The following is a 72,089-nucleotide window of genomic DNA, read 5'->3' as shown; positions in this document are numbered from 1 at the left end:
GAAAGAAAAAATCTGTAGATAGAGTGGTCTGGGAAGTCTCAGTGGAGGAGATGTGAAGTCAGCTGTGTTCTGAAGAGCAAGTTGTAGGATATTTCAGGTGGGAGGATGGCAGTAGGAAAAATACAGGACTGAGAAGCTTCACAATGCATTCTTCATTAATTAGTTGGCCAGTTTGACTGAAGGAGCCTATTCTGGAAGGTGAGTGATCATAGATAAGATTTTCTTTTAAACAGCGTTATTGAGGTATAATTGGTGCATAATACACAGTAAATAGTTGATGTGTACAATTTGATAAATTTTGATATATGTACATAACTGTGGACCCATTACCACACTCAAGATAATTAACGTATCCACCATTGTCAAAAGTTTGTTTGGGCATCTTTGTAATTCCTCCCATCCAGTCATACTATTTTCCTACTTCCTGCCTCACAAGTAACCACTGATATACTTTTTTTTTTTAATTGAAGTTTTTTAAAAAAATTGACAGATAACATTGTATGTATTTATTTCTGTCACTATACATTAGTATGCACTTTCTAGAACTTTATATAAATGTTTTTATCTTGCTTCTTTCACTCAGGATAATTATGGTGAGATTCATCTATGTTGTAGTATGTATTTATAGTTCATTATTTTTATTGCTAAGTAGTATTCCATTGGATGGATTTACCACCGTTTGTTTATTCACTCACCTGTTGATGGGCATTTGGGTTGCTTCTAGTTTGAGGGAATTACAAATAAGGCTACTATAACTATTCATTGAAAAATCTTTGTATGGACCTATACTTTCACTTCTCTTGGGGAAATATTTAGGAATGGAATGGCTAGATCACATGGTATGAGAATGTTTAAATTTTTAAAAAACTACCAAACTGTTTTTCTAAGTGGTTGTACAGTTCGGCATTCCCACCAGCAGTGTGTAAGCATTCCAGTTCTACTTGGTAAGGTCATAGATTGAAAAGGTAGGTAGAAGGCAGACAGAGACTCAGATGCCCAGCAAAGGGATTTGAACTATAATTTGGAGGCAATAGCGATCCATTAAATGTTTAGAATGAGGGAGGGACAAAGTGTATGAGGTGATTTAGGAAGATTAACTTAGGTGGTTACTCAAATAGTCCAGGCATGAGAAAATAAATATCTGAACAGGTGGAATGGGAGTGAAAATGGAAAGGAAGAACAGATGCAAAAGATAGTTTAAAGAAAGAATTAATGAGCCTTATTTTATTTTGTTTTTCCCTTATAGGAATGGAAGGAGATGTTCACTTGTACTTTTCTAGCTTGAGAGAATGGAGTGTGGTATCATTAATATCAATAAAAAATTCAGGAGATATATTTTGGTGAAAGAGAATGAATGAGACTTAGGTGTGTTGAATTTGAAGTGCATTGAACTGTCTCCCTGGAATATTTTATTTTTAGGTAAATGTTAACACCCTGCTTCAATTTCACATGAATTTTAGGTGGCCATATAAACATATAAAAGAGGAACTTTGGAAATAAGTTAGAGGTGAAAGCTGCCAGTGAGGTAGGGACAGAGAAGAAAAGTAGCATGTAGAACTGCGGTGGAGGATTTAAAAGGGGCTGCAAAGGAGTGGTAGGGCATATATTTGGGAAACTTTCCCCCCACAGAAGTGACAGTTCAAGTTGGGAGATATGAATGAGCATTCCAGGGGTCATTTATGGTATTTCTGAAGGCTACTCAGGTAGAATTACTGAGAATCCTGTTCTTTTTCCAATGGTCATCATTTTCTAATGTGGCAGACATGAACTATAGTCAATCTCTGCCTACTTCTTTCTTCCTGCTTAGTTTTTCTCAAGTCCCACCATGCTGGGAATGACCCTGTCCATTTATTGGCATTGGTATTGCCTAGGGACATACAGCCAGGAATTTGATTCTACTGTTGAATCTTAAAAAGATGTTTCTAGGACTCAACCAACAGTGTTGCATGCAATGTTACTGAGCCTTAGGGAAATGCAATTTAAAATTTAGCTTTAGGGAAATTATGCTTCAGGCATTTTATACTGCCTTTAGAAGTCATATTTAAACAACTCATGCCAAATATTAAAAAAGTCTCTCAGCTTTTATGAGCTAGAGTAATACTTTATGGACTGCTGGCAAATTATGTGTATGACAATGAGAGAGCCAAAATATGGCACCTACCGTGTGGCCATAGAACACGTCCTTGTGAGAGGTGCCTTGGTCATTTGGATGGTGCACATTTGGATGCACATTTGGATGAAGACTTCCCACTCCAATCCCACCCACAACTAGCCACACACATGCTGAGACCTCTTACTTCATTATGAAACAGTAATATAGTGAGTGGTACTTCTTAACAGTTTATAAGAGAGAAAGTGTTTAAGTGTGATTTTTTTTAAAAAAAGAAAACACAGTGTAATGATGCCTCTGGAGACATAATGAGCTATGTTGAATTCCTGCCAGTATTTTCATTCTAAAGTGGTTGATTTAAATACATGCTTTCCGTGGGTTGAGATAAAGATTAAATATTTTTCCTTGATTCTTCTTCCATTCTCTTTGTTTTAGTTAGGATAACATTCTTTATGTCAATATTAGCATTTCTTGAACACTCAGTGTTTGTTACATTGTGTTAGAATGAGATTTAACTCAGTTGTCATAGGGCTCCTGGTCTTGGTTTGTGCCTATGCCTCTTAATGACATCCTCTTTTAGAGGCCTTTGCTATGAGTCAAGGTAATTATTCTGATTTATATATTAGTCTGTTAAGTTTCATTGAATATTGAACTTTCAGAACCTCTAACTAGACTGTTGGTCTAGGAGATCAGAACATCATCACAGATGGCTTTGCTCGGGTCCACAAAGCAACATGATTAGGATGACAATTTTCAGTAGGCATATTTAGCCATGTTTGTATTTTTATAGTTACACTTCAGTTTTGTCGTCAGCCCCAAAGGCTGAAGAATTGAGCTCAAACATGAAAAGTGCCCAAAGCAGTAGAGCATGGTGGTTAGAAACATGGGTCTGGAATCAGACTCCAGTAGTACTGGAAGATGCTCCTTTCATGGACAGTTTTTGAACTTTAGCAGTTATTAATATTTAACTGTGCTATAGTTTCCTGAAATACAAAGTGGCAGTAAAATAGCATACTCTTCAATGGGTTGTTGGGAATGATAGTGCCTGGTATGTAGGAAGCAGTAAGTAAATGTCAGCAAATAACAATAGCAACAAAAACAAATAAGTGAAGATCTTAATCCTCTAATTCTAAAGCTTACTTCCAGATTTTCCCTCTGCATATAGGTGGGTACCTGTCCATTCAGGGATACATCCTGGTTAAATTCTTCAACATCCACAAAAGACTGCTATATCAGTTATCTATTGCTGTGTAAAAGGTCACCCCAAACTTTAGTAGTTAAAAGCAACAGAATTCTTTTTTTATTTCAGCATATTACGGGAGTACAAATGTTTAGGTTACGTGTATTGCCCTTGCTCCACCCAAGTCAGAGCTTCAAGCATGTCCATCTCCCAGACAATGCGTGCCGCACCCATTAGGTACGTATATACCCATCCCCTGCTCTCCCCCGATCTGCTCGACACCCACTGAATGTTATTACTATATGTGCACTTCAGTGTTGATCAGTTAATACCAATTTGATGGTGAGTACATGTGGTGCTTGTTTTTCCATTCTTGTGATACTTCACTTAGTAGAATGGGCTCTAGCTCTATCCAGGATAATACAAGAGGTGCTATATCACCATTGTTTTTTGTGGCTGAGTAGATCTCCATGGTATACATATAACTCATTTTATTGCAAAGATGTGGAAACAGAAATTATGTGTAAAAAAAATCTCAGATGATTTCTACAGTTAGGAATTCAGGAGTGGCTGAACCAGGCAATTTTGGCTTGATTGCCTCATGAAGTTGCAGTAAAATTGTACCAAGACCCAAAAACCTCTCTAAGGCTTCTTCACTTATATGTTAGGTTGTGAGGATTAAGAACTCTAACAACTTGGGGCTGGAATAATGGGGGATCCTCAGACATTTCTCTATGTAGTCTCTTCATTTTATTTTTCCAGTATGGCAGCCTCGTGATACACAGCCTTTATAAATGTTGGCTCTGAGGTCCCAAGGTATGTGTCCTAGGAGAGAGAAAGGCAAAGTGGAAACCATATCATCTTTCATGACCAAGCCTGGGAAGTCATTGTCCCTTTCAACATAGTCTATTGGTTTAAGCAGTTATGAAGGTCCATCGGGTTCAAAGTGAGGAAGCATAGACCTCCCTTCTTGGTGGAGAAGTGCTGGCATCACACTGTCAGATAAAATGTGAGGTGGAATACATATTGGTGCCTCCTGGTACTGAGATGGTTGTCTAACATGGATGATTGACTTTTAAGAACCTGGTTAAATAATATGGCCTCAGATTCTCTGCTGCTCTGTACTCATCAAAGCCTTATTTATGAGAAATAATATTCAGAGAGGATGTTCTAAATATTCTGCCTTTTGCCCCTGTATCAAACCAGATCATCTGAGAGCTTTTGAGTCCTTATAGAAATGCTTTAGCTTACTTGACCTTTGGCATGCATTGGGGGAGGCTATGAGGTATGTCCATATAAAAATCACTAATGCACTGAATATAGAGATGTTTAATTCTCAACAACCCCACTTCCCCTCTTCCACCAATGTTTCTCTTCTCACTTGATAGCATCCTTATCTACTCAGTTCCCCACACAGTTAGAAACCTGTGTGTCATCCTTGACTTCACCTTTTACTTTGTATACAATTCATCACCGAGTTTTCCTACTCTTACTATTTCAAATGTGAACCTTCCTTTCCATATATACCTGGGGATGGTCTTGCAATGGAGGAGATCAAAACCAAGATTTGGTTTTAGTCACTCATTCTGGGATTAAAATCAATGAGACAAATCATGGAAAAAGAGCAGATTTTTTTCCAACAAATTTCTTAGTGTCCAGCAGGATAGTACTCATTGGCCTAATATGATTGAATTTCATTTTGCACTAATTAACCATTATTTTGCTTATTATCCCTGGAGTTTTTAACTGTTACATTTATACGTAAGCTCTATTGATTATTATAATTTTTGCACTGGAGTACAGAAGACAGATAAAATCATATCTCTTACCTCATAGCATAGTGCCATCATTGATTTATGCAGGCTTTAGTTTCTAGACATTTATTTCCTTTATCTCCATTATCCACTCATACTTGTCTCCCCAACTCCCAAAAGTAGCTATTCTAATGTGCTCATTATGTAACATTCTGTTTTGATTATACTGTTATTAAATGCTTACTAATACTTTGTGTACATACATTTTCCATTTAGATAAATGATATTCTGGTATAGATCTTATTCTGTTCCTTATAGACTTTCTCTTAGAACTATGTTTTTAAGATATATCCAGGTACGTAGTACATGGCTTCACACTTTATCTTGAAAGTAGTTTTAAGAGGTTTCTTTTTACTTAGCCACAACTATTATGCTTTTGTCATAAATTAAGACCAAAGTGTGGGTCTTTTGTTTCTTAAATATAGTTTAAACTTGCAGTTTAATTATAAATTTAGTTAAAGTTTACAATAGCTTGAAAGAATATCAATATTCTCTTTTCAGTTGTGCTCATTTTGGCTCATCTTTTTATTTCATGCCTGTCATTGAAGGATAGCCTTTATTCCTAATAAATTTTCTGCTGCTTAAGAACCTGCATTTAACCCTTCCTGACTAAGCAAACATTTTAAAAAGATCAAAAACAGTGGCACACTGAACTCAGGGATCCTACTATTCATGTATAAGTCTGATTTTAGAACATATTTTAGAACAGCATTTAACAAATACTCTACAAATTCCTGTCCAGCATTTTAACTGAATATTTTTCTAATCATGGAATTAGAGCATCAGCAACTATGTGTTTATTCATTCTGACCATCTACCACCCTCTTGACATACTGACGTCGGTGAAGGAAGGTCATTTCCTCTTTTGGCTTGTCTTGGTGTGTATTTGCTGGCTTTAATTAGCAATACCATGGAGCAATCTGAAAGAAATTATTACCAATGGAATGGAAATCTTGGTGGTTGAAGTATCACTGTTAGCATACACAGAATGTCTGAAACTCTACATTCTTCTCTTGGCTGCGTCTCCCTGTTCCTTGTCTTTCCAAAGTTCTGTCATTAAAGTCCTAAGTAGCTGACTACTTGGATAAGATCTAGAAATCAAAAAGACTTTCAACTTATAGACAGAAGGATCATTTTATTGACCTGCTGAAAGTTTAGGTCCTGGCGGGTGCACATTGAAACAGATTAGAGCCTTAGGTCAAAAATTAAATTTACTTCTGATTTATCTTACTTTTAAATAGAAGAACAGTATTTTCACATAATGTTCATATCAAACAAACAAATAAGGCAGGTATTACTTAAAGACTTTGTGAATGGCATATGAGCAGAATCAAGTGGCAACATGATTGTTTTTTTTTTTTTTTTTTTTTGGCCTTATACTTGGCAAAACTCTACCAGAAATAGGTAGGAAAGGCTGAGAAATGAGCATAGGTTTAGTCTTGTTGACATGAATCAATTGTTTATGCATGACAGGATTCTCTTTGCCTGGTGCCCTTTTTCTTCTTCCCTTTCTTCTCCCGTAGTTTTCTGTGCTCCTCCCTTTTCTCCCCGGCCCTCCTGCCTGGCACAGAATGCTGGATAACCATCAGGGAGGAATACATCAAGTTGGAATTGCTGATGGTGAGGATATTTGTTAGCAAACATGAGAAACCATAAACACTAGCTTGTTGGCAAATATGGAGCTGACAGAAAGGAGAGGGGCCCTGTGAGTTCACTGGGGCTGTTCTCACTCAGGAAGCATAAGGCCATTGACAAGTTAGGAAATGCACCTCCTCTCCTCCTCTCTTGCCAGGAAAAACACAACCTTTGGAGAATAGGGGCATAAGAAACTGCTGGTGTAAGGCCTTTCTCTGCCTGCTGGCGCTTGAAGTCACCATTGCTGTGGTTAGTCTTGCTGCTCATTCTTGATCTTCGTGCACAGTGATTTGGGCCTGATTTATCTTTCATTACTTCAGGGCTGCGCAGTTCAGGAGGAGCTGAGTAAAAAAAACTTTCTCCAGAGGTACTAAAAGGTCTTTTCCTCTTGAACTGAAGCAGATATAACTTTTGGTGGCTTTCAAATTTAAGTGGTACTTCCACTGTATAACAGTAGCCTTGTTTTACCAAAACAACGGTAACAACAACAACAACTTAGGTCTGTAGACATAAGTTTAGACTGGTTTCTATTTAATTTATGTTATGTCACTTTATTTTTTAATGGGTTTTATGATAGTTATGGAACTATATGAACCAGGAAGCCAGTTAGAACCAAGCTCTTTCTCAGATCAAGATGAAAGGTCCTTTCCTCCCCCAGCAAAAACTACACAGAACTAGTGTAAACATTCAAATTCTCAAATAATCAGAATCACCCATTAATCAGAATGTATTTAACCTTTGAATTTCATAAGAAATAAGTAAATGACAGGAAAATAATTATCTATCAGTGATGAATTTATGGTAAACTCATATAGACTGCAACTTAATGTAAGTGCAGCTTGTTTCTATTTCTTAACTTCTGACTTCATTGTCTTGGCACCAAAGTAACTGATCTCCAAAAAATATGACCTTAGGGACCATAAGTATCTGAATCATCAAATAGAGATTAAATTATATTCTCTATGCTGTATTGAATAAATCAGAAAAATGGACTAGTGTATTTATAAACACTTTTGATCATGAGGATTGAAATAGGAAGGATTTTTCTCCTCAGTTCTGAGTTGACCAGAAAATTCAATGACCTAGAACACCTCCTTTCCTGCGAATTCCAATCAATTGTGGTTTTGGAGTATTTACATGGGGTTCAAGTTGCATGAGCTATGTGGGCTCATAATGAACAGGGTCATACCCATATATCAGGGAATGTGGGTCTAAAGACACTAGCTTAGTTTTCCAAAGGTGAGTGAGATTAAACTTCTGCCTTTGGAATCAGACCCATATGTGTATTTACACAACCAGGATTCAGTTCTCCCTTCCCCCACCACCCAGAATTGAGGGCAGTATCAAATCCAGCCCCAATTTAGGCTCCTTTGTCCTCCTTTTTCTAAGACCCCTAGATTTTCTCTCACTAGATTAACTACTTTCTATGGAGATATTAAACCCCAAAGGAAGCTTGTATTAGAAACCCATTACGGGATAATGTTCCAAGAAAATTGTTCTTTTGAAGCTTTGTTTTTTTTTTTTTTTTTTTTTTTTTTTTTTTTTTTTTTGTTGAGACAGAGTCTCACTTTGTTGCCCAGGCTAGAGTGAGTGCCGTGGCGTCAGCCTAGCTCACAGCAACCTCAGACTCCTCGGCTTAAGCGATCCTACTGCCTCAGCCTCCCGAGTAGCTGGGACTACAGGCATGCGCCACCATGCCCGGCTAATTTTTTGTATATGTATATTTTAGTTGTCCATATAATTTCTTTCTATTTTTAGTAGAGACGGGGTCTCACTCTTGCTCAGGCTGGTCTCGAACTCCTGACCTCGAGCGATCCACCCGCCTCGGCCTCCCAGAGTGCTAGGATTACAGGCGTGAGCCACCGCGCCCGGCCCGAAGCTTTGATTTGAAACTCATGCTGCACATTAATACAGGCAGCTGGAAGCTGGGAGACCTGTCTCTGAAAAGGGCTGGAGAAGCAGCTTGAAACCTCGGTGTGGATGTACAGAGTTAAAAGCAAAGCCAGGCAAGAAATGAGATCAGGCCTGGAATTATGTATCTGTTAGTAATTTCAGATGCACATGACCAGAGAGCAGCAGTGTGCTTGTTCTTTAGCAGTTCTTTTGAAAGACTAATCTGCAAAGAGTTGAAGCAGGATTTTAACTTTGATTTTTATTCCTATTTCAAGGTTTTTTGTCTTCTTAAATTTAGGCCATGAAGATATCCCTGTTAAATTCTTCAATCAGAGCACAATTAGCAATTTTCACATATCATCAGATTCTCTCCTTCATGTGAAGAAACAGCAGGGTAGGAAAGAATTCCTTTGGGGACAGAGTGTGCTTTGTATTCTTTTTTTAAAAAGGGGAGAATTATTCAGACAGAACTTGGTTGTCAGTGAAGATGTTTGTTTTGCTTGGCAATCAGCATGTTTAGTCTGAGAGTCAGAGACTTTGGGCTCAGAGGTGGGCCTGAAGGTGCATTGTCTCCAAACTGGGAGAGAGCAGAACAACTGGTGAAATAATGAAATGGTATCTTCAGCTCTATTTCATAGAGTCAATCTCACTTTTACTTACTCAAGTGGAATTTTTTACGAGTATGAAATGTGTACATGTTTTTCTACATATGCACTTGTGTCTAGGCCTAGGTTTATAAGCAGTACTTGAGGTAGAGTGGAAGAGGGAATAATATAGAGGTTCTTCTTTCAGAAGCTGTAATAGAGTTGTCCAAAGTGGAGAATGGAATGTATCCAAACCACTCTAGAGGACTCCTCCAGCTTTTTCCCTTCTCGTTTTCTCTATCTTCCGTCTTGTTCACAGCTTGTTTGTTCTTTCCCTGTTTCACTCCATTCAACAAATATTTAATATTTTCTAGGAAACTCAGCATAGTGGCTCAGAGTAAGTTATCCCATTAGATCCAAATTTCAATTTCTGAAGCCTCAGTTTTCTCATCAGGAAAACAGGGACAAAAAAAATAGTAATTATAGCAATGGTTATAGCAGGATTGAATGACATGATCTCTGTTAAGCACTTAGTACAGTATGTCACTCATTTATCTAGTTTAAAAACTTCTCTATGATGAATTCTAGACACTTAATAATAAATCACATAATTAATTAAAGTTATATTACTGGTCTTGGAGATGGTTTCCCCTAGAAGTGATTTCTAAACTAAGGGAAACAGAAGGGAGCAGTAAAGACTTATGTGCTAATTCCTTTGAAGTTCTCTCTAGAAATGTATCCTCTCTCTCTCTCTCTCTCTCTCTCTCTCTGTTTTTGGTAATAAATCTCCCTGATTAAAAGAAAGAAGGGAGATGGGAGTTTCCTTTTTGGGGAAATGCACAAGATAGGAGATCCCTGGAAGGAGAACATGGTTATTGGACCAGAGCCTGAGTGGGCTTTTGTTGAGTGAGGGCACTCAGAAGCAGGCCAGTGGGAAGCCAGGTATGATGTTCAGAGGAGAGCTTGTTTGAAGGTAATTTGAAGAATTGACTGAAAGTTGGTATTAAAATTGTTAAGGAGAAGACTGCCAGGATCTGACTTGCTATCTTCAATGAGTAGGCAAAGTATATCAGCAGAGGGTGGCCCAAATTAAGATGTTTGTAGATACCCAAATCACTGAAAAGGTTTGTGCTCCCCACACAGAAGTTATTTAAAAATAAAACAGTGGGTTATCACAAAACACAAAATTTACATGGTTACTAGAAGTATAAATGATATTTTCTTTATATTTTTTCCCTGATAAAAACATTGAAGATGAACTTTATTTGTGTGTGCCTCTGCCTCACTGGTGTCCTAAGCATGTGTGTTGTCTGCCTATTGGATAATTCAGTACTACTCCCAGTCCTGAAGTCCACTTTGAGTTAGCAGAGAAAATAAGGCCCAGACCTTCTAGACTCATCTATACTCAGTGCACACAGATGGTTGCCTTAGTTTGTGTTCCTAAATGGTGTAGGATTTCAAGGATCATCTCCCATATAAATTACTTACATTCAAATCTTTATCTCAGGGTTAGCTCCTGAAAGGACTCACTATTAGACAGTTTGTACTAGATACGGAGTACTAGGAAGCAGACCCTGAATTAGGACGTGAACCTACCAGGTAGAGGCAAAGAATTCATTTCTGAGGACTCTTGATGGTCTGTAATATTATAATTGCTAACCCTGTTACTTGTGGTAGATTGGGATGAAGTGTAAGTGGAAAGGACTGCACTGGCTCATGCAGCAAATCTATGCTTGAAATATGTACCAATACTAATTATAAAAACTGTATAGTTGGATGGCCATTATTAATGGCCATAGATGTCCTAAAGGAAGAAAATAACAGTCCCAGGTCAACCAAATATTGTCTTCAGAGACAGTATGAAAGCCATATGTCCTCCAGGCAGTTTTTAAAACCCATATCTCCAACAGCCAGAAAACAGACTGTGCTAAGATCAGGCTCAAGATTTTAGTATTAGGGTTAGTGTTAGGGTTAGGGAAGCTGAACCTGTAGCCCTGTAAACTCTCCTATAGTTAAGAAAGGGACCTGATAGGGAAGGAATAGAATCCTGAGATCTGGGGTTAGCATATTTGGGACCCTGAGCTTGAGAAACTGGATGACTTAGATTCTCCTTAGGCCTCTAGGCAGGAAGAAATTGCTCTCTCTCTCTCCCACATTAGAAGAGAATAGCCTTTCATTGCCTAGAGACCATTTATAGAGGATGTAAGGTAGATATTTTGCAATATGATAGTTGTCCTTCACAAGCTATCTTGTCTCTTCCTGTTGCTGTTCATTGCTTAAATCAGTGATAAGAGTCAAGACTCAGCATGGCCCAAGTAGGGAAGTATTGCTTTGCTATTGGGTAAAAGGAATTACCCACCAAAAAACTGCTGGATATAGCTAATATGCATCTAGAGGAGCGAGGAAAACATACCTGGATCTTAAAGGTGCTAGAGCAGGAAAAACACAATATGGTGCTGAATAGGGGAGAGGGTATTGATGTGGGGGAAATCTTCTATAACTCAGGATTTAATATCCTGGCAAGGATGCCTGTACCTGGCATCCCCAATTCTTTTCTGGAATGGCTCCTTGAAGTTTAAAAATAATTATGGTTTACAGCAAATGAGGTGGAGATGTCAGATCTGCCTTGATAGAGTATTGAGGATGAGACAAAATGCCCAGAGAGATGGACATGTTAGAACAGATTTAATATGCAAGACCAGAGACCAGCCACCCAATTGTTTTTCCCAAGGGTTAGTGATGCTCCATTCATTGAAATGATAATGTTAGTGGGTGTGGGGGTTACCCACATCATCAAGAAGCTCAGTGGGGCTGTCCTTTGTAGACCAGGGCTGATTATAAGAACTGCTGCTATGGAACTGAGCTCCCAAGTGTTAGTGAGGATGACTGAATTCCAGTATGGTGGAGGCCAGGTGTTGGCACTTGACTTTCAGAGGCCAGATGGACAGAAATACCATGATGGGCTACAAGACTAGGAAGACAACTGAGGGACCTTGATGCTCAGCAATCTGTGGAAATGGCTGTTATACCATACTGTTCCTAGGAGAGAGATAGATAGACAGCCAACAAGGGAATTGCTTGTCTTTTATAATAAAACAAACAAACCAACAAACTATAGGTTAAAGTGAGAATAATGTTAACTATTGCAATGGTAAAAATATAGCCCTTCACCCAGGTCCTAGACCTGACCTGATTTTCATGCCCAGAGCTCTTTGTTTGAAGGGGGGATGCTATATAAAATAGATATTCCACATTTTTTGTCACAGGAATGTGGCCATTAGCTAGAATAATTTTACAAGGGGGAAAGAGGAGTATAGATTTAGAGAACACACAGTCCACAAGGTTGTCCTCAATTCTGACACAAATTGCCAGTTCAGGGTTTCCTAAAGCCAGCTCAAGTTTTGCTAATTTGTTAGAAAAAAACCCACAGTACTAACAGAAAGCTGTTAAACTTACAGTTTGTTACAGAGAAAGGACAAAAGATTAAAATCAACCAAGAGAAGAGTCCGGCAGTGATATAAAGGTTCCAGATGTCCTCTCTTTGTTGAGTTGTAGACTGTGTTAACTCCTCCTGGCAGAGATGTGTAACAATATGCATGGGTTATATTGACAACCAGGGAAGCTCACTTGAACTTTGATATGTAGAATTTTTATTGGGGTTCCATGGTGAACTGCCCATGTGGCTGACCTTAGTTTTTGGCCCCTTTGGAAGTTAAGCTGTTAGTGCATGACTCAAAAGCCTCCACTATAAATCCCATTGTTAGACTCTCTAGCATGGTCTAAGACATCCAGAAAACAAAGGAACTCGTATCAGGTATGACATTCCAAGGACTCCCAGATGGCAGGGGCAAAGGCCAGATCTCTCTTTGGGCATGGTTAATCACTTTGCTACACAGAGAATATGCAGATCTTTTAAGGACTGCTGGATGTAGGGCTGAGCTGACACTAACAGAATGGAGATATGTGGAGGATAGGTGATAGATAGAACCCTGGCCCAAGTTCCTCAGAGAGTGGATCAAATTTGTCCAAAGAATAATCTATGGTTATTTACCCATTCCCTGGGTACATAACCAAGATGGATCTGCATATCAGCTAGTAGAACACTCACATTGGTTCCCTGACCTGGAATTGGAGAGCCCCAAATGACAAATATTCTAGATGCTCTGAAAGGATGTATGTGTGATAGCTGGTGGCAGATAAACACTGCAGATATTCAGGGCCTGCAATATCAATAAAAATTTTAGACATCTATTGGTCTTGGGCATATTGGGACATACCTTCCAAGTTAAAGGAAAATTATTTCATCTTCTAGCTCCTATCACTATAAAAGAGGCCAAGGCATGATATATTGAAATTGGAAATAATATCTAACTCTAATTATTGTATGTCTGGGAAGGCTGCTCGTTTTTGGTCAGACCCAGAAAAAAAAAGGACTCTGCAGCAAGTTTACATGTGGTATTAGCAGCCTTGCCGGTTGGACTAATAGAACCAGCAGATCCAGTGGTGCTAGAAGTTGCTAGTAGATAAAAATGTTATGTAGATTCTCTGGCAAATTTGAATAAGAGAGTTGTTATGCAGACCCTTAGGATTATTGGCCAAAGCCATGATGCTTGTAGCATAGAATTATCACTTTTAAACACATCCGATAAAGGGCTGGTAACTAGAATCTATGTAGAACTCAGGAAAATCAACAAGAAAAAAATCAAACAACCCTATCAAAAAGTGGGCAAAGGACATGAACAGAACTTTTTCAAAAAGAAGATAAAGTAATGACCAAAAAATGTGAAAAAATGTTCAACATCTCTAATCATCAGGGAAATGCAAATCAAAACCAAAGTGAGATATCACTTGACTCCAGTGAGAATGGCCTGTATCAAAAAGTCCCAAAACAATAAATGTTGGGTTAGATGCAGAGAGATAGGAACACTCATACACTGCTGGTGGTATTGTAAACTAGAACAACCTCTATGGACATTAATATGGAGATACCTCAAAGAGCTACAAGTAGAACTATCATTTGATCCAGCAATCCCATTACTGGGCATCTACCCAAAGGACAAAATATACAATCTATATAGAAGACATCTGCACTAGAATGTTTATAGCAGCACAATTCACAACTGCAAAGATGTGGAAACAACTCAAGTGCCCATCATTACATGAGTGGATTAATAAAATGTGGTATATGTATACCATGGAGTTCTATTCAGCCACAAAAAACAATGGTGATATAGCACCTTTTGTATTATCCTGGATAGAGCTGAAGCCCATTCTACTAAGTGAAGTATCACAAGAATGGAAAAACAAGCACCACATGTACTCACCATCAAATTGGTATTAACTGATCAACACTTATGTGCACATATAGTAGTAACATTCATTGGTGGGAGGAAGGAGGAGAGGATGGGTATATTCACACCTAATGAGTGTGGTATGTGCCATCTGGGGTACGGATATGCTTGAAGCTCCGACTCGGGTGGGGCAAAGGCAATATATGTAACCTAAACATTTGTACTAAACATTGTAACCTAAACATTTTGATATGCTGAAATAAAAAAAAAGCACAAAAAAGCAACTAACTGCCTGAGTTTGGGACACCAAGTTATTAATACTATATGACTAGAATTACATATGATGAGCTGGATATCATCAGACCTACAAAATCACAAGGTTGAGCAGGCCCAAGCACGTCTGGAGGGCACCAGTTTATCCAAGCAGGTAGCCTGTATTTTATGTTACCTACCATTGTTATACCAGCACCTAATCCCTCAGCCGTCAAAGAAATAAAAACCCTGTGGCTTCCTTGTTCGTGGTTAGATTGATTTGACATGTTGATACAAGCTAAAAGTGGACTGATGTCACCTGACAGCACCATTTAGGGGTATCCCTGAAGGACATTGATGAGACAAAAGCCTCTGAGAGGGCAGATTTTTGAACAGTACACTTGGTGGTTAACTTTTTGAGGCAGGAGAAATGGCTTAAATTAAGGATATACATTGAATCCTGTGTGGTAAACAAAGGCTTGGCTCATTGGTAATTGGCCTAGATGGAAAAGCTTGAAAAAATGAATACAAGAAAGTCCGCAGTACAGACATTTAAAGGACCTATGAAAATGGGTACAAAATGTGTGGATCTTTGTGTTTTACATCAGTGATCACTAGTATAGAATGACTTATCTAGTGGAAGTTAGCCAGACTGTCCTCAGCCACCTTTCCACAAAGAACTCATTAACGGAATAGTCAGAGGACAAGTAATTGAAGCTGTATGTGAGTCCAATAGCATTGATAATGCTCTCTCACCAAGGCTATTCTAGCTACTGCATATGTTTAATACCTGACTTGTCAGTAGTGATCACTGAGCTCTAGATATTTGCAATAATACGTTTCTGTCCCTATAACTTTAGCCTCTGCTGAATTAGAGGTTCTGTTACTTGGTGAGTATGCTTCAATTTTGCATTCTTAGTCTACATGATGTACACCTGGGAGGTCAGATTGAATCATTGCTATTGATCTTTTTAGAATATGGTTTAAACTTCAGCTATCAATATGTGTTGTTGTTATACTATATAACATATATATAATTAGATATTAAAAATACATTTACTAATGACTAACTGCCTAAGTCTAAGGGGTTAAGTCAGAGCAAGTGCTTCATTCTGTCTCTCCGATTTTTGCTGGGGCAAAAAATGTCAGGTAGTGGTGCTTAAGTAAGTGCTACTTAACAGATTCTTCTCTGCTACTACGGATTAGAGCATATTCCAGTATAACTTATTTTATAATGTTTTCTATAAATTGAAGAATATCAGATTGAAGTTTCAAAATCAAAATTGTTACAGTTACTAGGTAATTTTGGATTCTCTTAAAGAATGAACTCACATTCTTTTGCCTGCTGCTCTCTATACTAGCACTGTTTAATAGAAAAATAATGCAAATCACATATATAATTTAAAATTTTATACACATTTTATGAAATAAAAATAGTAAAAAGTAATAGGTGAAATTAATTTTAATAATATGTTTAACTCAATACAGCAAAATATTTCAATATATAATAAATATAAAAATTGTTGAGATCTTTTATATTTTTAAATACTAAGTATAGAAAATATGGTGTGTATTTTACACTTAAAGCATACCTTGGCCGGGCGTGGTGGCTCACGCCTGTAATCCTAGCACTCTGGGAGGCCGAGGTGGGCGGATCGTTTGAGCTCAGGAGTTCGAGACCAGCCTGAGCAAGAGCGAGACCCCATCTCTACTAAGAATAGAAAGAAATTATATGGACAGCTAAAAATATATATAGAAAAAATTAGCCGGGCATGGTGGTGCATGTCTGTAGTCCCAGCTACTCGGGAGGCTGAGACAGGAGGATCGCTTAAGCTCAGGAGTTTGAGGTTGCTGTGAGCTAGGCTGATGCCACGGCACTCACTCTAGCCTGGGCAACAGAGTGAGACTCTGTCTCAAAAAAAAAAAAAAAAAAAAAAAAAGCATACCTTAATTTAGATTAGCCTCATTTCAATTGCTTGATAACCACAAATGGACAGTGGCTACCACATTGGGCAGCCTATAGTTAGCCTTCTCCTATGGTCAGTCACACTTATCCCAGAGATCATGAAAATTTATTATTTTATTTTTTCTCTAAGGTTGTTGCCACTTGATGTTTCATATCCAATAGTAATAATGCATGCCATTCAATGAAAGTATATTCTATATAAATATTGTACAGTCCTTAAATTAACAAATATTTTATTTTTGAGACTGTAAGCAAGTGGGTTGGTAGAGGATGAAGATGCTCCAAACCTTGTCAAGAGTGGAAGAACAGTGATATCTTTAGAATTCACAGTAGTGTCTTCATAGATTCTGTTGTGACTAGGTCTTCCTGATTTAATTTTCCCATAATATCTTATGTTCTGCATGAGAGGAAAATTTTTCTTTTTCTTTTGCCCATCTTAGGTTCATTGGCTGGGGCCCTGTAAATTAGACAGACAAAAGACAGATTCACAAAAGAAAAACAGACAAAAGTTTATTAATATGTGCATTGTGCATACATATGGGAGTATTCAGAGAAGAGTAACTCAAAGAGTGGTTAGAATTTGGGCTTACATAGCATCTTTAAAAAGAACAATAAATTTGTAGAGAAGTGACAAGACAAATGAAAAGAACCTTGAGTTTCTGAGGGGGCGAATTGTGGGAATGTAAATAAATATGGAAACTAATGGTGAATAAGGGCTAGTTAGTAAGATTTGTTCTGTAGATTCCTCTGGCACTTTCTCTGGGCTGATAGGGGTCTAGAATTGTCTCTCATGGTTAAGTTCTGTTCTTCCTGGCAGAGAGTGAGGGGGGACACTTTTACAAATTTATTTTCTCTTTTTAGGCAAATGGGTGGAGGGCAGAGAGCTTTTTGTGTATCTGCTTCTTCTCAATTGCCTTGAATTCAAAATAATTCTTATGCCAAAGTGGCATATTTTTAAGTGGCATATGCTGCTACCCTCCAGTTCATATCTTGTAAATTCTCCAATCTCAGCACTAAGGAGCATAACCACTCTAGTTTGAGAGGGAGTACTTTAGTTAAGAAATTTAACTGGTCTATGTAGGTGCTCAATAAAACCTTATTGAAAGGAATTGCATGGACCTGAAGTTAATCATCCTGGGTGTTAGCTGTCTATCCTGGTTGTAGTGAAGACCTGGGGAATTTAAAAAAAAATTCTGTCTTCTAGTAAGACCTTCTTTAGTGATTAAGTTATAATAGGTATAAAATAAATGAAAAGTGGATTTTATTCTCTCAAAATTTGCCACCATTCATCATGGAAGGAATAGTTGAAATCTCTTGGGAAAGTTAGGTAGTTTTAAATGATCTCTAGCTGTCACCTTCTAACTCAAGAACTGGTGATTTACAGTTTTCATTTTGATGACACCAACATTTCATTTTGTTATTATTTCTCTGGAACTCTTTACAAAAAAGGAAAGCATTTTTTAGTCCTGGTGTTTAGATTTTTAATTCCTGGTTGTTGGATGAATGAACAAATAATAATTTTACTCTTTATTTGTTTTAGTTCTTAGGTCTTTTTTCTTTTTTGTCAATGTTATCTAGGATGAAACAGATGTTTCTGGGCAAGTTGCATCTGACACATGCTAATCTTATAATGTCAGTTCATTACTATTGACTCTTAACAACTACAGTAGATTTTTAGATCCATGTCTTTCATGTTCATAGAAACATATTTTCTTTCTCTTTTCTTTTTTCCCCAGTTGAACTTTTGCTCTCTCTCTATACCACTCTAGATTCCTCTCAAATCTCTTTTACTCTCCTTAATTAAAAAATCATGATGAAGCATAATGGTCTAATATATGTGTATATAAAACTCCAGCCTGCTCCACAGATAAAGTTTCAGTTTCATCTCACTTACTTTGAATTCCTCATGTTTAAAATTAAAACTAAAACCCAATATATCTCATATATAACAAAGAAGAAAAATAATCCAACTTAATAGTCTCAAAAAATTCAAATCAAAATCAGAGTGGTTAAAGCCTATTAAATTTTAAGGATCTGACTGGCTTAAACATTTTTTCTCTCTTCCTCAGACTGTATCACTTAGTATGTTTTGTGCGAAGAAAGTAAATGACACATGGAATCCACCCTAAATGCAGAACTCAAGGATTTTATTTATTTATTTATTTTTACCAACGGGGCGAGTGTAGAATGCATGGACAGATATCTAGTATTTTGTGGATACTTCAGTTGCTGAGAGAGATGATTGCTACCTTTGAAATAATTTTCAGGAAGGTTTCAGACCTGACGATCATAAAATCTAGGACTTAGGAAATAGTAGCATAGTCTAAGGGAGTGGAAAGAGCAGAAATAAACCTAAATGACAAATAAACAGATTGTAGTGGCATAAATGTCTGGTAGTATGGCCAACTCTCAATTATCCATGGTATTGGGAGCCAGAGATACACGGATAATTAACATATAGTCCAAAAACCTCAGTGTAATCAAGTTTCCATATCCTCTTCTAGAGGAACTACTAACAAGGAACAGAATAGATTGGTTTGTGTTCCAACAGCCTTTATTTCTCCTACCCAGTGTTGGGTGGGGTTGCTAACGAGCAATGTGCTGTCCAAAAGGCCATGAGCCAGAGAGAAAATGTGGGGAAATCAGTGGCTAGTAGAATCCACAATTGGATAATCAACCTCAGAATAATACAGAGTTGACTGTCAATTAAAAAGAAAAAAACAAATAATATCCCTTGTTATTCTTTGTTAAAAAAAATCTGCCTTCTCCTCAGCATCTTTGCATTATGGAAACATGTATTCTATGTATCCCTGTGGGTTGAAAACTAGAAATAGATCTGGAGCATCATGCTTAACTGGAATAACAGTTTACTCTTTAGAGTTAGCTGCACTTGAGTTCTGCACCTTCCTGTGTTAACAGTCCACATCATGGCTGGTTTGGTTTGGTTTTGATCCCTCAACATCACCATAATGAGAGTAAGTGATGCAATTTACTGTGAAGGGATTCCCTACTGGGAAACAACTGGCGCCTGAAAGCCTTTCCCTGTGCATGTATAACAGCAGTTAAACATTGTTTTTGCCTCAAAACAGGGTGAAATTCCAAAATACCACAGAGAGAGAAAGAGATGTTTTGCATTTAAGGATAAGGGCAGTACTGCATAATCTATGTACATTAAAATAAACATTTTTCCCATTCGAACAACTGCTCCATAATTAAATGTAAATACTCCATTCTTGCATAATGTATCCATGCCTGAACACACCAATGATATCCCCATGGAACTCCCCGACATGCCCTCCTTTTCTTTCTGTCTTAAACTGTATGAGGAACTATGAGAATATTCCTGAAACAGTTATGCAATTATCTCAGGTCTTTGGCCTTCAGCCTGCTAGAAGCTAGACCATGTCTAAATGAACACAGACTCCAAGCAAGGAAGAGATGTAGGCATTTCTGACATGGTAGAGTAAAATCTGAATATTGAAACTTCTTCACAGTCATTCAATGTGTAGTCAATACACTGGAGACTTGAGTGGAAGGATTACAGAAAGCTTGAATAAAAGGCTGATTTTTTAGGTTTATAAATAAACACACACACACACACACACACACACGCAAACATACACTCTCCTATATATTCCCATCAAAGGCTGACTTTCTTGTTAAAAAATGAACCATGGGAAAGATGCTCTGCTTATGAAAGATAATTTTTGTGAAAATGAAAATTTAATAGAATACAAATGATCTTCAATAAAAATGCCTGATTAATCCATATTATTTCTATTTCCATTGACTCTAATGGATTCTAATCCATTTCTATTCCATTGACTATTCTTTGAAAATATAATAATTTCATGTGCAATTGGAATAATAGAGTGAATTTATGAATGACCAAATTAAATATGAAAGTAATATTTTTTTCTTCAAAGGCCCCCGTTGCCAAAGCATTATATACAAAACAAAACTCAAAAAAATATGGCATGTTCCACATTACAGATGGTTCTTACAAAACTCTCACTTGGATGGGTCAAACGCAATATATGTAACTTAAACATTTGTACCCCAGTAATATGCTGAAATAAAAAACAAAAAAAAAACAAAAAAACCCCACAATTTTTAAATGGACATATTTTACTTTATTGACTATTCTATGATCTATTACATTATAGACAGTATAGATGTTTATGTGAGTGAATTGACTATGTAGGATCGAAAGGTGAGAAGTAGAGATAGAAATTATAGTCTGCTCTTTCAATAGATTTATAAGTTGTTTGAGGAAGAAATAAACAGATTTCTTCGAAGTTGGAAGAAACTTGATCCTTTTTTATTTTCATTTCTTTGGATTTAGGGTGTGGCTGGCACCAAAGGATAGATTGATGGTAGCAGAAATGAAGGCAATTGTTAAACAGGACTATCCAAGAGAATATGGTAGAAAATGAGATTCAATGCAAAGGAAGAGAAAGAACAAATGATCCTGAAAAGACAATTAAAGCTTGGGAGAAGGGGAATTTACATTTGAAGACCTTGATGAGGTAGAAAACAGAGGATCTGAGAAAAGAAACAGAGATGGAGTAAGGGTATTGGGATGGTGGCAAAAGTTTAGAATGTTTGTTATAGAAATGGGAGAGTGACCTAACCAGAGACAAGGACAACAATTGCTTAATGTCAACTCAGGGTCTCACTGAGGTTGGGCATCTATTAAAAGTCATGCAGTGGCAAATGACAATAATTGCCTATCTAAAACTTGGCCTCAGTTGTAGACCATTGGATTGATCTCTGGTAGGGGCCTTGTTGGGTAGATGAAGCAGGAGGACAAAGAGTTGAGAAAAAGTGAGGATGCCAATAGTAAAGGCTATAAGATTTGGAGAGAGCTAAATGGAGAAAGATAAAAGGAAGAGTTCAAGGAACTGGGATCTCCGTGAAGTTCAAGTAGATTTTGTGGGAGTGAAATGACAGAAAGAATGAGAGATTTTGTTCTGAGTAGAATATTGACATGTAAGACTTCAGAGGAAGAACTGTGTGATGACAAGGCCAGTCTACAGCCAAGACAATGGGTTGCTTCCATCCACATTCTCTGACAGACATATGGAAAAGATCAGGAAGGAAGAGATTTATATCATCTGCTTCCTTAAACGCATCATGGTACAGCACACTGGACAAGGGCTAGAGAGACTTGCATGGTTCCTGGTTCTGCTGTGATAAAATTCTGTCTTCTCTTTGATAAAGTGGGCATGAAAATATCTGTTACACTGCAATTTCGGTATACTGTGAAGAATAAATTATGTATGTGCAAGTTCTTTGAAAACTGCAAAGCGCTGTACACATGTTCAGTATTGCTAAAGAACAAGTTTTTAAATATAAAAACAACTTCACTGCATGCTGGCAGTTTTTTAATAAATAAAGTAAGGATCTTAATTATATTGTTAAGGGTGAAACCTTACTTTGAAAGTCCTTCGTCTGAGTCCTAACTTCCAACTCCCTATGGCCCCCAACTGGTGGCTAAAGGCTTATTGGAAACTATCGGTATCACTTGGAATTAAAACACCACTACCCATTCAACTAACTCAGAGTATTGCCACTGTCTGGAAATTCTAGTTTTCACAACTTAATTGCAAGACTAATCCTTGATAATAAAGAGTAAATCCTAATGAATGAAGATGTTAGCTTGGAATGACCCAATTTGTTATGATACATTGGTCACATTTATTTGAGCTTCTGTCTTTCCTGAAGTCAGCCTAGTTTCTAAAAGTGTGGTCCCACTCTCTCCAGGCTCCCTCTTTTTTCCATCTGATCTTAATGTGGAGGTTTTAGCAAGCCTTTCTGTGATTCTCCGTGTCTACGGCATTAGAAAATTATTTAAATGGTAAAATCCAAACCAAACCAAAACAAACAAAAAATGGAGAGGGAGTAATTAATTGAAGTCACAATATGTTCTTTGAGTCTTCTTCAACCTTTACATTTCAAAAGTCTCAGATATAATTCGTTTTATCTGATGTTTAGGTTGACACAGGTATTGCTTGATATAGGACTAATATGCAAAGGATAGAATATTGCAGATCAATTGTCTTAAGGCAGCGGTCCCCAGCCTTTTTGGCACCTGGGACCAATTTCATGGGAGACAATTTTTCCATGGGATGGGTCGGGGAGGGAGGGTGGGGGTTTGTGTGGGGGTGCTCAGGCGGTGAGGCCCGCGATGGGTAGTGGGGAGCAGCTGTCTGGTCTGCCACTCACCTCCTGCTGTGTGATCATTTCCTAAGAAAATTTTTCCATGATGTGTGGAAGAGGGAGAAGGAGCTCAGGCCATGATGCAGGGCCAGTTCCTAACAGGCCACGGACCATTACTGGGCTGTGGCTGGGGGTTGGGGACCACAGTGTTAAGGTGTAATTTCCAAGGTAGCAAAATAAAAATACTTTGTATGAGAACAAATTTGGGATGAAGTCATAAAGAGTTTTAACCTTCTATAGATGCCAATGAAAACAAGAACCATGAAACTGCTTTCTCTGACCTATTCTGTCTTAGAAGCAATTTTACACTCATTTGCAAATATTGCACCAGAATAAAACAATTACATTTGGTGAAATGCATATGGAAGTTGAGGTCTCAATACTACACCTCCTTCCTTTAATCCCCCCTTCTTTCCCTCCTTAACATACATATGGAGAAATCATCAATAGATTCCAGCTGGCTATCTGCACTGAAATAGTTCAGAATAAGAAAACCCCAACTTGAAAACCTTTCTAATGACCTGTTTGATAAAGCCACAGAATTGTAAGTCTCTCACAACAAATCTCAAAAAAAAAAAGGACGAAAGAAAAGAAAAAGAAAAAAACGCTCAGCCAAGTTTTATGCTGATGAAGAGAAATTTAGATATCTCTTGGACCTGCATCTAACATCAACAATATCACATTTATTAATAGCAAGACCTGTGGAGCTAAATTTTACCTCACTGTCAGCAAAGAATGTGTTTGCTACAATGTATTAGGCTTTTCTTTGACAAGTTTAAGACACCATAATGAAACATTTGCACGGGAAAGATAAAGTAACTCATCAGACGAATCAGTTCTTTATCCTATTCAAGCTTGTATTCAAAAGCTATGCCCATGAGGGGAATGAAGTAGGGAGAGATTTCTTTATTATGTTCTAGACAGTTTTTTCTTTTATATGGTCTAGGTTTTTGTGTAAATTGTATAAAGTATGCTAAGGTCCAGGAAAAGTTTTTGTAAACTATGAAGTACTTTGTAAATACAAGTTAGGAGTAAAAGGTAAGATTAAGGCAGATTCCTAGGTACTAATACTCAGTTTTGCTTTGGACTGAGTTATTCTCTGACATTCATATGTTAAAGCCTTAACCCCCAATGTGATTATGTTTGGAGCTTGTTAGAATGTGATAAAAATTAAATGAGGTCATAAGAATGGGGCCCTAATCCAATAGGGCTGGTGCCCTTACAAAAAGCAGAAGAGATACCAGAGCTCTTTCTGTTTCCATGCGTACCAAGGAAAGGCCATGTGACCCCATAGTAAGAAAGCAGCTGTCTGCAAACCAGGAAGAGAGCACTCATCATTACCAGATTGGCTGAAACATTTATCTTGGACTCCTAGCCTCCAAAACTGTGAGAAAATAAAAAATTTTCTGGTTTAAACTGCCCAATGTGTGGTATTTTGTTATGGTAGCCTGAGCTTATCATTACAAGTTCATTTAATAACTATTTATTGAACATCTACAGTGTTCTAGGAGCTGTCTAGTACAGTGATCAGCAAACTAAAGCTCACGAGCCAAATTTGGCTGGCTGCCCAATTATTTTATTGGAATATTGCCACATCCAATCTTTTACATATTGTCTATGGCTACTTTCATGCTACAATGACATAGTTGAATAATTACAATGTAAATTGTATGGCCTGTAAAGCCTAAAATATTTACCGTCTGGCTCTCTACAGAAAAAAATTGCCTAGCTCTGGTTTAGAATCTTAGAATATAATAGTTAGAACCATACTCTGAAAATATTTCATATTCTAAACTTATCTTTTTTTCTTGGCAATTACTTGGGAAAAATTATATGAAAGTGATTTTCTTTCTTTGAATTAAAAAACCTGATTGGTTGAATCCTTAGTAAATCTTAGCTAGATGTGCTATTTTCTTTTATTGCTTCACAGCAAAGATTGATTATCAGTCTGGCAAGGTTAAGAAAGGCTTCCCATAATAAAAGAAGTAAATGTTTTATCTTTGAGTTTGAAAAATATAGTCTCATATGGTCTATTAATTTCTAATTTCTAAAAAAGGGCACCTAGAATGAGTCTGTGATGTACATGTTTCCTAACAGTCTTCCTTAAAAAAAAAAACAAAAAACCTGATTTGTAGCATTTGCTTGTTTCCTCAATGTAAATATTAATACTTCCACCATGGGTGATTACCATATATTGTCACTGAACATAGATTTGGGAAGAGATGTATAGTAGCTAACCATTTCAACATATTGATAAAATAGACATAAATAACCTCAAGAGCATAGATAATATTAAAATGTTAAATAAGTGGGAAGCTACAAGCTTTGGGTTTTATTATCCTTAAATCATATAGTTCATGTAATTGTAATTATGTAATTTAATTTTTAATATTAGTTTTATTTAATAACAGGCTTGCACATTTCTTGAAAATTTAATAATCTGCTTTTGCGAGCTGGTACAAGTAGGTTCAGCATCCCACTGGATCCAAAGTTTTAAAATCTTGCAGTGTTTACTTGTTTCAAATAGTTTGCATTCAAAGATAAATAACTATCTATAGAAATATGGCCTGATAAAAATGTAAGGTCAGAGCCAATTAAGAGCAATTTCTAGTTCTTATCTTTTAAAAGTAAACATGAGATAGTTAATAGTGGGTTGCACTTAGAAGTGAATTCATCTTTCTTAATTAGAGTCATAAGATGTTTGCGTTTGGGGAACAGATAGAGATATAGAAAATATATTATTCACTTGTCTCCTTGATGAATAAGGAAACTGAGGCCCCAACTGGTTCAGAGATTTTTCCCAGGTCACATCATAAGGAAGTGTAGAACTGGGGCAGAACAAGTCCAGTGCTGTTTTTACTATATTAGGCTGCCTTTGAGGATTTCATTGATCCTCAGAAGAGTGGCTAATTCTCATGCTATTGGTTGAAACCTCATTATATGCAAAAGATTGCTCCAGATTTAATGTAGCACCAAAAAGAGAAAGAAGGAGTTTTTTATTTATAACTCCTGGAATCTAGAAAAATAAATTTAAATTATACATTGCTGGAATTAAAGGTTTAATGTTAATTCACATCTATTAAATAGATACATACTGTTGTAGTATAATTTCTAGTGGTGATAGCTGAGAGGGTATGCATACATGTTTACTAAACTGAGTTATTAAAAATAAGTAAATCATGCAATGAAGGGGTTGAAAAGGATGTTGACTGGATTAGTTCACTTATCTGTCAATAATAGATAGACTGAAGCAAAATTCATTCATTCATTCACTCAGTAAGTTTTTATTGAGTGCCTCTTTTGTATCGCATACAATTCAGGACACTGAGGATACAGAAGTGAATGCAACAATGTTTCTACCTTTATGGAACTTACATTCTATTGGGGAAGGCAAAGTAGAACAGGGAAGGGAGAGAGAGAATGACAGGCTGGGGGGAACTGTTTTATATAGGATGGTTAGGGAAGTTCCCTCTTAAAAAAAGGTGAAGTTAAAATAGAGACCTGAAGAACTAAGGAGAGAATCATGTGGATACCTGGAAAGAACAAATGCAACATCCCTGAGGCTGGAGAATGATTGATGTATTCAAGAAAATTGGAGGAGGCTAGTGCTGGAGGATGGTGTGAGATGGAGGGAGTGGAAAATGGTCACCAGGGCCAGATCTTGTAAGGCCTGTAGGCCATGGTCAGAAGTTATATGTTACTCTGTGAAGGGAAGCCATTAGACCATCATGCAAATTAAAAAAAAAAAAAAATCACCCTGGCTGAAGTATGGAGAGTAGCTTGTTGGGTCCAGAAGAGAAAAAAATGGAAACAGTGAGACAAGGTAGGAAGCTATTTTAATGATATAGGTTAGAGAGATGGTAGCTTGGTCTAGGGTCAGTGCTTTTCAACCTTGGCTCCTTATAAGGAGCTTCTAAAAAATGCCAATGCCAAATCCAGAGCAATTAAATAAAAATATATGTGGAAAAGACCCAGTATCAGTAATTTTATTTTATTTTATTTTTAAAAACAAGTTTCATATTTTTTCCCCACCCCCCCCTTTCCCGAGTCAGCACCTTCAAGTGTTACCACTCCCCAAACGGTGCGCAATGCACTCATTGTGTAGGCAGACCCCCATCCCCTCCCCCACCCCCCACCTCAGTCTGATGTCCAATTGGTGTCGTTCCCAGATTTGTATTTAGGTGATTATCAGGGAAACCAATTTTCTGGTGAGTACATGTGTTGCTTGTTTTTCCATTCTTGGGATACTTCACTTAATATAATGGGTTCCAACTCTCTCCAGGAGAACCATAGAGATGTCGTATCTTCGTCATTCCTTATAGCTGAGTAATATTCCATGGTATACATATACCACAGCTTACTAATCCAATCATGTATTGATGGGCATTTGGGTTGTTTCCACATCTTTGCTATTGTGAATTGTGCTGCTATAAACATTCGGGTACATGTGTCTTTGTTACAGAATGACCTTTTTTCCTTTGGGTATATGCCCAGTAATGGGATTGCTGGGTCAAATGGCAGGTCTACTTGAATCTGTTTAAGATACCTCCATAATGCTTTCCACAGGGGTTGCACTAGTTTGCAGTCCCACCAGCAGTGTATTAGTGTTCCTGTCTCTGCACACCCACGCCAACATGTGTTGTTTTGGGTTTTTTTGATAAAGGCCATTCTCACTGGGGTTAAGTGATATCTCATTGTGGAACACAACAGAAAATCCAAATATAGAACCATCCTCATATAGTCACCTAATTTTTGACAAAGCGGGAAAGAATATACTCTGGGGACAAGAATCCCTATTCAATAAATGGTGCTGGGAGAATTGGTTAGCCACTTGTAGAAGACTGAAACAGGACCCACAGCTTTCACCTCTCACAAAAATCAAATCACGGTGGATAACAGACTTAAACCTTAGGCGTGATACAATCAGAATTCTAGAAGAAAATGTAGGAAAGACTCTTACAGACATTGGCCTAGGCAAAGAATTTATGAAGAAGACCCCCAAGGCGATCACAGCAGCAACAAAAATAAATGAATGGGACATGATTAAATTAAAAAGCTTCTGCACAGCCAAAGAAACAGTCCAGAGAATAAACAGACCACCTACAGAATGGGAAAAAATTTTTGCATACTATGCATCAGATAAAGGACTGATAACAAGAATCTATTTAGAACTCAGGAAAATCAGCAAGAAAAAATCAAGCAACCCTATCAAAAAGTGGGCAAAGGACATGAATAGAAATGTCTCAAAAGAAGATATAAAAATGGCTAACAAACATATGGAAAAGTGTTCAGTATCAGTAATTTTAAATCTTCCCAATTAGCCTAGTAGTAAAGCTTGAAGTCTGGTAGACTGATGCCTCCCAATTTGTTCTTTTTGCTTAAGATTGCTTTGACTATACAAGGTCTTCTCTGGTTCCAGACAAAGAGTAGAATTAGTTTTTCTAGATCTATAAAGAATGATGATGGTATTTTGATAGGGATTACATTAATTCTGTAGATCATTTTAGGTAGTATGAACATTTTAACAATATTGATTCTGTCAATCCATGAGCATAGTAGTGTTTTCCATCTGTTTATATCTTCTACAATTTCTTTTCTCATTGTTTCATAGTTCTCCCTATATAGTCTCTCACCTCCTTGTTAAATATATTTCTAAATATTTAATTTTCTTTGATGCTATTGTGAAAGATGTTGCATCTTTGATTAGATTTTTTGCTTAACTATTATTGGTGAATACGAATGCCACTGATTTGTGTGCATTGATTTTGTATCCTGAGACTTTACTGAATTCATTTATCAATCCAGGAGTCTCTTGGTTGAATCTTTGGGATTTTCTAGATGTAATGTCATATCATCAGCAAAGAGTGATAGTTTGACCTCTTCTACCCCCATTTGGACACTCTTAATTACCCTCTCTTATCTCATTGCTATGGCAAGGACTTCCAGCACTATGCTGAATAAAGTGGAGATAGTGGGCAACCTTGACTGGTAGAGTTCTAAGTGGGAATGCTTTCAGTTTTTCCCCATTCAGTATCATATTGGCTGTGGGTTTATCATATATGGCTTTAATGATTTTAAGATATGTTCCATCTATGCCTATTTTGTTAAGAGCTTTTTTTAATCAAAAAAGTGTGTTGGATTTTCTCAAATGCTTTTTCTGCGTCTATTGAGAGAATCATCTGGTCTTTGCTCTTGCTTTTATATACATTCTTCTCATCAGCTCATGGAACTTTCTCTAAGATTGATCATATCCTAGGCCACAAATCAGATCTCAACAAATTTAAAATAATAGAAATTACACCATGTATCTTCTGAGACTACAGTGGCATAAAATTAGAGATCAATTCCAACAGAAACACTCACCACTTCACAAAGTCATGGAAATTAAACAATCTATTGCTGAATGACTGTTGGGTCAAGGAGGAGATCCAGAGGGAAATCAAAGGATTCTTTGAACTAAATGATAATGGGGACATGAGTTATCAAAATCTGTGGGATACAGCAAAAGCATTCCTCAGAGGAAAACTAGTAGCATTAGATGCTCACATCCAAAAGACAGAAAGTTCACAAATCAACAAACTAATAAACCATCTTAAGGAACTAGAAAAGGAAGAGCATATCAATCCTAAACCTAGCAGAAGAAAAGAAATAACTAAGATCGAGCAGAACTAAATGAAATGGAGAATAAAAGAACTATACAGAAGATTAATAAAACCAAAAGTTGGTTTTATGAATAGGTAAATAAAATTGACAGCCCTCTTGCTAGATTGACAAGAACTAGAAAGAAAAGGACTCTAACAAGCTCAACCAGAAATGAAAAAGGAGAGGTCACTACAGACATCACAGAAATACAAAACATTATCACTGAATACTACAAAAATCTATATGCTCAAAAGCTATAAAATGTGGAGGAAATAGACAAATTCTTAGAAACACAACTTCCCTGGGCTCAATCAGGAAGAAATAGAATTACTGAACAGACCAATATTAAGCACAGAAATTGAAGCAGCAATTAAAAATCTTCCAACAAGAAAAAGTCCTGGATGAGATGGGTTCACACCTGAATTTTACCAAACTTACAATGAAGAACTCATACCTATACTGGAGAAATTGTTCCACAGTATTGAGAAGGATAGCATCCTCCACAACTCATTCTACAAAGCCAATATCAAATCATCTTGATAACAAAGCCAGAAAAGGACGCAACAAAAAAAGAAAACTATAGACCAATATCCATCATGAGTATGGCTTTATGAAGATTTTTATGACAAATATCAATATTCATAGCTATCTGTGTTTTATGTGTATAAGTATAAATAAAAGAAACCATAATTTCAGGGGGACACTTTTTTCTTCCTTTCATCTGTTTGTACATTAATGCTATGCATATTGACTGAATGTCTACTGTGTGACACTGAAGAGGCTAAGTGCTGAGGTTACAAAAATCATAAAGATGCAGTGAAGAACTATAATATAGAGAGGTAAGTAGTAATGGTGCTAAGTTCCAAATATTAAAGGAGCACAAAGAGCAGTGTAATGATCTCATGGGGGGATGTAGGGTTTTGTCAGGGAATATTTCACAGATTACCTGGGTCTTGCACAGAGAGCAAGGATTTGCTACATTAAAAAAAAAAATAAGAAAAGAAATTAAAGCAAAAGATAAAAAAAGTTTAGAGGAAGGAAGAGGAAGGAATTTGGGAGAAATGATTTTCTAATCAAAGATACAGAGAACTTTTGCGCCGGTTTCTTTATCTGTATTTCCAATGTCAATTTGCTAACCTTGGCTGTACAATGTAATTCAGTGTGATCTGATGAAATGATAACTGGGCCATTACTGAGATTCATGAACATTTTCCCATGGAAAATCCTCATAAAGTCTGTTGTTTCTCACAGATTCATGAGGCTATAAAGCAAAAGGCCTGTAAAGAGAAACATTCATGCTCATGAATCTAAAATCTTGTACCCTCTGCTGTGATTATAACAGGTTGACTTGAATCTCTATAAGGGAATATAAATAAATACTAATCCATGTAGTCTTCCCATTTTTGGTCATAGAATTATGCCTGTTTGATCCTTTCTCATTTGTTCTAGGTGATATTGAACATAATTAATTTGGTGGTAATTTTTTCCCTTTAATTTGCAGAATATGAAAAAATTAATTTGACCAATTAAAACTTGAAAGGAAGCAATCTTTAAGTCTGGGTTAGTTTTCTTTTTTAGTTGTCTCATTGGGTTCTTTTAGATTATAACTTTGTTATTTCCCCTTTAAATACTGTTTCATACCTTATTAGTCAATATTATCAACCCGATGCCCTTTGAAGACAATCAAAATAAACATACTTAAAAAGGCAGTTAGGATATAATACATTTATTTACTTAAAATTATCTAAATTTTCCTAAGAATGTGTACAATATATTCTCTGGTGACATAGGAGACTTTAATGAAATAGTATTGTTTAGATGCCTGCATCATCTCTAGTAAGTTGGATTTGTTTTAGGCCCTAAATGAATCTTCGAGACTGATAATAATTAGAGACACTGCCTTTATTGTAATTATTTTGGGACATTGGGAAAAATGATTTTTTTTTCTAAAAATGAGTATTTTCTTTAATTGAAGTCTCAATGAGGAAATGTTAGGAAGCTCAGTAGTATCTTCCAAGAGCTTTAAATTTCTCTCCCACTTTCTTGATTTTAGATTTCTTTCCAATAGTGAAGCTTAAATTTTGGCACACTGTAAGGCCTAAAAGGACATTCAAGAAGAGACCCTATTTACAAAGATGTTTAGAACACTGAGGTTCTTAAGGGATTAAGGATCTTATTTCACCCCTTCTTATTGGAAAAAAGAGGAATCAAGTGATGCATTTGCAACCTAGATATCAGAGTTTTGTACTGAAGGAATACATAAACTTTTATGAACTGACTTATGTACTTTCCAAGTTGGATTCATTACACATTTGGGTATCAGTTTTTAGTTTTCTCAGTGTTTTTAGGAGCTTTAATATAGGATTTTTGTAGTAATTTGGTTGACTCTTGCTGCTCGAAATTTTCTGAAAAAACTGATTTAACGTTTTGCAAGTGAAAATGACACATGGCCTTGTTGGCTTTCTTTAGTTGTAACAGAGAGAAAGAGTTTTATATGTGTGACATTAAGAATTGTATTCCAGTTTGGTTTCTCTAATCATAGCAAGGAAAGTACAGATGGACCTTGACTTAATGAAGGATCGACTTAAAATTTTTCAACTTTATGATGGTGTGGTGTGAAAACATGTGTTCAGTGGAAACCATATTTCCAAGTACCCATCCAACTATTTTGTTTTTCACTTTCAGTAAAGTATTCAATAAATTACATGATATATTCAATACTTTATTTTAAAATAGGCTTGTGTTTGATTTTGCCCAACTGTAGGCTAAAGTAAGTGTTCTGAGCACATTTAAGGCAGGGTATGCTAAGCTATGATGTTCAGTAGGTTAGGTATATTAAATGCATTTTCTACTTAATGATATTTTCAACTTACAATGAATTTTTCTGGATGTAACCCCCTCAAAAGTTGAGGAGAATCTGTTGAGAGAAAACCTTATATGCTACATCTGAATAATTCTTTTCCATATTGGGAGAGTCAAAATCTTGGTAGTTCTCACAGAATTTTTTTTTACAATAAATCACATTTTTCCTGATAAAATGAAAATGATATTCTTTTTAAGGTAAGGACTAATTGATACTATGAAGAAATATTACATTCATCTGAAGTTGAAAAGATAACTAACCACAAAATTGGAGAGTATAGTTCACAAGAGTACCCTCACTCCTGACACCAATTGTAAGTATGGGGGTTCTCCCTACCACCTTCGGGTTTCATAATTTGTTAGAAGGATGCATAGAACTCACTGAAAGCTATTATACTCAATATTTATGATTCGTTACAGTGAAAGAATACAAATTAAAATCCGCCAAGGGAAGAAGTGCATAGGGAGGAGTCCAGGAAAGTGCCAAATGTGGCATTTCCATTGTCCTTTCCCTGTGGACTCATGGACAGCATTACCTTCACACAGCATTATGTGTGACAACATGCCCATAATATTGCCAACCAGGGAAGCTCATCTAAGCCTATTGTCCATAGTTTTATTGGGTCTCCCTGGTTGACTGCCAGCATGGCTAACCTTTAGACACCATGCCCCCAGAGGTAGATACCATATGGCTCAAAGCCCCCATTATAAATTACATTGTTAGATGTTGGATGGCTATGGCTCCATGGAAGACACTCTTCCTGTAGATCACTTCCTGGGCAATGAGGGCAAAAGTCAGATTTTTCTTTGGGTAAGATTATTTCTGTAATACACAGAAACCAATATGAATAACAGTAGGGAAGAGCTGGGTATTTTGAAAGTGGAGAAAAAAGGAACAAAGACCACCTACAAAATATAGAAAATAACAAAATACCAAATCTAAAAATCATATTATTATTATTAGAGATAGGGTTTCGCTCGGTTGCCCAGACTGGAGTGACTGCTGTAGCTAGATCATAGCTCACTGTAATCTCAAAGTCTTGGGCTCAAGAAATCCTCCCATTTGAGCGTCCCAAGTAGTTGGGACTACAGGTGTGTGCCACCATGCCTGGCCAATTTTTTAAACATTTTGTAGAGATGGGGTCTTGCTATATATATTGTACAGGCTGGTCTCAAACTCCTGGCCTCAAGCAATCTTCCCACCTTGGCCCTCAAAGGTGCTAGGATTACAGGCATGAGCCACTGCACCTGGCCCAAATCTAAGAATTATTGGTGTTCAAGTGGGAGCTGAGCAAGAGCAAGGGGTAGAAAGTTTATTCAAAGAAATAACAGCAGAAAAGTTTCCAAAATTTGAGAAAGATATAAATATACAGGTATAGGAAGATCTTAGAACACTAAACAATTTACCCCAAATAAGACTACCCCAAGACAAACTCTCAAAGGTCAAGGACAAAGAAAATATTTAAAAGCAGTGAGAGATAAGAAGCAAATAACATATAAAGGAGCTGCAATTTATCTGGCAACAGACTTCTCAACAGGAACCATATTGGCTGGAGAGGAGTAGAATGACATTTTCAAAGTGCTCAAAAACAAAACAAAACAAAACAAAACAAGACAAAAAATAAATAAAACCCCGCCATTCAGGAATAATATATCCAGCAAAATTGTCTTTCAAATGTGAAGGACACATAAAGTCTTTCCCAGACAAACAAAGCTGAGAGAATTCCCCATGACCTGACCCATTTTGAAATGGTAAAGAGAGTTTTTCAATCTGAGAGGGAACACAAACACTAACATGCAAAAGAAAACTTTTCAAGGTATCAAACCCACTGGTAAAGTTGAATACGTGGACAAACTCAGAATATTCTATTACCGTATTTGTGGTAGGCAGTCTAACCATAACTCTAGTATGAAGCCCAAAAGACAAATCTGTCAAAACAATAATAGCTAAAGTAACTCCTTGAGAGATAGATAATATAAAATATGTAAATTGAGATAGCTGAAAGTCAAAATGTGGGGGGATGGAGTTAAAATGTAAACTTGTGTGTGTGTATTTTGCCTTTGTGTCTATTCCTTTATTTGTGATGTAAGATAAGTTGTCATAACTTTGAAAGAACTTGTTACAGGATGTTTTCTGTAAGCCTCATGGTAACCACAGCACAAAGACCTATAGTAGATTCACTAAAAATAAAAAGCAACAAATTAAATCATAATAACAGAGATAATCACTTAAACACAAAGGAAGACAGTAAGAAAGGAAGGAAGGAAAAGAAGAGTATTAAAATAATCAGAAAATAAGCAATAAAACGGCAGTAGTAAGTTCTTACTTATCAATAATAACAGTGAATGTAAATTGTCTCAATTCTCCAGTTAAAAGACATAGAATGGTTGAATTGATAAAGAAAAAGACACAACTATGCTGCTTTCAAGAAACCCATTTCACTTATAAAGACACATAGACTGAAAGTGAAGGTGTGGTAAAAGATATTCCATGTAACCGCAAACAAAAAAGAGCAGGAGTAGCTATACTTCTATCACATAAAATGGACTGCAAATCAAAGACTGTAAAAAAAGACAAGGAGGGTCACTATATGATGATAAAGGAGTCAATTGAGCAATTGGTCTACATATTATACATGGGTCATGTTGTCATTAATAGTGAAATATTTAACCATGGAAGGGATATATTATGCTAATGCAGTTTATAATTTAAATAATAATGGCAAGTAGAATTAGTAGTTAACTGGTAGGAAGTTGCCTTTGGACAAGACCTCACATTCCTTATGTAAATAGACATTATTTTAATTTGTTTAGCAAAATTCAGCTCCTGACAAATACTACTTGTACTTTTTTGAAACTGTCATCATTTGAGAAGCTGAATACCAACAGTTACATTCCAATTACATGCAGAACATTTCATTTAAAGAACACTTGTAGGAAGAAACAACCTTTGACTTTTGTTAGCAGTAATAAACTTGATATATTGTCCTAGTTTGTTCTTTTTATTAGAAGAAGAATAGTAAGAAATTATCCATCTGGCTCCCGTCCTGAAGTTGAGCCCAAGAGGGAGGTGATGTAGGGTGAAGACTTAGAATCCTTGCACCAAATCAATGTCTTGCTGACATTGTGAAGCTGTGTGTGCTTATAAAATGCCAAGGTTCTCTGCATGGTCCCTGTTACCCACCTCTAATTCTTTCTCACACAAGGTCTTCCAGATGTTCCTAAGGAGAATGTGTCTCTTTATAATAAAAGTTATATCAGCCATCATTTTCCACATATTCCTATGGCACCCATTTACAAGAATTTGTAATACATTCCCAAACATCTGCAGATAGTGTCTCCATAATTACTTTTGAAATTACTAGCCACCTGTCAGCACAGAGATTACTACTATGAAGAATGTCAAATGGGAATTAAAGTTTTTTATTAGGTCACCAGTATTCTACCAGAGACATATTATGGGCAGATAGGGCCATTTCAGCACACAATTTTATGAGGTACTATAAATTTGGAGGTTACATACGCCACACTTACTGCATATGCATATTTACTGTGTGCACGTCTTCAACACTAACTGAAAACTGCTTAGGATGGCAGTAGTACCTTGGGGTTTGAGTTTCAGATGAACAAGTCATGTCCAGCTTCTTCATTTCTTCTGCAAAAATATATTTGCTTAAAGAGTAACAGGAACTACTTAGGAAACATTATGCTGCTTTGCCTCGTGGAAATTCTGTGAAATTTAATTTTAAAAAGGCATAACAGTATGGGAAAGGATAATTTCAAGGATTTAGAGAGGAGAAGAGAATAGAAGAGTTAGGAAGCTGAAGAACTAGTTTGATTTAAGTGGGAAAACAACAATGTAACATTTCATGGTGCTCACGTGAGAACTAAGAGCAAGGGAGATTGGCTTGCCTTTGGCCTCTGCTTACCCTTCCAGGACTAGTAGCCAGCTAACATTGAATGTTTGTGATGTGACAGGCCCTGTGTTGAGCATTTTTTAATGTTTTCTCATTTAATCTATACAACCCATTGAATTAGGAATTATTAATATCATTTACCTCCAAACTGAGGTTTTGAGAGATAAAAGATCAAAGATTGCCCATGGTCATATAGCTAGTCAGTGGTAAAGCTGGGACTTCTACCATTTACATTGGGTATAAAAAGTCACCAGAGATATCCATGTTGCTTAACTTAATGGACACTTCTCAGTCCTTTTCTTATTTGACCATTAGTAGAATTTTTATGGTAGAATATAATTGAAATATTTTTTTCCCTCATGGCTCCAAGGATAACATATATTCACTAATTCTGGATACTCCTTCAGTCTTAGGTGGTGCTTCCCATGTCCTCAGAGCTCAGTCCTGATCCTTTCTTTCCTATTTCACTCATTGACTAGGTGACTTCATCCAGTAGTTTCAAAACATGTAATACCATCTTTAGGCAAATGGATCCTCATATGTATCTCCAGTATGGTCTTCTCCAGACTCACTGTCTCTCCTAGACTTAGCTCTTTTCTGTTTCGTCCCCTATGTGGTCAGTGGAATGAGACCTGAGGTTCCAGTCTGGACTGGGAATCCCCTTAGTTCTTTAGTATAATACACAGCAGATTCTAGCTTCCTCAAATATTCTTCCCTTGAGTTTAGGGTCCAAAACCCAGTTAATAATAAATAATTTTTTTTTCTCTGCCAATATTCCCTGTGGTCTCCTTCCCTTAGAAACCTTATGGCAAGGTACGGCTGTGGTCTGGGGCAGGATTCACGTATTACAATAAATCTAAATTCTATGTCAACTTTTAGCCCTTAGGCTTGCCCATTAGTACACTTTTTTTTTTTTTTTTGAGACAGAGTCTCATTCTGTTGCCCTAGGCAGAGTGCAGTGGTATCATCATAGCTCACTGCAACCTCAAACTCCTGGGCTCAAGTGATCCTCTTGCCTCAGCCTCCTAAGTAACTGGGACTATATGCATGCACCACAATGCCTGACTAATTTTTCTATTTTTAGTAGAAACAGGGTCTCGCTCTTGCTCAGGCTAGTATTGAACTCCTGAGCTCAAGCAATCCTCCACCTTGGCCTCCCAGAGTGCTAGGATTGCAGGCGTGAGCCAGCATACCCAGACTTTAATACACATTTTTATGGCAATTATAGCTGCATTGAACCTAAAGAATATGTAGTGAGTGTTTTTAGATGATGGCTTTTTGTGTCCATTTTATAGAACATGACATACTATGTCATATGGCATATACATTTTGTAAGATGTACAGGCATACCTCAGAGATATTGTGGGTTTGGTTCCAGACCACCACAATAAACCAAACTGTCACAATAAAACCAGTCACAAGAATTTTTTTGTTTCCTAGTACATATAAAAGTTATACTTACACTGTACTATCATCCATTAAGCCTGCAATAGCAATTTGTCTAAAAAATAATGTAAATACCTTAATTAAAAATACTTTATTGCTAAAAATTCTAATTATCATCTGAGCCTTCAGTAAGTCATACTCTTTTTGGTGGTAAAGAGTCTTGCCTCAATGTTGATGACTGCTAACTGATCAAGGTAGCGTTTGCTGAAGACTGGGATGGCTCTAGCAATTTCTTAAAACAACAGTAAAGCTTGGCACATTGATTGATTCTTCCTTTCATGAAAGATTTTTCTGTAGCATGCGATGCTGTTCGACAGCATTTTACCCATAGTAGAATTTATTTAAAAATTGGAGCCAATCCTCCAAAAACCTGCTGCTGCTTTATCAACTAAGTTTATGTAATATTCTAAATTGTTTGTTGTCATTTCAACAGTGTTCATAGCACCTTCAGCAGGAGTAGACCCCAACTCAAGAAATCGCTTTCTTTGCTTATCTATAGATAAGCAAGTTTATTTATAGGTCCTCATCCGTTAAAGTTTTGTCATGAGATTGCAGCAATTCAGTCACATCCTCAGGCTCCACTTCTGATTCTAGTTCTCCTGCTATTTATGCCACATCTATAGTTATTTCCTCCACTGAAGTTTCGAATCCCTTAAACATCCATGAAGAGTTGAAATCAGCTTCTCCAAAACCCCTGTTAATGTTGATATTTTGACCTCTCATGAATCATGAATATTGTTCATAGCATCTAGAATGGTGAATTATTTCTAGAAGGTTTTCAATTTACTTTCCCTGATCCGTCATAGAAATCACTCTATGGCAGCTGTAGCCTTACAAAATATATTTCTTTTTTTTATTTGATAGATTTATGGGTACAAGTGGTTTTGGGTTACATGGATGAATTGTATGGTGGTGATGTTTGGGTTCTCAGTGTACCTGTCACTCAAATAAAATATATTTCTTAATAAGATTTGAAAGTCAAAATTACGTCTTGATCCTATAAGAATAGCTGTTGTCTTAGCAGACATGAAAACAGCTATAATCACCTTGTACATCTCCATCAGAGCTCTTGGGTGACTATGTGCACTTTTTAAGGAACAGTAATATTTTGAAAGGAACCTTTTTTTTTTGAGTACTAGGTCTCAATAGTGGGATTTAAATATTCAGTAAACTATGTGGTAAACAGATGTGCTGTCATCCAGGCTTTGTCGTTCCACTTATACAGCAGAGGTAGAGTAGATTTAGCATAATTCTTAAGGGACCTAGAATTTTCAGAATGGTAAATGAACCTTGGCTTCAACTCAGTCACCAGCTGCATTAGCCCCTAATAGTACAGTCAATCTGTCCTTTGAGCTTTGAATCCAGGCCTTGACTTCTCTAGCTATGAAAGTCCTACATGCCTTCTTCTTCTAATAGAAGGCTGTTTTGTCTACATTAAAAATCTGTTGTTGAGTGTAACCAACTTCACCAGTGACCTTGGCTAGATCTCCTGTGAACTTGCTGCAGCTTCTTCAATACTTGCTGTTTCACCTTGCACTTTTATGTTATGGAGATAGCTTCTTTCCTTAAACCTCAAAAACAGACTCCTATTAGCGTCCAAATTTTCTTCTCCAGCTTCCTCACCTCTCTCAGCATCCATAGAATTGAAGAGAAGTTAAAGCCTTGCTCTGGGTTAGTCTTTGGCTTAAGGGAATGTTGTGGCTGGTTTGATCTTTTATTCAGACCACTAAAACTGTCTCTGTATCAGTAATAGGCCTGTTTCATTTTCTTATCTTTTGTGGCATAGCACTTTTAATTTCCATCAAGAACTTTTCCTTTGCATTCACAGCTTGGCTAATTATTTGGCACAAGAGGCCTAGCTTTTACCCATTTTGGCTTTTGACATGCATTTGCAACTAAACTTAGTCATTTCTAGCTTTTGATTTAAAGTGAGAAACGTGTCACTCTTCCTTTAACCTGAACACTTAGAGGTCATTGTAGAGTTATTAGTTGGCCCAATTTCAATATTGTTCTACTTCAGGGAATAAGGAAGCTTTAAGAGAGGGTGAGAGATGGAGGAATGGCCAGTCAGTGGAGCAGTCAGAGCACATAACATTTATTGATTAAATTCCTTGTCTTATATGGGTGTGGTTCATGACACCCCAAAACAATTATAACAGTGACTCCAAAGATCTCTGATCACAGATTACCATAAAAGATATGATAATAGTAAAGAAGGGTGAAATATTTTGATAATTACCAAAATCTGACACAGAGACATGAAGTGAGCACATGCTGTTGAAAAAATGGCATTGATAAACTTGCTCGACCCAGGTTTGCCACGAACCTTCTATTTGTGAAAAACACAATAAAATTTGCAAAGCATAATTTGTTAAGCACAGTAAAATAAGCTGTGCCTGTAAAAAATTCAAATTATCTTCAAGCTTTTTTATTATATAAGGGGCAGGAGTTTGTGAGGGTTCACAAACAGAGGAAATGGCATATTCACAACTATGTTGATGAGAACAAGCAGGCACACCTGGGAAGTCATAAGTGCATGGCAGGTGTACAGGATGCATATAGAGAGTGGTCAAAGAGATGATGTCAAAAGGTGGGCAGGGTAAGAAACATGAAGTGTCTTGGACCTTGATGGAGCCTGTGAATGGCATCTCTGGTTTTTTCAGCTTGAGTTGTAAATCAATTGAATGATACAGTGATGTCAGCAGAACTAAGTATCAAGTTTATAAATGATAAAGTTCATATGAGATAAAGTAGTGTGGATATGTCACAATAGTGGGCTTCCTATGATTGAAGCTCATAGTTGGGCATATCTACTTACCTAGTTACAGGTGGCAGTCAACAGCTACAGACCACCACACATGGAGCCCTGCTTTTGTGAAACTTACTGTAAGGAGAAGCATGACAGGATATCTGCTTTCTGAGAGTCTCATTGAGAAAGAAGAGAAAAGGAATTGAGCTTTCTCGAACTTTCCAATCAGAAAATGAATATTACTTCAATGAGGAGGATTGAGGAGTGTTTAGAAGACTATAGGAGTAGAGAAGGGGCATTATCCTCACCTCTATTCCAGGATTGAATTCTTTAGGCATTGGGAAATGATTGAAGAACTTTAAGCAGAAGCTTGAGGCTTATTTGTTTAGTGGCTGGTAGGTAGATGCAGGGCACTTGAGGCCTTAAATGTTAAACCAAAAGTTTTAAATAAATTTAGTAGACAGCAGAGACCCATCCATATTACTGATCAGAAAATTATTGATCTAGAAGTGATATGCAGGATTGAAGGGATTTGAGTTCAACTGCAAGAGGGGAGTCCAAGTAGGAAGCAATGGCCATAGTGACAGGCAGTAACTGGAAATATGGAGGTGTTTTAGAGATGAAAAGAAGGAACAGATGTGATTGATATTAGAAGAATGCATCAGTAGATCTTGACGAGTGGTTGGAGAGAAAGAAGGATAAATGAAACATCAACCTTGGGTTACTCTGTGCAAGTGATTGGGGGAATACTAGAGCAAATGAAAAGAAATAGAGAAAAAGGTGCTGGTTGGAGGAGAAGATAGTAAATTTGTGTAGCATTTGTGTATAGAAGATATGAAGTTTGGGATGGGATTGTTTATTTAGATTTGAGGGCCTTTAGTGTCAAACTGAGAGTTGAAAATATGACAGTGCTATAGAATAATGCATAAAGAGGAGAGAGAAAAGTCTGAGATAGAATAATAATATTTAAGAAAAAGAAAGAGAAAAAATAAACCAAGGTAGTAGGAGTCAGAAGTAGGAGGACTGGGGAAATAAAGAAATTCAGGCCTTTTTTTTTTTTTTTTTTTTTTTGTAGAATGACTTTTGTTGTTTTGGGTAGATGCCCAATAATGGGATTGCTGGATCAAATGGTAGGTCTACTTGAATCTGTTTAAGGTATCTCCATATTGCTTTCCACAGAGGTTGCACAAGTTTGTAGTCCCACCAGCAGTGTATGGGTGTTCCTGTCTCTCTGCATCCATGGCAACATTTATTATTATGGGAATTTTTGATAAAGGCCATTCTCACTGGAGTTAAGTGATATCTCATTGTGGTTTTGATTTGCATTTCCCTAATGATTAGAGATGCTGAGCATTTTTTCATATGTTTTTTGGCCATTCTTCTGTCTTCTTTTGAAAAATTTCTATTCTTGTCTTTGCCCACTTTTTGATAGGGTTGTTCGATTTTTTTCTTGCTGATTTTCCTGAGTTCTAAATAGATTCTAGTTATCAGTCCTTTATCGGATGTGTAGCATACGAAAATTTTTTCCCATTCTGTAGGTTGTGTGTTTGCTCTCATGACTGTTTCATTGGCTGTGCAGAAGCTTTTTAATTTAATCAGGTCCCATTTATTTTTGTTGTTGTTGTTGTTGTTGTGATTGCCTTTGGGATCTTAACAAAAGTCATTCTACAAAAAAGACATCTGCACCCGAATGTTTATAGCAGCACAATTCACAATTGCAGAGATGTGGGAACAACCCAAGTGCCCATCAATACATGAGTGGATTAATAAAATGTGGTATATGTATATCATGGAGTATTACTCAGCTATAAGAAATAATGGTGATATAGAATCTCTTATGTTCTCCTGGATAGAGTTGGAACCCATTCTACTAGGTGAAGTATCCCAAGAATGGAAAAATAAGCACCACATGTACTCACCAGCAAATTGGTTTCCCTGATCATCACCTAAGTGCACATTTGGGAATAGCACCAATTGGGTGTTGGACAGATGTGGGAGGTGGGGGGAGGGGATGGGTGTATACCTACATAATGAGTGCGATGCACACTGTCTGGGGGATGGACATGCTTGAAGCTTTGACTGGGGGAGGAAGGGCAATATACATAACCTAAACTTTTGTACCTCCATAATATGCTGAAATTAAAAAAAAAGAAAAAAAATTCAGTCCAAATGTATATGTGAAAATCATTAGATAATTGTCAAAATGGTGTTTGCTGACTGATAAAGACCATGAATTATGATAACCCTTCAGGTTCTTTTGGCATATAGTGTGAAGATTAATGTTTATTGGAGAGACTGCTGGGATGTGGTGTTGTGAAATTACGGAGAAGAATTGGAAAATTACACCAGTAAAAATGGGGATATCAGCAATTTACTCAAAATAGAAAAGAGATACTCTCCAGGTCAGTAAAGAACTAGCAGAGATGTAGGGTGGAGGAGGGAGTCAGCTGGAAGGCAATGGGAGTTTGAAAAATGATATCCAAAAAAGAGTTTGCATAAGGTTGCTAAGTGTGGATGATAGATATTTAGAATGTTAGAGGCAAGAGGTTATTTTTTTCTTCACTACTTTCAAGTAAAGTTATTAGGAGCTTGATAGACCTGGATAATTCAAGAGAAGGAGCATTTTGGGAGTTTGTGTATGGGACTCTGATGTACACACACAATAGACATATCTCCTGCCACCAGTATAGGTTGGCTGTAAGAAAATTTTGAACCACTGATTCCTTTTTCATTTCTTTGCTTTATTTTGCTTACATTTGTATATAAAGCCTACAGAATAAAACAATGTGTGGAGAAGTAATGACCAGACACCATAGTTTTTCCAAATGACCATAATTGGACCCCTGAATCTTGAACTCTTTGAAGAATGGTGAATTACATTTCTAAGTATTTCCAGTGTCTAAGCATTCAATATCCAGAAAATGAGTCCTTCCAAAATATTTATTTTACCAAGTTTAAAAAATTATTAATCTGTAATATGGTTAAGTCTTATGATTCCTCTCCTGGTGTGTTGAGTTTCTCTGCCAAGTGAAACTGACTTTTACCATATGTGTCAGAACTTATTTATATATTTGCTGGCTTAGGGGATATGCCAGAAAACATTTCTCTACTCATCATTTGACCTAGAAAAAGTTATGGGAATCATTTTCTGCCCACCAATTTGGAAACAAAACTAAGTCACTTGACATTTTTGAGTCACAACATCCTCTTTCAATACTGTCATAAAAAAATGGTTTTACAGGTTGGAAAAGAAATTTTTTCTTTTCTAGTTCAGAGGAGTTGACTTTCTCCTGAAATTAAAACATTAGTAAGATTTTAGGTTATTATGGATAATAGACAAACTTTCTATTTAATGCAGAGATCCCTTTTATAAAATCCATGATAGTTGATTATTTAACCTGTGCTTGAATAATTCTTTTGAGCAACTTATTTTTTGTATCAAAAACTACATTCTAATTTTATCACATTTTTCAATTGATACTTAAGTCTACTTTTTAATACTTTGATCTATCTTCTATCTCAGATATCTTTAATATTTGAAGGCAACCATTCCATCATGGTACCTCACCCTTTTATCCTCTCCTTTTTGGGTGTAAAGTTCTTCGTTACCTCTACCACTGTTCATGCGCCATGGCTTCTAGTTCTTTTGACTTCTAAGGTGTAGTCTTCTAGATATATTATGTAATTAAAATCCCTGTTACAGAAGAAGTAGCCAGGAATTCTGTGTTAAAATATCCTTTAGCTAGCATCACTTAATTTCCCCCCCATATTTCAGTCAAAATAGTTTGAAAGTCATTAATATGAAAAATTAAGTGATTTTATTCTAGAAAATAGAAGAGACTAATTAAAAGTGAATGAGGCCTGAAATAAAACAGGAATTTCATATATAAAAAAATGTAGATTTCTACTTTTTTACTTTCACTTTTTGATGACAAGGTCTGACTCTGTCACCCGGGCTAGAGTGCAGTGGCATCATCATAGCTCACTACAACCTCAAACTCCTGGGCTGAATTGATCCTCCTGCTTCAGTCTCCCAAGTAGCTGGGACTACAGGCATGTGCCACCAAGCCCAGCTAATTTTTAAATTTTTTGCAGGGATGGGGTCTCACTCTGTTTCTCAGACTGGTCTCAAACTACTGGCCTCAAGTGATCCTCCTACCTTGGCCTCCCAAAGTTCTGGGATTACACATACGAGACACTGTCCCTGGCTCCTTTCTTATACTACTTATCTATTTTTCAGTGATATAAACTTTCATCAAGCAGAAAGCCAATAGCAAATGTTACATTGTGTGAAAATGTTTTGTAAGATGAACAAGGTCAGTTTACTTTTTCCCAGTCCATCCTTATAATTTTCTTTTTGTATATCTATTGAGGGATTATCATTTCTAGATAAGGAATCATGGTTGGTGGTGGGGGTGATAGTTGGTGGGGCATGGTAATCTGGAAGGTATAATCCATTGTAAGATTGGATAGTATGAAGAGCTCTGCCTTTTTCAAGTTACTCAAAGTCCCTGGGCACCTGGCAAAGTTATTAGCCTTCATTCATGAAATGGTATAGGTCACTTTGGCAATCTCTCCGTCCAGGCAAGGCAAAGAACTCTATCTTCTTGAAATCATGATTACTGAGAAGGTATAACATCATGATCTTCTTTCATGGTGTCTGCAGAGTAAGCTATAGGCTTGTAATTGTCTACTTTGGGTATTGCCAGAATATCATGTAGAACTGTCACTAAACATAGCCCAATTTTTTTTTTCCTTAGTAAACTAGTCATTGGAACTCCCCATGAGAACATAGGTGCATGTTGAGGGAGAGGTGGGGAGATAATGTAGCAAGAATAGGGTCCATGGACATCTGGATCACTTGCTCATGCAATTTACTTGTGCTTTCAGGACCTGCTGAAGCCTGATTTTGTATATTCCACTTCCATTTTTTGATGAAGGTTAAAGTGCAGGCCCAAATTTAGGGTGTGGTGATTCAGATAGCGCCCAATTTATGATGGGAATCTCAGGTCACATGGTAACTTTATGGTCAGTGGTCAAGTATTCAGCGTGTACTAAGGCCCTATAGCATGCCAAAAGCTGTTTTCTCAGAAAAAGAATAGTAATCTCCAGAGGAGGCAGAGCATTGCCTAAAATACAATAGATAACGTGTTGTGATTTACCTATCAGACCCTGATAAAAGCTCCATACAGCATTCCTATCTGCCAGCGGGACTTTAAGCACCATTGGTTTAGTGGAGTCATATGACTCAAGTATCAGAATGGCTTGCAGGTCATCCTGGAAAAGTTGCAGTGCCTTATCTTGTTCTGAGTGCCACTCAAAACCAGAAGCTTTTTTGGGTTACTGGGAAAAGGGTCAGAGCAGCATGTCCAAATGAGATATATGCTATCTTTACAATCCAAACAGCGCCATTAGACTCTGTGTTTCTTTCTGAGTGGTAGCGGGAGTCAGGTACTTTGACCTTCACTTTGGAAAGGATATGAACTAGAATGATTTGTACAGTTTTACATGGTTGAAAAAAAGTAAAAAGAATAGTATCTTGTGACATTGTAAATAATATATAATTTGAATTTGTGTCCATAAATAATATTTTATTAGAAGATAGCCACACTCATTTGTTTGCATAATCTTTATAGCTATTTTCATACTACAACAGCAGAGTTGAGGAGCTGTGACAGAGGTGGTATAGATCACAAAACCTAGAATATTTACTATTTATCCCTTTATAGAAAAAGTTTACTGCCTCCTGCAATGTACAATTCTTGTCTAGTAAATTTGAAAAATCAAAATGAAATTAAAAAATATTTCTTGAGAATATGAAACACAAAAATTTAAATAAGTTCTAGAGACTTGAAAAATAAACAAGTGGAGAATAAATTTAGAAATGCTATAAAGGAATTATGCCTCCATAAGACTCTAGATCTATATTATTTTATAGGCTACTCCATTTAATATTTTATGAATCAGATGGTCTTCTTGACCTTAAACTGAAATATATATATATACACACACACAAGTAAAATTTAAGTTATGCTTGTTAATAAAAATACTAAAATTATCCCAATTTCATTCACAAAGTCCATAAAATCTTGCATCCCAAATGAAAAATTGAAAACAATTTAATGTTAAAAATTGGGGAATTGGGTAAATAAATCATAGTGCATTAACTAGTTGAAGAATTATAAAATAGTCAATAATATATAAATATAATCTTATAGTATGTAAGTTGCTAATGATATTAATATAATGTTAAGTGAAAAAACACCTTACATTGTTTCCCTGTAAAAACACATAGATAAAACAAAAAAAGGCTTATAAGTAAATGTACTGATGCTGATACTAATTTGGTTAGGGTAGTAAGATTAAATAAGGTTTTTTCACAAAAATCTATTTGAGTAAATATTTCATAATGTGATTCTAGTCAACTTATAATAAAAGAATTTTTTTTTTAATTTCAGGATATTATGGGGGTACAAACATTTTGGTTACAAGTAATGACTTTGTCTCGCCCAAGCCAGGGCTAGAGGCATGCCCTTCCCCCATACAATTCTTTAGTTGTGAGTTTACCCACCCCCACCCCCCACCTGACTGACACTCAGTGAATATTACTACCATGTGAGCACCTTAGTGTTGATCAGTTAGTACCAATTTGATGGCGACTACATATGGTGCTTATTTTTCCATTCTTGTGATACCTCACTTCAAAGAATGGGCTCAAGCTCCATCCAAGATAATATAAGAGATGCTAGATCACCATTGTTTTTTGTAATTGAGTAGTATTCCATAGTATACATATACCGCATTTTATTAATCCACTCATGGATTGAAGGGCATTTGGGATGTTTTCACATCTTTGAATTCTGAAAAGAAATTTTTAAATTAAAAATTTTTATATGAATTAGTGATAATTCACTTTTTTTTTTACAATGCATTTAAAAGCAAGCATAGATAATTTACCTTCTGATAGATGTTATGGGAAATTTTTTTTTGGATTATCTAGAATATTTTACTTGCCTCTACTAAAATTCATCATGCTAATTTTGGCTTACCCTTCTAGCACATTAAATATTTTTTTCAATGTTGGGTTATTTATTGATGATATTAACTTTGATTTCCTTATGACATCTGTAGATTTGATGAATATATCTTATACTTTGCCTTTATCCAAATTGTATATAAAATATTTACCACTAAAATGAAACCACTATTGAAGTTCTTGATTTACCTTCTAAAAAACAAATGCAGTAGACTCATCTCAGCTCTCATTTTTCTATCATGTAGAGTGTTTGACCTCTGCCTCTTAAAATTTTCTTTCTACTAGAGTACAACCCTATCCTACTTTTCTACCATTAATCCTACCACCTAAATGGAAACATTTGTTTAAAGTTGCATATCTTCTAAGAGCTCTTCTCTTTTTGTTATTTCTGTTGGGTAGCTTGCCCACTTCCAATTCTCTGAACAGCACGCCTGTGAAGATTACTTCCAAATGTTTATTTCAGACCATCCCTCTGAGCTCTGGACCTGTATGTCTAGATGTTTGTTTGGCATCTTCACCTGGTAGTTCTGCTGGAACTTAAATTTAGCATTTCCCAAACACTCTTCATATCTTTTGGTGACAGCATTATTCTTGTCATCTAACTTTGGAGCCATATTTGACCCTTCTCCATTTTCCTTTATCTAGTTTATCGTATTAGGTGAATTCCATCTAGGTAGCATTTCTTGGTATTTCTACCCATACTGAGAGACAGTGTGCAGATTGTTAAGGGTGTGGCCTCTGGACACAAACTGCTTAGTTCAAGTTATGGCTTTGCTTTGATCCAGCTTTGTGACTTTGGACAATTTTCTTAAGCTCTCTGAGCCTCAGCTTTCTCATTTGTAAATTGGAGAAGGTAATAATATTATTAGCATACATCTCATAGTATTATTTTGAAGATTAAAAGATAATGTATGTTTATGACCTCAGAAGACTGCCTAGCATAGTAAGTACTCAATAATCTAATTTGTTGTTATTATTTTCACTCTAAGTGCTACCATGTTAATTCATGCTCTTTTTATTTCTGATGTGGACTGCTATTCTATTATGTCATGTGAGGAATTCCCTGATCTTTGCAGAATAGGTCTATATTATTTTATTTGAGATATAATTTTAAAGTTTATATAAAATCCACTGAATTCTGCTAAGATTTATGCCTCATGTGACATCTGATTAACTAAATGGAAAAATTGCAAAGTGGAAACATTTTATTCTTTTCCTCCAGTGGGGCATTTAATGTGAGACCAGCAGATTACCAGGAGGCCTCAAAAAATCCAAGACAGTTGTACAGTTTGGAATGCAAAAATAAAATGAAACAGAGTGTTCACGTAATATCAACACAGGCAAAATTAGTTTGGGGAGAATTTACGGATCAGAAGATCCCAGAACAGGAAAATAGGAAGCTGTGGTGTAGCCTCTGGACATCTCTGTGAGGATTATTTGGTCATGCAACAACATCAAGTAATTCCTCTCTGTAGAGTCATACGCAGCCTGGATCACAATGTACAGCTAGAGACACAGAGTTCTCATTTCTGTTTTTCTTTCACTCATAGCCAACCACTTTTAACCTCACTCAAGCCATTAGCTCAAAATGAAAACCTTGTTTCTATAATCACTTTACATGCTGCTTCTGCTAATTTGTGAACGTTTATCTCTCGAAAGACATTTATGATTTTTCCCTATTCTCATTGTATATTTAATACTACTAATTTTAAATGGCTCTATTTTGAATTTCTGACCAAATGTGCATTTTAAAAGGGTGATTTTAAGAACATAGAAAGTGTTCCCACAGTTTTCAGTTTCTGTGAATCACACTTCCTTTTAAAATGGCACCTGGGAAATATTGACAGTTTTATTGTGTTCTTTTTCCTCTTGTCTTGTGGTTTATTTCTGTCTATTCTTGTCAGAATTATGAAAGATTTATCCATATGTCTAAGAATTGTGAAGTATTTTAGAGACTTTGCAGAAAGAATGATTGAATATTACGTAAAGGACTTTGTAAATTTATAGTAGGCCCATGGCAATAGAATTAAGTTTCTGCTAGAGCTCCCTGGTTCTGGGTATCATGGAAATACACCAACCTTGACTTGCTGATTCATTCAATATTTCCTATATCCAGAAATGGTGGACTGGCTCTTTAATTGTGCTGTCTATCCATTAAGGGGAACAGAAGGTGCATTTAAGCTAGTCCAAGATCAAGAATTCAGAAGCAAGTAAAATGTGATATCTATCCATTATTCGTCCCTGCAGTCCTTCTCTCTCCTTTCATGCTGATAATCAGTGCCCCATTCCTACATCATCCCTTATAAGTACCTTTGTCTCCTCCCAACAGCACTCAGGATTGAATGGTGGCAAAAGTAGAGATTATGGAGTTAGACAGACCTGAATTTTAACTGAGGGCTGCCATTTATTTGCTGTGTGATCATGGGTACGTAAGCTAATCTCTCAGTCTCCAGAAAAGGGGATGGTCATTAAGTGCTGCCATAGGTTGTGATGAGGATTAAAGAGGGAAATGTATATAAAAACCTGACCCTCAATGAGGTGAAGGAAAGACAGTGCTAAGATCTTAGTTTTTTGAGTTGGTCCTTGAACCTGCACTTCCCAAATCTCTCTTGGGAACTAATTGATTTATTTGGGGTTTTATTTTTGTTCTGGGTGTATTACTTCTCTTTTTCCAATGCAAGGCTTCCATTCTCAATCTCTGGAAATTTTACTTTATTTATCCTTTTGTTCTTGGCTAGGGGCTTCTGGAAGCTTTGTTTAATTGCCAAATCTTTAAGGAATTTCTGGGCAGAGGGACATATGTGTGGGAGCAAGGAGAGGAGTTGCGGGGAAGTGAGGGAAAATTTTTGCTTTAAATTTTGAGTCCAGAATCCCAGAGGAGGGTTGTGCTGACAACTGTTAAATCTTGAAGATCAGAACAGTGTTGTTGCTTCATGCATGGGGTAATAACTTGCTGCAGTCCTAGGACAAGACGATGTCATGTTTCATCAACTAGGGACAAACATCACAAATGTAGGTGCCACTCCATCACTTCCTCTCCATAATTACATTTATTTATCCACCTATAGTAATGTTAAAACTTTATCTTCTTGTTTAATTTCAATCCAGCTATTTAAAATACCTGCCTTTGTTCTATCTGAATAAGCATTGTCATGATTTAAAAGGTTTTATGGGTGGTAATATTGTTGCTAAACTTTAAAAGTGCTTATCATGTACAAAAATGTTCTTGGCTTCCTTTAATGAGAAGGAATTGTGCAAGTCAAGGTCTAGTGAAGAGATAAAAACCACAGTAGTTATTTTAATTGAGGATTAACATAAAAAATTGTTAAGTAGATACTGGAGAATTGAAAAGGCAGAAAACTGAGGTATAAAAGAGATATTAATTGCAAGAAGCAGCTCCCACTTTCAGGACTGGGGAATCAAAGGGTGATTCTGGAGGGAGTGCCCTGTGGAGCTGGGACTCAGACCTCTGGCTGTCAGGTGTTGGCATCTCTGGGCATACTGCTTTGGAAAATGTGCAAAAAGCTAAAAGTGGAACCAACTGCTGCTACTAGAATTAACTGTTACTGACAGAGTGAATAGTCACTCTGTTAAGCTGGGGTTAAGCTGGCAGGAACATCATGCAAGCAGGAAGGAGCAAATGTCTTTCTCTTTTTAAAAATTTTATATTAAATTGACAAATAATAATTGTATATATTTATAGGGTACAGTGTAATGTTCTGATATAGCTACAACCATGAATCCTCCCTCTGGCACACATGTTAGCAAAGCTTAACTGGTAATTAGCCAGAAAAGCTGAAATGTGGTTTGCAGATACCCAGCCCCAACAGGCCAAAGCAGATTTAGGGGCACGATGTGATGTTATAATGCATGTATACATTGTACAGTGATCAAATCAGGGTAATTACCATATGTAAATACAAAATTAGTGAACGAAAAAAATAAAAAAATAATTTAAAGGCCATCAGGTTACTTTGTTTTGGGTGTACTTTAAGACCCACAGAAAGGCTACCCTTAGGGATTCTAAGAACAATAGTGGCTTTTGGAGTTAAAAAAATGTGAGAGTGGTTGCCCAACTCTGTCAGATTCCCAAATCTGTCTAATTAAAATATAAGTTTGGGTCAGAGATAGAAATGAGCAGAAAATGGGAAAGATTTCTTTAATGAAGGACATTTCAAAGAGAGGTAATATTATTCACTGAAGTTTTGTTGACTATGTTTGTCTCTTCTTTTTATTTCAATCTTAATTGAATAGATAATGTTGTGTATGCACCTCAATTTAAGGACTTTTAAAATTTTCTTCTGCGTTCTTAAGAAAGTCTCCTCCTGCTTACAGCCATTCTCTTCTCTTTTCCCTTCCCCTCTTCCTCCTCTATCCCTCTTCCTAGACCCTCTTTACCTATTCCCCCCCGGCCCCCCCCCCCCGTTCCTTTTCCTTCTGTTTCTTCTCTCCATCTACTGTCTTCCCCTCTTCCCCCAATTATCACTATTTTACTTGTTAGCTCTTAAGTAGAGATGGGGTTTCAGACAGGTTAGATTTCATTCACATATTTTTTTTTCTGTGTGTACTAATTGTTTGAAAGAAGGCACTTCCTTGATTAGATTCTTTTTGACATAAAATCCAAAATGGTAAGAAGTTTAATTCACCTTTTATAAATTATTTGAAGGTAAGAGGGTATATTTAATTTCCAATCACAAAATAACAGTTTAAAAAGAATCTTTCCATTCTTTCTTTGGCACTTTCTGTCTCTTTCTGCAACTGCATATTACCAGTTGGTATCATGTTTTGGCAGATGTGCCCAGCTTTGCTCTATGATGTGACCAGAAAAGGGAGAAACACTTAGCGGATTGAGAATTCCCAGTTTTGGTTAAAAACATGGCCATACTTCTGGTACCTTCTTTTCTTTGCAGCACTTTTGCTTTGGAAATCGTTGTCTTTTGTGAATGCTGTGACGTACATAGGCTTATAGACAGAGTGATTACGTATGTACCAGTTAGTTTAAGCTTCACTCTAGGGACAGCCTGATGCTCTAATCAGGAAGGTACTGTTTGGGGATTATTATCTTTATGTTAAATGAGAATTCCATTATCCAGAGATAGCCACTGCAAGCACTTCTGTTATTTATACCAATATCTGACTTTGCTAATGGCATACTGAGTATCAGAAATAGGTTTCTCCTTATAAATAGTGGTTTGATAACAGCATGATGAATCTTGTAAATGGACTGTCAGTGGTAAAAATTAAAGGTATTTAGTATATATAAATTGACTAAAATGTTAGGATATAATAATCCAGTGAGGTCAAAAGTTTTTACAGCTAAGGATAGAACTCTAGGCTTGATTTTAAATCAGTTCTTTGTCCAGCCATTGATTTAGGAGTGTCTCTTGTTGTCTGACACTGACTATAAAGGAACAGAATCTTGCCTCTGGACTCTTGTGTCTGTGCTTCGGGCAGGGCTGGTTTCATGGGCATACAACCTGTGCAGCCTCTTGCTTAGAAGGGATCTGTGTTTGGTTTAATACTCTGTTGTCACTATCTTGGAATTCTTAATAATTTTGGACACGGAGCTCCATGTTTTTATTTTGCACTGTGCCCTGCAAATCAGTTAGCCAGAGTTGGCTGAGTTTTTAACCTTTCATGCAAGGACACCAGCAAGGACAGAGCTGGGACTCCTTTGAGCTTACACAATAGATTCAAGGAACTCTTGAGCCTGCTTATTTAATGAATTCCCATATATGGGGTAAAATCTGGTTTCAAACTTGCTTCAGTTAGACTCAGTGAAGTTAGGGGGAATAGCTAACCCTTTGCTCCTTCACTGACTGCCATTTTCTGTGAAAAAGAACCTTAAAGTTGTACAAGACAAATTTGGCTTAGATCAGCGGTATCATCTAGGTTTCAAGGGCTACATAGCTCACCACAGCATAGAGAAATAAAACTCCTGATATAGAACTTTTTGTAATTTTTGTGCATAAAGTTGTATCAAAAGGTTAAAGCACAGGCAGCTATGTGTGCTTTCAGGAAACTAAAACCAAATGATAAAAAATTGTTATTTTACTTACTTTCCTCAGAGCTAGACTTTGTCATCTTATGTCTCTGCTCCAATACACATTATCTCTGCATACAGGGAGACTGGAAACAGTAGTTTGGATTGTATTTTTAAACAGAGCAGTGATTTTTGAAAGGATCAGTGCATAGATCGTACCCTGAAAACTCAGCCTGAAAGTGAGATTTGATTTAAAACCTTGTGCATAGAGGCTGATTATTGCTCAGGAACATTGATTGAGTGATGGTCTGACAGGGATCCTGGGAGATAGGGCATGACTTAAACATTTTTTTTTTAATTTTAAGTAGGTCACATTTTTCCCCCTCTCTGTTATGGTGGTGATTTTTCTTTTGATTTGCAGGTAGAATGTGGACATATTTTCCGAATGAATGAAAACTCAGTTTGCAATGAGATGGCAAAGCCGCCTTCATGGAGAAGTACAGCCTGGGGACTCATAGAGGCCTGCCTCAGGCTAGACTAGAAATAAGACAGATTATGCTAGCTGGCCTCTAAGCAACATTTTATTGACCTGAAGCTTTTAATCCTATTGTGAAAATGTGTAATTCCTCTTTCTGCAAACCCACTAGTGATTGTTCTACCTGTTGGTCTGATTGTTGATGCCTTCTCAAGTACATCTTGCCTTTTTGCCTTTTTAAATGTTTTACCCTAGTGGACTGAAGAGCAAAGGAGCGTGAGTGACACAGCCCCACTCTTTCACAATTTTGCTTAGGGAACTAAAACAACATTAGAATATTTTCTGAAGCAATTTCCCCCCAAAACTCCTTGATGTCTGTCTTTTTCTTTAAAGAGCACATCATGGCCTTTGTAGAGGTGACAATGTGGACTTATGGTGGGACAAAGGCCTGCTGCAGGTCTGACTGGCATTAGGAAGTGATCAGTAAGACCCTTCTTGCTTCCTAAGAATATACCCACCATTTACCTGGGAGACTGTGACTGAATATAAAAGAGCACAGAAAGCACAATTCACCTCTCTCTACATTTTGAATGTAGATACTTTCTATTTGTTGCCTATTGCGTGAGAAGATTCATACTTAAATGGATTAGGTAAAACAAACAACAACAACAGGAAAACAAAACAACAAAACTTAAAAATCAACTTCCTCGATTTCTTCTTTGTGGTTGAAGTTATTGTGTCAGTTGTAGGGATATTCAGCCATTTAGAATAAAATAAACTTTTGCGTTTGATAGCTAAAATTATATTTTTTCTCTTTAATCAGCTTCTGTGGATTTTAAATAACAACATTTCAACCTTGTGTTCCTATGTTAATTTTAGAGATAATCAGTACAGCGGTTTCCTTCCCAACATGTATCCACCACTAAAAAGTCTATGAAGTTTATTAGACCTTTTTTACAACAGTCATGCAAAGAGAAAATAGAGTGCTTTATTTAGATAAAGGCCATATATTATCATAAGGAGAACATGTCACATATTGCAGTCAGCATTTTTAATAGCAATAATAAATATGGCAGTAAGTCAACGTTGAACACATAATTTAATACTAGTAATTATATACCCACAAACCTCATATGAACTAGGCTCATACTTTTAGTTCAAGCATACACAAATGTTTCACTAAGTGACTATGGGTTTTCAAATATTTCATCAGAAAGGTATTTTTTATTCCAATGTTGTATGGTGTCAGGTCAAAAGACTTTCTTCACAGTGCATTTTATCCAAGGGAAACCTTAATAAATAGATTTTATGAGAAAGTCACAAGGCCAGATATATTTACAACTCTGAACTGTGACCAAGTTAAAGAGCCTATAATGATCACATAAATGAAAAAACACGATTGTACAATCTTCATGGCTTTCACAAAAGTGTTTTTCCCCTAATACTGCAATTTTTATGCCTTTTTTTAAAATTTGCAAAACTAAAGGAGAATGTAAGGGAAAAATACAGTAATGAATGTTTCTAACTGATCATTTATATCTTTGTGGAATCTAAGACATATAAGAAAGGAGGAGGGAGGACATATAATACTCTTATTTTTTAAACTCTTTATTCTGAAATATTTTCAAATTTACAGAAAAGTTGCAAGGACAGTACAAAGAAATCTTGTTTAGCCTTCACCTAAATTCTCCAACTGTTAACATTTTAGCATATTTGCCTTTTCTTTTTTTTTTTTTTTTTTTTTTTTTGAGACAGAGTCTCACTCTGTTGCCCGGGATAGACTGATATAGTGTCAGCCTAGCTCACAGCAACCTCAAATTCCTGGGCTCAAGCAATCCTATTGCCTCAGCCTCCTGAGTAGCTGGGACTACAGGCATACACCATCATGCCCGGCTAATATTTTTCTATGTATATTTTTAGTTGTCCAGCTAATTTCTTTCTAATTTTTTTAGTAGAGATGGGATCTTGCTCTTGCTCAGGCTAGTCTCCAATTCCTGAGCTCAAACGATCCGCTTGCCTTGCCTTTTCTTTTTTTCTATCTAAATATCTGTCTATCATCTATCTTCTATTTATACTATCTATTGTCCATCTTTTATTTCCATTTGAGAATATGTTGCAGATGTGATGCTTTGTTATTTCTAAATACTTCAATGTTTATTTCCTACCCATTCATAATATAGCATATATATGTCAAAATTAGGAAATTGACATTAATACAAGATTGCTATATAATTTTTTTAAGGTTTATATTTAGGTCTTTGTATATGGTGCAAGGAGCAAGTCAAGGTTAAGTTTTTATTTTCTGTTTTCTTTTTTTGCATATGGATGTCCAATTGTTCCAGCACCATTTGTTAATGAGATCATCTCTCCATTGAATTTTTTGGCACACTAAAATGAAAACAATTGACCTTATTTGAGTGGGCCTGTTTCTGGAGTCTCTTGTAGTTAAATTGATCTATTATCTATTTATTTAGATCTATCTATTATCTAATTATTTATTTATTATCTATTTATTTAGACCACATTATTATTATTATTATAGCTTTATGTAATAGTATTTTGGGTGGTTTTATAACTTTATTTGATGCATTTGACAATGATCAGTGATTAGTTTTCATCCACATTGACTGTCTATAGGTATTTAAAAGTGGTAACAGGTACATAGGTAGCCAAAGTACAAACACTTGTTTGGTGAATGTTCATCCTTATGTTTTCTGGACAACTGCACATGGATATGGTATGAGACATTCCTTATTCCTTTGGCCCAGACAGCTTTGCTGAGTCTGGTATCAATGCACACATCTGGAGTCCCCATCTGCTTCATGGCAAATTTCCAGATCTCTTTGAGTGCCTGAGGGGCACGCTTCTTGAAGCCCACTCCATGGACACACTTGTGATTGTTGATGGTCAATATTGTCAGTCACCATCTCATTGATGGCAGAACAGCCCTGCTGCTTCTTGCTGTCTTTCTTTGTGGGACCCATCTAACAGGGCCCAGATTGGAAAGGAAAGCTATAATAAGTCTTAAAATCAGGTAGTGTATATGAGTCCTTCAACTTTTTTCTCTTGTTAAAGTTTTACAGGTTTTAGTCTAAAAATATTATACAATGTTTATATCTAAGTATTTTGTTTTATATTGCCATTATAAATGGCACTTTTAAAAATTATAATTTCATGTGGTTCATTGCTAGCATATATAGTTTTTATTTGTATACTGACCTTGTATCTTGCAGTTATAATAAATGCACTGATTAGGTCCAGTGGCTTTTTTTTTTCTTTTTTGGTAAATTCTTTGTGAAATTCTGCATAGACAATCATGTTTTCTAAGAATGGAGAACATTTTATTTCTTTTATTTCATCATGTGTGTTTTTTATTGCTTTTTTATTCTATTGTTTTAGCTAGGACCTATAGTATGATATTGATTAGGATGGAGAGAGCATTCTTGCCTTATTTTTTTCCTTAAAAAGAAAGATTCAGTATTTTCTGTATGAATTTAGATCAGGTTTTAAGTACTCTATCAATTGAGGAAGTTATCTGTTATTCTTAGTTTTCTTAGAGTTTATATCATAAATGAATAATGTATTTTGTAAAAATGCTTTTTCTGCCTCTATTGAGATCATCATTTATTTTTTCTTCTTCAGTTTATTTATATGATGAATGATATTGATTGAATTTCAAATATTGAACCAACCTTGCATTCCCAGTATAAACTCCACTTGGTCATGATGTATTGTCATTTTTATATGTTTCTGAATTTGATTTGCTAATATTTTGTTTTGATCTTATTTTCATGCCCATGATTATGATGGATAATGGTCAGTAATTTTATTATAAGGCCTTTGGTTTTGGTCAGGGGCATACTGCTTTTTCAAATGACTTGGAAATTCCTGCCTTTTCTTTATTTTCTGACAGAATCTATGCAGAATTGGTATCATTTCTTCCTTAAGAGTTTGATAAAATTTACTAGTGAAGTCATCTGGACCTGAGCCTGTCATATCCATTATAAACCATGAGACAAATAGGAAATCTCAAAGGAGTTTAGAGGATTCCTTGTCTCCTACTTTCCAGCATATTACTTAGAAGTTTACTACATGTTTACCCATGTGCTTCCATCTCCTGGACTCTGAACTACTCTTTATGCCACTATCTGTCATATTATTTTATAGCTGTTTTCCTTGATTCCATCTGTCAGCTGGGTACAATCAGGTTACTGCTTTTATTTTATACTACTTAATTCCAGGGTTCTCTACCAATTTGTAAGATTAAGTGAATTGCTCACAATGACAAAAGTTAATTATAATGGAGGTAATTTATAAATGCTAAACATCCAGTTCATCCCATTATTGTATGCTACTTTCTAATCTAAGGGCTACCTAGCAGGAGTTAAGCATTTGTTCCTTTTTGCTCATATTGAATAATGTCTAGATTTGAGAAGGTTTAAATATTTAATTTTTAAAAATCTGCATTTCTTGAATCAGACTTACACCTGCATTATTAAGTGAACCTTGCTATGTGTGTCTTACTTCATGGAATCAATTTTCAAAAGGAATTAAACTCTCAGAATAGATAATTAGGAGAACTGTGTTCATGTGGATAGAGTTGAAGTTCTAGAACGTTTAAATGATTAAGAAGGCTTTTTATAATGAATCCATATTTTGTTCTGGAGACCCATGAATTCAATGGCAAGAACTAACTGTATAATATGGTAAAATCAGGGCTCGGTGGCACCAAATGAATAAAAATATTTACTTCCTTCTTCATACTGTTAGAATAAACTAAAATAAATTAGCATATTGAGTCTCCATCTGAGATTTGGCTCTGAACAAATTGTTTGCTTAGTGGTAGAATGCATGGTACTGCTCTTTGCCTTTGGTATTTTTTCCTTCAATATTAGAAGAGAAGAATGATACCTTTTTTATTTTATGGTTTTTCTGAATACATTTTTCTGTTCTCTTTTAAGTAAGAATGAGGTAGGTAATGTGTGGTTGAATATATAGCAAAGACGTAATAACTATATCAATTAAAAAATGTCTTGCAGTGATTCTTAATTCAGAAACTGAACAAAGTCTTTGGTTTGAAAATTAAACAAATCTCTTTTATTGGCATGAATTTTCATGTAATCCTTGACAGCATAGTTTGGTTGACAGTAAAAAAGCATGGGATAAACAAATAAATAAAGATAGTTGATGCTAATGAAATAAGGCATTAGGATATAAATCTGGGATCTTTGTCCTTATCTTAGTTTATGAAGTTCCTAACTGTATATTAAATGGTAATTATGAATGTTACTTTCAATTTAGCAAATACATTTAATAAATTGTTTTAACAAATGTAAAGTATCATTGTGACAACCAAGTCTTATTATAAATAAGTCCATGGTATGTGAATAAAGGAGGAAAGTAGTAATACGGAGAAAACTAAAGAACTAGAAGGGATTGTGGATTTCAGTGGTACTTCTGAGTGATGGGGAGGTATGAGAAACATTTTTAATCTCTTATTCATCAGCCTGGATCCCCAGTCCCAGCCTCACAGAAAGACAAGAAGACCCATTTCCTTTATCATTGCCTTAGAATTCTAGCCAGATAGGATGAGTCCAAATGGGAGAAAACGTCTTGCCCCTAAGGTTCCTTAAGGCTCCTTAACTTTTGGCTTGTAATGCTTTGTATTATGTTGGTTTACCAGATTTGCCATATAAATGTGCTTGCTTTAACCCTGCCCTGAGCAAAAACCAACTGATAGTAAGGAGAATATACTCTAGGGTACAAATTTTTCAAAAACTTTTAACTCTGCTGTGATAATGACAAATTATTTAAGGATATGATATCATGAGCATCAAAAAATAAAATAAATATAATAAAATGTTACTGGTAAAGATATTTCCACCTGTGTGACCCTGGACAAGTCTCTTAAACTTTTTGTCTCAATTTTCTCATGTGTATTGCGAAGTGTTTGAACTTCCTGATTGCTGTGGTCTGAGCATGCTATGATTTTAGGCTTTAAGAACACAGAGAGCTTTAAGAGACTTTGGGGATTTGAAACAAGAGACATGAGGGTGTGACTTGGTGCAAACAATAAGACTAAATACCAAAATCGAAATGTGTTGTGCATGAAAGACCTGAATTTGTGGCTATTTTTGCTGGTCAGTAAGGGAGGAAAGCCTTAGGGTAGAAATTTTCTTTATTCAGACCACAATCTGAATGTCTTAAAAATGCATTCATATTTGGAAGATTTATATTTTGGTGAGGAGAGAAGAATCAGATAAGTACATGTGTATGACTCCAAGTAAGATGTGAAACGAAAAAATAATTAAAGGTCAAGTCGCCTTTCCCATATATTATAAGAAAGGTAGTACCAGGAGGGGATTCCAAGTATATTTTAGGAGTAAAAAAACCTCCATGAAGCCACATTCCTAGACTCAGTGTGTATAAATATAATATAGAAGAATAAGGTTTTTTTTTGGTACATTTGACAGTATTATGGGGTCCTAGCTGGAGCTCATTCTTGATTGTAGCTAATTTAGACATGTCTGAGGCTATCTGGAAACGGTGGAATTTGCCTGCCAAGTGTTTGTGTGTAAAGAAATTTAGGATTCTTTTTGGAAAGAGCCCATCCCAAAGGAAGAAGTCAGCCAGAGGAGCTGACCCAAGCACAGCCTCAGTCATCAGAGGCATAGGGTTCTTTTATGTTTGTCTTGATACCTGTTTCAGAGATATACATTCCTGGATGCAGAGTACAAATGGAAAGAGCTGTTTTCACTAAGAGATTATTTAGGATGTGCATGTCTAAGTCAGGATTGAGTAGGTTGTATCCGATGAGATATAAAGGGGAAGAAACACATTCTCCTTAAATTAGCTTCAAATGGAGTGTGAGTCCTGTCTCTCCTTGGCTTCAGCAAGTGAGGTGGCAGGTGCTAAAGACAATGCAGCATAGTGGAGGGGCGAGCACATGCAGCGGTGCCAGTGGGAGTGGCAAGTTCAGTAGGGCATTAAGTATGAGTCCAGGTGATGAACAAGCAAGACTGCAGTGTCCAGAGGATGTTGACTGGTCTAAGGACACCAGATGCAGAGAATCCAATGCCTCAAACATTAGAATCAATAAAGATATTCAGCTGTGAGAGATAACAAAAGTAAAAAGAATGGAAAATTTATTAGCAAATGATAAAAGCATACATAATTAGTGCTAATAGTATGAGAGAAGAGCACGATTATTAAGCAATAATAAAACATTCTATATTGAGATTTTTATAGAGTGTCAATAGGAAAGAAATGAGAATGATGGCGGGATTATGAAGAAAGACAGTTGATCATGCACTAAAAGACAATGATTATAGTTTTATAAGATATGTTTTAAGAAAGAATATTGCACTGAAATAGAGGAAAAGGCAGCAGTGGACAAGAAACTCCTAAGCCAGGCACTGTGCTAGAAGCTTGAAATGTATGATTTCATGTAATGCTCTTATCAAACTATTTGCCTTAAGCACAGCTGCTAAATATCAAAGCTGAATTTGAACCCATTTGTTCTGACTCCAAAGCCAATGTTTCCCTCTCCCTTCCTTAGAGAAAGAATGAGGACTTATGCTGAAATTTCAGTCAAAGGCTAAAGATAAAAGTGATCTAACATCAAGCATAGTTCAAGAAATGAACAGCACAATCGTGTTGTAGAACAGGGGAAATGACTCTGGCTCTGATGTTCTTATTTTTGAGTTCAGAAAGACTTTTGCGGTTTGTCTAAACAATCTTTTGGCTGCTGTTTTCATTGACATATGGAAAAAAGTGAAATAACCAGTAAAATTAAGTCAGGAGTCTTAACCAAATATATTTTTAAAAGGGAAAGAGGAAGAGGATTAGAAGATAGAGGACGACAGCATCACCAAACACGCATTGCCTGGAGAGATCTGATTTTAAAGACCACTGGGGAGAATAGGGCACGGAAATTCCTCAGGGAGGAATGCACAAATAGGTGCTCTGTGAGCTATGTAGGAACAGAAAAGGGCTGAATGGATATTTGGTTATATATAAGAAAAAGCTTTTGTTGAGACATGCCACGAAGAAATGGTGTGCCTGATTACCTATTGAAAAACATAAAACCTTACAAATCAATGCAATCAGTTCTACCACAATTAGGTAAACATTGGCAATTTGATCCTAAAATTCATATAGAAATGCAAAGAGCTTAAAATAATTAAAAATATCGAAGAAAAAGAAAAAAATATTTCAGACTTTACTCTATAATATAATTAAGATATTGTAGTACTGGTGCCAGGATAGACTAATAAACCAATGGACTAGAATGAGAGACCAGAGGCGCCACACTTGATGCATGACAAAGCTGACGCTGCAGAGCAGTGAAAAAGGACAATCTCTTCATTAAATGATGGTGGGTTAACTGGATACACATATTAAAAAAATAAAAATTGACCCCTGCATCAAACCACATACAAAAACCAATTTCAGATTGATTGTTATTAAAAACAAGAGGTAAAACAATAAAGCTTCCAGAAGATGTCAAAAGAGATAACGTCACAATATTAGATTAGGCAAAGATTTCTTAAACAGGACACATAAGCATTAACCATAAAGGAAAATATTGGTAAATCAGACTACATTTGATTAGAAATGTTTGTTCATTAAAAGATACCAATAAGAAGTGAAAAGGCAGGCTCATAATAGGAGAAGATATTTGCTATACATTTGGCACAGGGTGTTGTTATAGAAACTGGGAAAGAATTAGATATTCAACTGACAAATAATACATAAAGAACTTTCATGAATCAATAAAGAAAATTAGAAAAGTAGACAAGAAGTAGAAAGAATAGGGACTTTACAAGAAGATATCCAGTTGATTAAAGAATATATGAAAAGATGTTCAACTTCATTAGTAAACAGAGAAATGCAAATTAAAACCACAATGAAGATACCTCTAACATGTGCCAGGATGGCAGACAAACAAACATAAAACTGATAATATCTAGTGCTGATGAAGATGTGGAGCAACTGGAACTCTTGTTTAATGCTGGTGATGCAACTTTTTGGGGAAGTGTTTGGAAGTATCTGTTAAAATTAAAGACACGTTTTTATTATCTAGCAGTTCTGCTCAGTATATGTTATATAGCAGTTGTTCGTATATTTCCATTCTGATAATGGGAGAAAAAGAGTGAATGCTTAAAATATATTTAAAAAACCAGATAAAACAATTATAACTGCCAACAAAATGTTTCTAAATAAGGGAAGAATATAAATAATATTAAAAACCTAAAGTAGAGATTAGAATAGTAAGAATATTTGGTGTACTCGTTCAGGGAGGAGGGTTAACAAGATTGATCTAGTGCCAGTTCCTTTACTATGATGAGATATGAGCATAACCAGCACAGTAGGTGATTCTGCCTTTGGACATCTCTTTGGCCTCTGCTAACAGTGGTTATACTTTATGAGTCTGTTAGCCCAGTTTGTGTTCCTGAACATCTTATTTCCCTAAGAACCCTGACCACTGTTAGCCAAGTTGGTGTTCCTGAACTTCCCACTTCCCTAAGAACCCTACCCATAAGCCATTTGGATCTGTCCTCTCTTACGTTTCTCTCTCTTCTCTTCCCAGGAGTACACTCACTCCATTTTGGTCACTACTGGCTAATTTGCAATTTTGAGAACACCAAATTGTATAGATATCATCTCAACAGAAATTGTACCTTCAGGGAATCTATTTGCAATAGTATTTTTAAATTCTTCTGGTCTACTTTTATAAACAAGTGGGAAGGAAATGATCCACTGAAGTGCAAAGAGTTTCAAAAACAGGAAAAAAAAGAATCATTCAGTGGGAAGAATGGACTAGAAGGATGAAGAAATGAAGGTTATAGTCTGGAAGCCTAATGCTGGAAAGCAGAGTACACAGCCAGAAAAATTTCAAAGGAAGGTGGCAGCTTATACAGTAAGAATAATTTTAACATAAGGCTAAAGACATTAAAAGAAAGCTTTAGGAACCTGGAAAAATTAAATAATAGGGTAAAGTACAACTGTTGTGTGGGGATGTCCTGTTATAACAGATTGCTCTTTCAAATGGTCATAAAGTTATGAGTCAGGAAAGAATATTCTCTCAGAAGAAGGTGTAGGAACAATGAGACACAGTAACACTCTATGTCTAAATGTGCAAGAGCAAGTGACTTGGGAGGAAAATATATAAATTGTTATTTGCAAAGAATCTATTTCTTTAAAGGTAGAAAAAGGAAGAATAAAGAACTATGATTTACGTGCAGAAAACATACTGAAAAAGTTAAAACTTACGTAGAGAAAACAATAATAAAGAGAAATGCTTTATATTTACATGACACACAGAGTCCATATCACATTTTCACTTTTAACACTTTATGGTTTTCTAGGCTCAAAACATCTCACCCCATGAAGGTTGGCTTGATAAGTGTTTCCACCTCTGAAAGAAGTGACTTAAAGCAATGTTTCACATTGATTAGTAGCCTGAACTGCCTGATATTGAGGATAGTCCTGCTACTTCCTAGCCTTGTTACCTTGGGCAACGTAGTTTACCTCTATGTGTCTTGGTTTTCTCAACTGTGACATGGAGATAATAATATAATTGACTTCATGGTTTTGTGAGGATTAAATTTTATTTAATTATTAAGAGCTCAGTCAATATTAGCTTTTATTATCCAAAGCTATACTGCTCATTAGTGTCACAGCTCCAAGTTTTCTGCCTCCAAATACAATGCCCCTTCCTGGGCACCTTTTCACCTCTTCTCTAAAATGAGTTAGATTCTAGGCCTCTGGCCCAAAGTTGAGGCCTTGAGAGTGAGGGCCAAAATGTGAGAGGACAGTCTCCAAAGAATCGGTGCAAAGATGAAGCATGATCCGACTTCCAAGCAGTTGATCTAGGTTGGCAAGAATCAGTCCAAAAACATAAGGCCCAGAGGGGCAGACAGAGAATAAGAATCAGGTCTAAAATGTGTGCTCTGTAATAGAGATCGAGTAGGATAGCAATAGTAGGTTTGTGAAGTGAAACTAGTAGAAATCCCTATGGCAGTGGTGTAGATATTTTATTATTGTTACTTTTGGGCAGTGGAGATCCAGCTGTAAATGTTTATGGAATAATGATCTACTTGGCTTCTACCTCTGGCAGCTGGGACCACGTAACACTTACCTGCAGGTCTAACCTTATCTCAAATTTCTGTGCCAATTTTGGCCCTTGCCAGGAGATTCTATGAGTCCAGTAACTAATTATCTAGTATCAAGTGATTGCTAAGGTAGACACAATCTGATGCTATGCCTTGTTTTCCTAAACAAAGCCCTTCAATATATTAGTTACTTGAGATTTAATAAATTTCCTTGAGAGTGGACAGAGTGGATGTGAAATGTGAACTCTGGTTACTGAAGCTGTGCACCCACAGCCTACAGCTGTATCTCTCTGAAGTGTAACTCTGCACATCTGTCCTAGGGTTCTGTCTGTTGCCTGCTGTCCAGCTCACTCCACTGCCAGGACTGTCCCCTGTGGCCTACTCACTGGAACTATGTGGTTATGCTGGCCTACTCCTTTTGAATTATTTGGTCTCTTTGACATGGCCTTTTTACTGAGACCCATTGCACTGAAGATTAAACATTTCTTTAGTTATACGATGTCTTAATATTAAAAAAAATTTCTGTAAACATTTCTGTATGTCAGGTCCACTGCTTTGTACACATTTTCTTATTTAATTTTCCGCAAAAAACTATGATGTAGGTACTAGATGGTTAGGCTCAGTTTTCAAATGGAAAAAACTAAGGCTCAGTGACGTTATGAAATTTTCCAAGGTCACACAGCTGGTAAGAGAGAAATTTGGTATTAGAAACTAGTAACTCCAAAACTTGAGATCTTAAACATTGTGCTATATGTCAGTGATATAAGAAATAGTAAAAGAAAGAACATGTGGAACAATTTGGGAGAAAGTTGCTCTGTAAAGACAAACCATTATTATTTTCATTAAAACTAGATTTTCCACACTGATGCTCATTGTTTCCACCAGAAATATCACTGAGATTCTTCTTTTATTTTTTGACATTACACTGTGTCTAAAAGGAAGATGAAAATAGTAAGGAAAGAAGACCTTCTTAAAAACTATTTTATAGTCAGTTTGTTGGATGCTATTAATAAATAAATGAGAATTCTTGATACCTGTGGAATAACTCATTGTAATCAAGTATTGAGATGTAGCCACAATAGACTACATCTAGATACAAATAGTCACAACCAATATTGACTGAATATGGAGATAGAGTATTATGAGTTATACTCTATTGAGGACATTTATAAGTTAAAGAGATAGTAAAGTTCAAAAAGTCTTATGTATCTTATATTACCTTGTTATATTTAATAAAGGGAGACCCTTAAAGAAGAAAAACTAGAACAAATAATAGGATTTCATTGGTTCCGAACCCAAAACAGTTTTTCTTACTTTTTAAAAAAAATTCATGAGCCCCTTTATAAAACCAATAAAATCTATACACTCTCTTTGAAAGACATGAAATCCATATCATCCCACAATTTATCATACAGTTTTATGAACTTCTCTGAAGACTATTTATGGACTCCAGGCCATGAATCAAGAGTCCTTGGTTTTGAAGAACTCTTTTTGAGTTGGGAAGAGCTATAGTTTGGATACAGCTGGTTAGGCCCCATCAAGTCTTATGGTGAAATTTGATCCCCAATGTTGGATGTGGGGCCTGATGGGGAAGGTTTTTGGGTCATGGCAGTGGATCCCTTATGAATGGCTTGGTGCCATCCTTGTGGTAATAAGTGAATTCTCATTCTTAGTTCCTGTGAGAACGGCTCGTTGAGAAAAGCTTGGTACTTTCTCCTCTCTCTCTCTCTCTCTCACTTCCTCTCTTGCCATGTGATCTCTGTGCACGGTGGCTCCCCTTCACCTTCTACCATTAGTAGAATCTTCCTGAGGCCCTTACCAGAAACAGATGCTGACACCCTGCTTCTTGTACAGACTGCAGAACTATGAGTCAAATAGACCTCTTTTCTTTAAAAATCGCCCAGCCTCAGGTATTCCTTTATAGCAACATAAATGGAATAAGACAGAGGAGAATTCTAATATTACGATTAAATCCTAACGAATACCTCTTCTCTTGCCAAATGTTCTAAATAGCTGTGTTATTAATGACTTGATTAATGCTCACTTCCTTGTAAATAAAATGGCTGCTTCTGCCTCAGAATCTGAGGTTTTTCATAACAAATGGCAAGTATAGATCTCACACTTATTTATTCTGTACTTGTTCACATTTTTGTATAGGTAATCTTTCTCCCAAATTCTGCTGAGAAATTTTGAGATTCTGAGAGATTCTGAGATTCTGCTGAGGAGATCTTTTAAAATCTATCATTGTGGCTGTCTTTTTGAATGAAATATTTTTTCCTTAAGCCACAAACTTACTCCAGGTTGTACCATAGAGACATTTTCATACATCAGGCAACTTTTGGGCCCTAAATCTAATAGTTATCAAGCCAATTGCCAGGCATGATAGGATCTAGAAAGTTTATCCAGTTTTATGAAATCTGTCAGTCATCTCTGCTATTTTTATATTAAATTAATGCTCTGGGTACCTCTTCAAAATCACCCCTTGAAATATTTCTTGAACATTTATTCTCATAGCATTCTTGTATAACTAAATTCTTTCTGGTCCTTCCCCCCCTTCCATTTAAAGTGAGAAAGTAAAGGCACAGCCTTATGGCACCCAAGTATAGACTGACGCTGTTTTCAGTCCTTTCTCAACCTTAGGTCAGTTGATTCTTTAGAGTCGTCTTTGGCTATATCCTTTTTAGGCACATAAATTTTATATATAAATGAAGTTTTATTCACATACCTGAATGCTGGCTTTGAAACATGTCTGCATTTTCGTGAGCTAAATGAGGAAGCCTATTTTCCCCTCCTCTTTTTCTGGAACGACACCAATATTTCCTCTCATTTATAGATTTATCTGTGATACAATGATAAATTTGAGATTCTTTTGTCAGTGGAGAGAAACATTTGAATAATTGTTTAAGCCAAGCTTGAGCCCATCCTCCGAAGTAAGGTATCACAAGAATGGAAGAATAAGTTCCACATGGATTCCCCATCAAATTGGCACTAACCGATCAACACAAAGGTGCTCATACAGTAGTAATATTCATTGGGAGTTGGGGGGATGGGTGTGGGTAAACTCTCAACTAAGGGACGTGGTGAGCATTGTATGGGGTAAAGGGCACACCTCAAATCCTGGCTTGGGTGAGGCAAAGTCACAACATGTAACCAAAATGTTTGTACCCCCATAATATCCTGAAACAAATAAAACAAACAGATTAGTATTAAGCTCCCATGTGGACAGGGAGGTATAGGTAGATGCAATGACACTTTCCTCAGTATAGGTAATAGATGATATGATAAGATGGATAGGGATGGGTTTGACAATGGGAAATACAAAGTTCAGTGATTTACATTAACAAAGATTTGTATTTATCTGAAAATACCATATATGTATACCCCACAACATCCCCAGTAAATTGTAAATTAAAAGAGGAAATGGAATACATTTAGTTTTTGGAAAGTTAGGGAGTAATAACTGGCTTGAACCACCATTTTTGTAGGTGCTATATAAACTTTTCCATCTACTACTGCCAGTGAACCTGGGCTCTGACATCAGTGCTCCTGTTCCTTCATTCCCACTCTTCTCTTGAGAAGATATTACTAAGGAGCTGAGCCAGGTCATTGGAAAAGGGTATATAAAGGGTCTATGGATATATGATGTATATATATGTGTGTGTATATCTCTCTATCTCTCTCTCTCACACACACACACACACACACACATACACACACGGCAGTTAACTTACTTTCTAAAAACACCTTAGGGAGAAAATGCAAAAAAAAAAAAAAAAAAATGCAATGAAGAGGAGACTATATTGTCATTCTGACATTCTAGATCAGATGAATCAGTGCTTGGCTGGGGACACCAAACATACTTTCCAGTATGGCCCAACCCAAGATGCATTACCAAATCTGCAGACATGAAAGGTCAGTGTGGTCACCCACTAGGACAAACAGATCCTGTGCACACGCAATTCTAATTAGAGTTTCAGGGCCAGAAAACAGCCATTTTTACTTGATGGTGATAGTTTTATTGATTCCTTGACAATTCAGTGACACTACAGAGGATATTAGGTGAAGAAGAAGCACTCCACAGGATTAAAGGAAGAGGGCAGCTCTCTGTTTTAAAGAAACAGGTAGCCTATCTTTTCAGAAACTCTTTACTAGTGGAGTTTGCACAGTTAAGAATGTTTTAAGTCTCTTTCTGGCCGTTTTATAATTGCTATGTTAAGGGGTGATTTACTACATATGGCTTTCAAAATTGAAATGGACACTCAATTTGTCTTGTCCCTACCCAACTGCACCTTAGGGGAGGGCAGGTGCCTTCCAGTGAGAAGCTCTGCACCAGTAGGTCAGGTATCCTCAGGTGTCTCTGGACAGGCTGTATTCATTCTCATCTATGGCAAACATTTTTGAGTCAATTTATTACCTTTACAAACAATTTGAGCACTGCTTTAGGTGACAGAACTGGGATTTGAACCTAGGTTTGTCTAACTTAGCAGACTAAATGCATAACATCTATAAGTCAGACGGATGAGTTAGAGACCCTGTTCTGTCACTATCTAATTTTATTAGTTTGTGCAAGTTATTTAACCCTTCTGAAGCTGTTTCTTTTTCTTTACATTTATTTGTGATAGTAGCTCAAAAGATTGCTGCTTCAATAAAATAAGATCAGATATAGAAAACATTTTATTCAGTGCCTGGCGTAGAATAGACACTAGACAATTGATAATGAATATTGTTGCTTACAGAAGATCATGTAAATATACTTAGTAACTCTGAAGGTCTTTATTCTCTGCTTCCCTACCCTTACCATATAACAAAATCTTTAAACTCAGTCACTAATATTTTCTAGTATGTAAAACCTTAATAGATTTTAGTAATTTGAATAGTTAGTATACATCAACCAGTGAAAAATAGGTATTATAAAGATAGGAAGAAAGAGGAGGAAAGAACAAGGAATAAGCTGTTAAAAAAAAGTCTGTCCTCTTATCTCCAAACTTTAGATTGAATGAAACGTAAGATTTTGGACAAAATTGGTAAATAATGAAAATAAAGTTTTGAGAGTCATTGAGCGTCACACTTATGAATAAACGTTTTCAGGATTTGCTGTGCACAACAGATTCCTTTGGAAGGCGAGGTTGTTGTTGATGGCTTATGTTGATTTGCTTAGATTTGTTTTCAGTCTGAAACTTCACAGGGGACATTTAATAACATCTTATGATGCAAGCTGTGGCATTTGTCATTCTTTCTGAATGGATGAAGTGCTTGTGTTATTGGATCAGGTTTATTTTTTTAGATATTGGGGATTCTTGGTGACTCATTGTTTTCTTCAGTGTAGTCTACTGGAAGTTGGAATCATATTGGCGTATGTTTGCTTATTAATTCTGCTACATTCCAGTAGTGATAATTTGAACAAAGTGATTAACTTCCCATAAACTCTGTTGTGTTTTTTTCCCAGCTTTACACTGAAAATAACAATACTTTGCCCTATTGCTGTGAGGAGTAATGAAATTAAAATAAGTATGAGGAGAAGAAAGTAGGGAAGTATATAGATCCTGAAATATTAAAGAGGTAAAGGTTAGTTCATATTCCTCTAAATTATAACCAAAATATAATGTACCAGATATACCTGCCTATTACTTGCCTGTTAATATAAATTTAAATTCTTCTCATAGTACAGTTTATAAGGTACTATTTTAGAAATTGAGGTGCTTGAAAAACTTTTCACATGTAAGAGCTAAGTAAAAGTATTATATTTTTGAAAATTGTTAGGACAATTGTGTAGAGTTAAAAGAGACTATGTATCTTAATAAATTTAGTTAAGGAGTCAAGAGACTACTACTATCTTCTACTTTTCTGAGCTATTTATTTTTTATGCATAAATTAGTTTAAACGAAAAAAACATCTGATTCATCACAGATGACAGGCTGAGCCTAAATGTATTCATTTTTTCTCCCTAATTGATGCATTATTTTAATTCAGTCTTTAATTCCTCTGGAATCCAAATATTACAAATTGAGGATAAATATATTTTAAATACTTGGACGACAATTTTATGCACGTATTTTTTTCTTTTATATGTGCAGTTGGGACTTTATAGTCCCTATTTCCAACTCTTGTTTTTGACATTTCTGTGGTTTTGTGTTGCACTCTAGCAGATCTCTGAACTGAGAAGAATTAGAAATAGTAACTATGGTATAAAAGCCAAAAGGAGAACATTCAACTCAGGGAATTTGTGAAATGCCCTTTATCTGAATGTGTGTCTTAGGCTGGCATATAACAAACATTGTCAGGAGTTGATGTTGACGCATGATTTGTCATACGATGCTCTGGAAAGTAGGATATTACAAAACAAGTAAAAATAGAATAAAAATTTCTATTTGTTTAGAGACAGGAGAGGAGTGTGTGTGTGTGTGTGTGTGTGTGTGTGTGTATTTCAATTTTCTCTGGGCAGGCATTGAATATTAGTGGACAAAGCTGGGTTTCAAGTTTGGTAGTGATAGCAGGAGGTTTCCTCAAACATTGAAAGAATGGAAGCTGAAGGATCTTCATTTCCTTTTGACCAGGGGCAGCTATTCTCTATGAAGCAAATGCCATCTGATGAAATAATTACTTTGATGTTTTAATATCCTATTGGTCTCCAATATTTTGGTGTGACCTGATGAAGGTTTTGGTCAGCTTGAGTTAACATTTGATTTCAAATGATCCAAACAGATTTGAAATTCAATTGAATCAATGTGAGATTTATTAAAATCATTCAAGGGCTGGATAATTTTTGAGATGATGTAGAACAATTCTCTCATTGTGCAGATGAGAAAACAGAAATCCAAAAAGATTCAGAAAATTGCTTAAGGATATGGAGCTAATGACAAAAACTTATATTTTAATAATAAAAAATATACTATGAATACAGTTCATAATAGTCAT

General features: G+C 36.2%; 1 pseudogene; it reads right to left on the bottom strand.

Moving 5' to 3' along the window:
- Positions 1–56,664: 56,664 nt before the first annotated feature.
- On the bottom strand, positions 56,665–57,041 carry LOC138398990 (large ribosomal subunit protein eL31-like; annotated as a pseudogene).
- Positions 57,042–72,089: the final 15,048 nt, after the last annotated feature.

This window comes from Eulemur rufifrons, chromosome 18, assembly GCF_041146395.1.
Source record: "Eulemur rufifrons isolate Redbay chromosome 18, OSU_ERuf_1, whole genome shotgun sequence".
NCBI lineage: Eukaryota > Metazoa > Chordata > Mammalia > Primates > Lemuridae > Eulemur > Eulemur rufifrons.
The sequence above is the reverse complement of the archived record's forward strand: the minus strand, read 5'-3'. Positions and strand labels throughout refer to the sequence as shown.